General features: G+C 37.5%; 2 protein-coding genes and 1 non-coding gene across 4 annotated transcripts; 1 reads left to right on the top strand and 2 right to left on the bottom strand.

Annotated features, from left to right (window-relative positions):
- Nucleotides 1–11585: 11585 nt before the first annotated feature.
- LOC131150100 (small nucleolar RNA R71) lies at nt 11586–11691 on the bottom strand. The gene has a single exon (XR_009135482.1). It is a non-coding gene; the product is annotated as a small nucleolar RNA R71 (small nucleolar RNA).
- An 8311-nt stretch (nt 11692–20002) lies between these two features.
- On the bottom strand, nt 20003–36013 carry LOC131148925 (uncharacterized). The gene is made up of 5 exons (XM_058098887.1): nt 35861–36013; nt 32144–32326; nt 31768–32024; nt 31311–31653; nt 20003–20216 (listed from the first exon to the last, which is right to left on the bottom strand). Exons 2-4 carry the CDS (start codon nt 32322–32324, stop codon nt 31633–31635), a joined length of 459 nt encoding a protein of 152 aa, XP_057954870.1. The 5' UTR covers nt 32325–32326; nt 35861–36013; the 3' UTR covers nt 20003–20216; nt 31311–31632.
- Nucleotides 36014–36877: 864 nt separating this feature from the next.
- LOC131148791 (mitogen-activated protein kinase 20) lies at nt 36878–66318 on the top strand. 2 transcript variants are annotated; one of them, XM_058098713.1, is made up of 10 exons: nt 36878–37478; nt 49711–50125; nt 50620–50747; nt 50914–50973; nt 54950–55099; nt 55186–55341; nt 55551–55762; nt 55870–55971; nt 65225–65391; nt 65480–66196. In XM_058098713.1, exons 1-10 carry the CDS (start codon nt 37455–37457, stop codon nt 65932–65934), a joined length of 1869 nt encoding a protein of 622 aa, XP_057954696.1. In that variant the 5' UTR covers nt 36878–37454; the 3' UTR covers nt 65935–66196. The 2 variants fall into 2 exon arrangements, with proteins under 2 accessions (XP_057954696.1, XP_057954697.1); XM_058098714.1 differs by having other exon boundaries at nt 36887–37478; nt 49717–50125; nt 65480–66318.
- The last annotated feature ends 5771 nt before the right edge of the window (nt 66319–72089 follow it).

The following is a 72089-nucleotide window of genomic DNA, read 5'->3' as shown; positions in this document are numbered from 1 at the left end:
TAAGGGGTGCTAATACCTTCCTTTGATGTAACCGTACTCCCGAGCCTGAATTTGGTGATGCAGACAGATTCTACCCCTAACAGGGTAGCAATCAAGTGTTCTAATCACACTCCAAAAGGTTAGTGGTGACTCCATCACACATTATTTTTTTCCTCAAAAATATCTCTTTTCAAAATTCACATCCATTTTTCCAGTTTGCAACCGCACCCGCGCCAGGGTGGTTTCTGGTGAGTCCAGGACGTCGCGACAATGATCTCCTCTTGTACTTCTGGTGTTATTGACAGATGTTTTGAATGATAAAGGGATGATATTTTTACTCATGCTTTCATTTACTGCTTTCAATTTACTGCTTTCCTTTTACTTGTTGCGCGTTTGATGAAAGGTTGCAAATAAGGATAAGCATTACTATGTATCAGTTAGAGAAAAATAGTCGGCTAAGGAATCGCGGAGGTGTTCGTTATCATTGAGACAGGGTATACTTCGGTTTTCGATCGTGCTCCGGACGATTGGTGCACCCTTGCTACCATGTGCCCTCGATCGCCCCTCTCCCGCTTTGGCCTGCTCGGGTTAGTACTTCTATGGAAGTCTAGATGAGCGTAGTTAGAAGCATGGCGTCCAACGTCCGATTCAGACCATAGTATCTCTTTGTAGGATTAAGGTAACTTAGAAATTTACTTGCTTTCCAGTAGTTTAGATTTATTTGGTTTAAGTGACATTGCTTTCCAGTAGTTGTTAGATAATTTGTTGGCTTTAATGTATTCCCAAAAGGGGGGGTGAATTAAGTATTTAAAACTTTCCCAGGTTAAACAAGAGCAGCAGTATTGCGCAACCTAGGGTCTATCTATGTAATTATAAACCCAATCATTCACAATGAAACATACACATGCAGTAAATAAATTGCAAAAATATAAAGAATACGCACAATATGTTATCAGGATTCGACCAATACTACCTACATCCCCGCCTTGGCTCACCAGTACAAGGATTCCACTATGAGCTCACTTAACAGGTGGAGTGGCACCTAAACAACCAGGTCAATTAGCATAGGGTTGACCTCAACCTTTACAAAGAACACTTACCAGGCTGGATTACCAACCCCTCAGGCCACACCTGGAATACAACAGTATTTCACAATATAACCGGTACATTGATTATGCTTCTTAGTAAAGCAGATATATACCAAATGTAATCAATCACACGCACATCAACAGTATAGGTTATGTAAGCTCATTGATGTGTATCTTTGTGCAAAAAACACTCAACAAGATGTGATAACAAGTATGCTCAAGAGTGTTCTAATCAAGCTATATCTTTGAAACAAGTTATATCAAATATCAATAACAAATTAGAGTTTCAAAGATGCTAATCAAATATTTAAACTAATTTAAAATATTTTCCTTCAATGAAATAAGCACAAGAGTAGTTTGAAAATGCTATAGCTTGGAAAAATATTTGCACAACAAAATCAAAGCTATAGGAATCTTGCAATGACAATGAAAAGATCCTTAAGCTTGTTAGTTTATCCCAACACAAGACTTACAATATTCAAATCTGTGGGATAAACTTAACTAAACTCCCCAAAATGAATATCAATAATCAACCAAAGTAAAGGGAGTATTAGTAATATCTAATAATCACTAGCACAATCAATATGCTCTCACAATACTAAAATGTATCAAGGGAATGAAGAAATGAGAGTATTTGGGCAAAATAGGATTTTGAAAATAGCGAGGATTTTTGCTAATGATTTTTGCTAATCCTCACAAATGAGCTCATATATATAGACCAAGGCCTAATTATGACTGTTTAGGACATGTAGGGCATTATTAGATTTTTTTAAATCAATTTAGAAAAATTAACCCTATTTAACCCTTTTAACCACGGTAAAATATTAAGTAACTCGAGATGATTCGGGTGGCTGAACTATGGTTCGGTCGCCCGAATAGACTCAGCTCTAAAAGGTATTTTAAAAGGTTCGGTAGCCCGAGTCTAGGTTTGGTTGGTTGAACAAAAGTCAGAAACATTATGTTCGCGACTCGGGTGCCCAAAGTTAAGTTTGGTTAACCAAACTGACAAGTTCGGTCGCACGGGGCCTATTTTGAACTCAACTATTTGGTGGCCCGAGTTGGTGAAAAGTTCCCTTTAAAGGGTTCGGTCGCCAGTGGACGATAGGTTCACTTCTGGTTCGGTCGCCCGAAACCATGTCAAACCGCTGACTCCCCAACGGTTCGGGCACCCGAGGTGTTTTGAACACCTGGGGTTCGGTCGCTTGACCTCTCAGAAATATTTCCTATTCTATTCAATTTCATTTCAAGTTGATTCCCTAATTGTGAATGTGAATGGGGACTTATTTGTGCATAAGTGTTGGGACCTAAAGTCTCACTAAGGTCTTACTAAGGACATTGAAAAAATCTAGCATCGGTCGACCGAAGGGTGATTCCTAAGGTCTTTCTATGGTCTGTGTATGATCATTTGCTGAGCTTACTTCCTACATGCATGACATGCAGAGATTATTACAGACCCATTTAAACTGAAATTATTATAGGCCCAATGATAAAAAAATACAACAAAAAATATGTTGGATCTTCATATTTCTTCATGTTACTGCATGTCATCAATATAATCCAGTTAGTATGATCCTGGACACAGACTTGAAAGTCATCAAATACAAAGAGTATTTGTCATTATCAAAATCGGGAATGACCTATAAGGTCAACATTCTCCCTTTTTTTGACGATGACAAATACACCATACAAAAAGTGGGTATAGCCTTAAAAGGCTCCCCCTAACAATATGCATAATGTAAAAATTTATCAATGCAAATAATTTTTCTTTTAAGTTTAAGTGCAACCCAATTTTTGCCCTCTTATGCATCTCCCCCTTTTGGCAACAACAAAAAGGGCTATGAAGTTAATAGCCTTAGGCATTGGGTATAAACCATTAGCACACAAGAGAAGTTTGGGAATTTTTTAAAAAATTTCGACAGCATACCGTTTGAAAATAAAACATTTCCCAAAAATTCTTGTATAAAAAAAGACCTGTTTTGAGTTTTAATATTAATAATTTATCCACAACTACTTAACCCTAACAGCTCCAGTATGATCAAGATGTAAAACATAAACACAATCATCATCATGCAGTAGATATGAGAATTATGCATTGCATAGCACAAACAAATTCATAGAGTATAAAGCAATGACATGTTTAGCCATTAAGCACACAAACTATATAACTGGTCATTTAAAGATTTAAATGACATGAAAATAGAATTAGACTATAAATATGCACAAACATTTCAATTGAAACATATCATAAGACTCATGGAAAATATGAGTTTAAAACACATGGCATATGATAAAAGGTAGAAGGTTTGAGCAAAAAACAATCAAACTAGTTCGAATGCATTTTTATGTGAAGTTACCAAACTAGTTATGCAATTTTTTAAAAATATATATGTATATAATAATAATAATGAGGCAAGAAGAAAAGTCTTAGTTTTGAAATTAGTTCTTGCCATAAAGTATTAAAATAAATACAAATGTATATAAATATAAACATATATCCCCCTTTAATATTTGCAAAAAGTATTGGGGGTGCTTGCTAAAAAAGAAACTTTATTTTAAAACAAGCAAGCACAAATTTTTCTGGTTTGTCAATTAAGCACATACTAAAATATAACTAGAAAACCACAACCATAATGATTCTAAAGATTTAACAATCACATGCAAGATCATATGGCAAATAAAAATGAATGTGTGGCTAAGTATTATATTTTTCAATTAAGATATTCAATAAGGTCATCACAATTGAGCACATTCCACAGTGAACAACAAACTGATCTAAGCCAAAAATACTGGTGAGCATAACAAGATAGGGATTTAATTTCAGATGCTCCCCCTATCAATTTGAGTACGTGTTTAGATTCTTTAACTACTTATACTAACCAAGGATTAATTTCATTATGCACAATAGTATAAGCCATTCATTTTAAATCCTTTAAACCAACCATACTAAAGATTTATTAACAGAGTTTTGATTAGTATGGTTATCCCTATAGGCAAAAAATGCATTGAAAATAGGTATTAAGGCGTTCGATAATGCTTATTACCAAGAGCAATCCATATCTCAATCATAAGACCATAAAAGCTAGATATTATGCTCAGGGTTTTCTCAAGAGCCTCAATATTCAAAAATGTGAATTGATGCATATGAATTTTTTTTATGCTCTTTCTATAGGGATGGAGCTGAGCTCCTCTAACTATTCAATGATTATGTAAGGATGAAAATTAATTTTCATTTAGCTTTCACTCATCCTTTCAAAAAGATTTTAACTTTTATTTTATTATAATCATCTTTGGACAAGGTTTTACTTTGGGAAAATTCCTGTCGAAATTTCGGTAGCATGTGGTCTGTATATTGGACATTTTCCCATAAAACTTGTATCTAATAGGTTCAAATAAGCAATTTATAGTTCAGTTCGAGGGACACGAGAACCTATATCCACTACCAGTGTGCAATACACATCACTGCATCTGTCATGCAAGAGGCTTTCAATACAAGCATGCAATCCAGTATTAATTAACAATTCATACATTATAATATATCCATTAAAGAATATAAATAGTAGAGAGCAGATGATAGATTTGAGTTCAGTACAGTGCGGTTATTCATTAAGGCATAAATACGTAAATGATATAAGAATATGAGAGCATTTAATATGTATAGATATGAGAGATAAATGCTCCCCCTCAATTATGCACTCGACTCATTTAATGCCTTTTTCTTATTCTTCAAATCATTTAGCCAAGAGATCGATATTTTTAATGATATATGCTTGGCTTTGGATGAATAGGCTTAAAGGACCAAAAAGTCACAATATATATTTCTTTAAGTGAGCTAAGTCAATATTGCCTCTTTTGATATGAATTTTAATGCATGTGAGAGGCACGAGTTTAAAATGGCTTTCAATTTAAACTACTCATGCACAGGTTTCATTTGGACTATGACTTCTCTCTAAATCTGAAACTTAGTGCAATTAATTTAGCTATTCAACTTTACTAAAGATATGAAGCTCTAAGGATTTGACTTTGAAGGATTGAGAGCTTGTGAAGCTAGCAGGGATAAATACTCTTAAAGATTAAATTATTAATATGTTCAGAAGAGTATTTTGGTAGTAGCAAGACATTACACAAGATAATCATTCTAAAGAAAATGTCCTAACTGTTTTGGCAAAGAGCATGTAGGAGAATATGAATTTTTTTTACCTATGCTCTTTGGAGATTGGAATGTATCCTTCGACTATGATCACAGTTTTGGAGCAAGGATACGAAACAATGAGAGGATGAATCTTTACCTGATGTGATCATGATATGGTAAAGATTTCTTATGGAGGATACGATGAACCAAAATTAGAAGATTTTTATATTTTAAGCACAAAAGGGAATATTTTGGTTAATTAGTGAAACTAGAATCCCTTAGTGGTTGCCTCTAATTTTGATTATGGAAGGATGTATTTAAGTAAGCACTAGTTAGAATAGGGACTAATGATCATTAGTGCTTAAGCCTAGAGTGATGACTAAGCTATGGTTAAGGCTTTTACATTCAAAAATGAGTTTAGGTTTAAATAATATATATCGAGATGGATTACCTAAAGCTCAAGTATGTGCAATGGACAAAAGGTATGCTTAGCTTTAGATATTCATATTTAGGCGCGAGTTAAGCAATTTGAAATTAAAATACAAGGCAAACATGTCATGTCCATTTGGAAGTGGATTTCATTTTAGCAAACTGCCAATGTTTTCACATTTTCACCAATCATTATGATATATATGCATTAAGTTCGAATTGGTTGTATACTTGGACTTGCAGATTGGGTTGATTCTCAAATGACCTTAGTATAGCAATAGTGTATAGTGAATACCTATACTAAGATTTGGAATTTTAAGCTTGGACCACTTCCCCAGCCTATAGTCATTACTACCCCTTAAACCTAGGAACTAAGGAATATTAAAAATATTTATGTAATGTTAATTTAGATCCATTTCACTTTAGGTCCTACGGGGTTTGCTTTCATGAATATCCATTTCATTTCTTTTTCTAAGCCTCCATCACTTATCGATGAGCAAATAGATAGAACGTGCCATTTCATTTTATGACAAAAGCAAGTTTTAAATTTTCCATAAAGAGCCATGCTTACTAATCTTGTGTTTGTGACATGAGGCATGATAATTTGAATGGGATTTATTAAATGATTTTGAACCCTTTTTGAAAATATTTTTCTGTTTAAGTTCTGAGGGTTTATCATCTGCCATTTCTCCCTTCTAGCAAATTATTTTCAATATTTTCTTCATCTTTTTTTCCTCTAGGGTGGCATGATAATCTTTTCATTTCTCTAATTGTTTAGCCAACCTTCTATTTTCATTTTTCAAAAAATATTTTCTTTTTATGCATCCTAACAATGAACTTATGAGCACTAATGAATTCCTTATGCGATTTGTCATAAGATGTCATGCTTTCAATATCATATGCACATGATTCACTACAAGATATGTCACAATATATGTTGTCAGAATCGTTGCATGCAACATCAGCAATATTATCACAAAGTTCGACAGATGATTCAACACATGGTATTTTGCAACAACCAACACAAGAATCATCAACTGCATCACAAATTGAAATAGGAGGTGGATCATATACCTCTTCATTGATTGGCATTATTAATGCATGATTTACCTCCTCTGGACCATTTGAGCTTAAATCCTTCGTAATGATGGTCTTCTTTTCTTTTGCCTCTCCATATTTCCTATCGAGCTCCTCCCAAATGTCCTTTGCACTAGAACATGCCATAAACTCAAGTAGAATATTAGAATCTAAAGCACAGTATAATAAGTCCATGGCATATGAATTCACGTGCATTAACCTAATATCATTTTCATTCAAGGGCATACGAATCCCATTAGCAATCACCCGCTAGGCCATCCAATCCATTGATTTTATAAATATGCTCATCCTAATTTTTCAGGTGGTTTAATCAACACCACAAAACAATGGAGGACTGGAAGGTGATCATCCCTCTTTGAATGGGGATACACCAATGTGAGTCATCCCGATCTTTAGCAAAAACGTTTAAGTCAATGCTACGAGACTGTGATACTAATTGTTGGCTTTGGTGTATTCCCAAGAGGGGGGTGAATTGGGTATTTAAAACTTTCCTAGGATAAATCAGATTAACAGTATTGCGCAACCTAGGGTCTGTCTATGTAATTATAAACCCAATCATTCACAATGAAACATACACGTGCCGTAAATAAATTGCAAAAATATAAAGAACACGTACGATACGTTATTGGGGTTTGACCTATACTGCCTACGTCCCCGCCTTGGCTCACTAGAACAAGGATTCCACTATGAGCTCACTTAAAGGGTGGAACAACACCTAAACAACCAGGTCAATTAGCACAGGGTTGACCTCAACCTTTACAAACAATCTTTACCGGACTGGATTACCGCCCCCTCAGGCCACCACTGGAATACAATAGTATTTTCAAAATATAACTAGTACAGTGATTATGCTTCTCAGTAAAGTAGATATGTACCAAATATAATCAATCACATGCACATCAATAGTATAGGTCATGTAAGCTCATTGATGTGTATCTTTGTGCAAACAACACTCAACAAGATGTGATAACAAGTATGCTCAAGAGTATTCTAATCAAGTTATATCTTTGAAACAAGTTATATCAAATCTCAATAACAAATTAGAGTTTCAAAGATGCTAATCAAATACTTAAACTAACTCAAAACATTTTCCTTCAATGAAATAAGCACAAGAGTAGTTTGAAAATACTATATCTTGGAAAAATATTTACACAATAAAATCAAAATTATAGGAATCTTGCAATGACAATGAAAAGATCCTTAAACTTGTTAGTTTATCCCAACACAAGACTTACAATATTCAAATCTGTGGGATAAACATAACCAAACTCCCCAAAATCAATATTAATAATCAACCAAAGCAAAGGGAGTATTAGTAATATCTAATAATCAATAGCATAATCAATATGCTCTCACAATACTAAAATGTATCAAGGGAATGAAGAAATGAGAGTATTTGGGCAAAATAGGATTTTGAAAATAGCGAGGATTTTTGCTAATGATTTTTTCTAATATGATGTTAATCCTCACAAATGAGCTCATATATATAGACCAAGGCCTAATTATGACCATTTAGGAGATGTAGGGCATTATTAGATTTGTTTTAAATCAATTTAGAAAAATTAACCCTGTTTAACCCTTTTAACCACGGTATAATATTAAGTAACCCGAGATGATTCGGGTGGCTGAACTATGGTTCGGTCGCCCGAATAGACTAAACTCTAAAAGGCATTTTAAAAGGTTTTGGTAGCCTGAGTCTAGGTTCAGTTGGCTAAACAAAATTCAAAAACATTATGTTAGCGATTCGGGTGCCCAAAGCTAAGTTCGATCACTAAGGGCCTATTTTGAACTCAAATATTCGGTGGCCTGAATTGGTGAAAAGTTCCCTTTAAAGGGTTCAGTCACCCGTGGACGATAGGTTCACTTCTGGTTCGGTCACCTGAAGTCAATTCAAACCACTGACTCCCCAGCGGTACGGGCACCTAAGGTGTTTTGAACACCTGGTGTTTAGTCGCCCGACCTCTCACAAATATTGCCTATTTTATTCAATTTCATTTCAAGTTGATCCCCTGATTGTGAATGTGAATGGGGACTTATTTGTGCATGAGTGTTGGGACCTAAAGTCTCACTAAGGTCTTATTGAGGACACCGAAAAAATCCAGCATCGGTCAACCGAAGGATGATCCCTAAGGTGATTCTATGGTCTGTGTATTATCATTTGCTGAGCTTACTTCCTACATGCATGACATGCAGAGATTATTACAGACCCATTTAAATTGAAATTATTATAGACACAATGATAAAAAATATAACAATAAATATGCTAGGTCTTTATATTTCTTCAAGTTACTACATGCCATCAATATAATCCAGTTAGTATGATCCTACACACAAACTTGAAAGTCATCAAATACAAAGAGTATTTGTCATTATCAAAATCAGGAATGACTTATAAGGTCAATATAATCACCATTGCAAAATACCATCTTTCACTTCTTTTTCATAACAAGGTTTTAGTAAACTAAATTGGAAGTAGTTTAATAACTGTGCTTCAAGTCTCCGTGGATGGATACCCGACTTACCCACTTTCTACTAAACTTGGGATAGTTAGGTTTTATAAATATTATTTTTGGTAGTTAAGGACCCAAACCTTACCGAGCCTACCAAATTTTGGCATCGTTGTCAGGGACTTGGCTACGGTTATAAGCCAACTTCCACTTTAGAGTATTGTTGCCTTGTTCTTTTGATTTGCTCTCCTTTTGTTTTCACTTTCTTTGTTAATTTCTATTTTTTTTATTTTGTTTTCTGTTTTTGAAGTCTAAATATGTGTGCTCAAACGTGTGTATGTTTGGTCTGCGTTCTTTGGAACCCGAGATAATTCCCATAGATCTTGAGATTGAAAAATCCCGTAGGTCCCTTAGAAAACCTATCTCTAATCCGGAGAAGGCTGAGTCGTCTAAACTGAAAGAAATGGCCGAAGATAACCCCCCGGTTCCTGCTGAACAAATCCCGGAATCCCATGCTCCCCACCTACATGTGGTGGGAGAGCAACACCTATGGCCTCTTAGGGACTACTTTGTACCTAATGCATACACATCGTCATCTTGCATCTGATTCCCGGATGTTCAGGCAGCACAATTTTAGATAAAGACTTCAATCATCGTGATGCTGCCCAACTTTCATGGGAACTCGACAGAAAATTCTTATTAACATTTTGATGACTCAGCTCTAAAAGGCATTTTAAAAGGTTCGGTAGCCTGAGTTTAGGTTCGGTTGACTAAACAAAAGTCAGAAACATTATATCCATGGTTCGGGTGCCTGAAGCTAAGTTTGGTCACCTAAGGCCTATTTTGATCTCAAATATTTGGTTGCCTGAGTTGGTGAAAAGCTCCCTTTAAAGGGTTCGGTCGCCCGTGGACGATAGGTTCACTTCTGGTTCAGTTGCCCGAAGTCAGGTTAAACCGCTGACTCCCCAGCGGTTTGGGCGCCCGAGGTGTTTTGAACACATGGGGTTCGGTCGCCTAACCTCTCACAAATATTGCCTGTTCTATTCAGTTTCATTTCAAGTTGATCCCCTAATTGTGAATCTGAATGGGGACTTATTTGCACATAAGTGTTGGGACCTAAAGTCTCACTAAGGTCATACTGAGGACACCAAAAAAATCCAGCGTCGATCAACCGAAGGGTGATCCCTAAGGTCTTTCTATGGTTTGTGTATGATCATTTGTTGAGCTTACTTCCTATATGCATGACATGCAGAGATTATTACAGACCCATTTAAACTAAAATTATTACAAACACAATGATAAAAAATATAATAATAAATATGTTGGGTCTTCATATTTCTTCAAGTTACTGCATGCCATCAATATAGTCCAATTAGTATGATCATGCACACAGACTTGAAAGTCATCAAATACAAAGAGTATTTGTCATTATCAAAACCGAGAATGACCTATAAGGTCAACATAATCACCATTGCAAAATACCATCTTTCACTTCTTTTTCATAACAAGGCTTTAGTAAACTAAATTGGAAGTGGTTCAATAACTATGCTTCAAGTCTCTGTGGATCGATACCTGACTTACCCACTTTCTACTAAACTTGGGATAGTTAGGTTTTATAAATATTATTTTTGGTAGTTAAGGATCCAAACCTTGGCGAGCCTATCAAATTTTAGCGCCATTGCCGGGGACTTGGCTACGGTTATAAGCCAACTTTTGCTTTAGAGTATTGTTGCCTTGTTCTTTTGATTTGCTCTCCTTTTGTTTTCACTTTATTTATTAATTTCTATTTTCTTTATTTTGTTTTCTGCTTTTTGAAGTCTATATCTGTGTGCTCACTCGTGTGTATGTTTGGTCTGTGTTCTTTGGAACCCAAGATAACTCCCATAGATCTTGAGATATAAAAATCTCATAGGTCCCATAGGAAACCTATCTCTAATCTAGAGAAGGCTTAGTCATCTGAACTAAAAGCAATGGCCGAAGATAACCCCCTGGTTCCCGCTGAACAAATCCTGGAACCCCATGCTCCCCACCTACATGTGATGGGAGAGCAACACCTTTGGCCTCTTAGGGACAACTTTGTACCTAATGCATATACATCACTGTCATGCATCTGACTCCCGGATGTTTAGGCGGCACAATTCGAGATAAAGACTTCAACCATCGTGATGCTGCCCAACTTTCATAGGAACTCGACAGAAAATCCTTATCAACATCTAGATGAGTTCTTGGAAATTTGTTCTATCATCTGCATCCCTAATTTTAGTGATGACGCTCTTTGTTTTAGGCTTTTCTTGTTCTCTCTAAAAGATAAGGCCAAATATTGGCTGACGTCCTTAGAACCAAACTCGGTGGCCAAATAGGCCACTATGCATCATGAATTTCTTAAAAAGTACTTCCCAATTGGGAAGACTAACCAGCTTCGAAGAGCCATCACAAGTTTCTCATAGATGGATGGGGAACTCTTTTTCGAGACTTGGGAGCGCTTTAGGGACTTGCTCCGAAAATGCCCACATCACCAAATCCCCAAGTGGCAATTATTCCACACTTTTTACGAAGGGTTGGCTAAGAAAAATAGGTCCATGGTTGATGCATCGTCTAAAGGTACTTTCCTCACTAAGCACGAGAATAAGGCCTAGATTCTCTTTGAAAATCTGGCTGAAAACTCTCAGTAGCACATGGTTACCACTCATAGACTACCTAATCCATCAAACTCTAAACCAAAAGGGGTTTATGAGTTGGCCACTAGCCAAGACCTAGCCCCTACCCTACATGCCATATCCAAAAAATTAGACCAATGCTTGTCCCTAGGACTGCAAACAACGGCATATGCAGAGGCATGTGCAATCTGCTCTGACCCTTCACACACATGTTATAATTGCTCACACGTGCATTCCCCACCTGAGCTTGGGCATGAGGAAGTAAAGGTCACCCACAACTAGTATGATAAGCTCCCTAATGACCTGTATTCAAACACATACAACCTTGGGTGGAAAAAAAATCCTAACTTCTCGTAAAGGCCGCAAGCTCCAGGTTTTCAAGCCCAAAGACATCCACAAGCCCTGAATGCATTGCCTCCACGACCATACCAAATCTCCAAAGTCATCCTGATTCAACCCCCAGATTTTCAACCGCCCAGCTGTTGTCTCCCTTGCAACCCAAGTACGACACATTTCAAGAGACAGTGCTGAGGTCCCTTAAGAATGTTGAAGCTGATCGCCAAGCGGATCGACAACTCCTTCACTCTCACTCCCAATCCATTGCGAAGCTAGAAGCCACTTTGGGATAACTAGCTGCCACCTTGAGTCGAAAAGATGAAGGCAAGTCGCCTAGTCAGCCTATAGTAAATTTTAAGGGACAATATGGGGTAGAATGTGAATTGGATGTTGGCTCCTCATCATATTCTGAGCAGGCCCAGCGGTAACCATATTTCAAAATAGTAGGCTGACAGCTGAACAAGGCTAGGAGTAGCTGAGCACAAAGGAGACCCAAGATGAAAAACTAGAAGTACCCATAGCTGATTCATGCACTCTCTTTTCTCCTAATCGGGTATGCAGATCATTGATTCTCACACCCACCACCAAAAGAACCACACCCCCACTTCGCCCCCCCATAGGGTTTTTCATGGCTACTCAGTTACACATCTAGTAGCCCCACTTACACCCTCTATATTTAGGAAAAAGGCTTTCACTGAGTCCATCTGGGACATATTTAAACAAGTGAGAATGGATAAGTCTCTCCTCGATGACATTAAGCAATCACCTGCATTCATAAAATTCCCGAGGGACTTGTCAACGCAGGGGGTAGAATCAAGGGTGCACATGGATGGTTTTGTTAAGCAGGCCGAACATATGAGTTCCATAATACTAAAGCACCTTGTTCCTAAACTAAAAGACCCTAGCTTATCTACTATTTCGTGTGTAATTGGAGATTACACTATTGATGGGGCCCTTCTAGATTTAGGAACAAGTGTGAACATCCTTTTATACTCAGCCTATCAAAAAATTAACCCAGGAGTGTTGCGACCCACCTCAGTTTCTTTATGTCTTGCCGATTGATCTCTTAAGCAACCCCAGGGTGTGGCAGAAGACGTGGTAGTCAAGGTGGGAGATTTCCATTACCCTGTTGATTTCATCATTTTAAACATGGAAACTTCCACAAACCCGATCCTTGTCCTTTTGGGATGACCATTCCTAACCACGGCTAACGCCTACATTCAATGTAGGATGGGGATTATGGACATCTTATGGGGCCATAAGCAATGTAGACTAAACATATTTAATGCTTCCCAACATCCTCTAAATGCTGCCCAAGTTGTGGACGAAGATGTGATTGACAAAATTGTTAGGGAAACAACTCCTTCAATGCTATGGAAATACCCTTGGGAAAGTACACTTCAACTTGACAGCCCTACCACTACTGAATTTGTGGACCCTTTTAAGCAATTTATAATAAAACATGAGTGGGTCCCCAATTTTGAACATAAGTTTGGGGTATGCAACTTCAAGTGTGAGTAAGAAAAGAGATAAGCCATTGCTACTTGGGAACCAGGATGATTCCAAATTAAGCTTCAATGTGTTTGGCTGAAAACGGTAAACTTAACGCTTCAGGGAGGCAACCCGATAGTTTTTCTTTTCTTTTTGAGTCTTTAGGGTAGTTAGAGGAGATTAACTAGAAGTTAGAGTCCTTGGAGTAGGTCATAGGATACGTTGGGAGTATGCAATTAGAGTAGGTAAACTTGTTGATACTAATGACATATACATGGTGCTTTTGGATGACATTAGTCTTTTGTGCTATAGGGTATCTCTGCATGCATGTTATTTTGATTATTGTATTTTGGAGGTACATTGTTTGATCTTACTGGCACATTGCACTGTCCTTTATCCCTTACCCGGGTTCTATTTTTCTTTCAACACTTTAGTGAGGACACTAAAGTTCTAAGTTGGGGGTAGGGAGTGGCACACTGCATGGCACATTCATGCACAAAAATGACACAATTTTAAAATTTTTGAAAATAAATTTCAGTGAACTATGCTAACATATTTTATGCCCTCTACATACACCTATATAACCTAGTGTTACATACATAAGCTTTTCAGTTATATGATTTCATTATGCTCACCAACAATGTAGTAAATTAGTTGTGTAAAGATCACATAGCATAGCCGACAACTTGATATTACTCTAGGTCATTGACTAGGGGTATGTTCAAGTTAATACTACAATGTAAACTCTAGTATTTACATGGTACTTCACGGGGCTAAAAACATATTTACATGTGATTTTTAACACTTAGGGTTCCTTGAGAGCATTGAAAGAACAACCATGGAGACTATGACACCTTGTGAGGTACTGTTGAGTCATTCGTTCATTGCTCGAGTTTTTGACGTCAAACTATAAGTTTATAAAATTCAACTTTTCTTCTTTTACTGGATTTCCTTTGACAACTAGTCTTTGCTCTTGTATTTGCTAGCCTAGAGGTGACATCAAGTGGGGAGACATAATCCTAGGTCTTGTAGCTTACTTAAGACATAAAGGTCAAGCCACCCTTAGAGACTGACTTTTTCCATGGACTCCTGTTCGAGCTACATTCCTATTGGAAACATGAAGACAAAATAAGAATGTGATGATTGTCTTAACTGACCATGTAAGGAAAAAAATGAAAAAGAAAGAGAAACCTGAGTAGAGAAAAATGAAAACAAAAATATACACCTGCTCTGAGAAAAGATAAAAAGGTCAAGCCGAGGACACACACTACGAATCTGCACGTATGAAGGATATTCCAACCAATGCATTTGTTGAATTCACGCAAGTTTGGGAATAAGTTTCTCTAGGTGGTCTTGATTAAATGTGGAGAGTGAGTAAGAAGATGCTAGGGCGAAGGACCTGACACCTCAATAAGGGCTGGATCCCTTTCCTATAAGACTAGTCCACTCCACACTTCTAACGTTAGTTCTTCAAATATGTGGTACATTTGATCATGACATTATTCCTCACATATAAGAGTGAACCCATTTTCTCAAGTGAATTTTGAGGGAATAAACCAATGAATCTGAGTCAAGACGATCGTTCTGTTGGTGCTTCTGAGCATTCTGAGTGAGACAAATCATATCCTTTACACATGCCCTGTGACGTGGCCTATCCATACTTGGATTTACATGCTAATATTAACTTTGAATTATAACCATGGGTTGATTCCTTGTGAGTGGTGTCTTGAAATAGCTGTGTTATGTTGAATTTTGTATGATTAAAACGTGGCGAAGTGTGTGTATAATAGAGTTGTGTATAAAGGAATCAGTATGTAAAATAGTATGATTGTGTTGCATGAGTTTCCATATTTTAAACTGGTGTTTGTGGGTATCACTCTGGAAACCCTCACAAGACTAGAACTCATCCACTAGGATCAATTTAGGGGTTTAAAGCCTTGTTGCATACGGTAAATGCAATCATATTTCCCGCAAAAGAGGATATAGGTAGGATTTGGTAGTTTTCTTAGATTTTACTTTGCTCGACGACTAGCAAAGTGTAAGTTGGGGTTGTATTGAGTACCTAAAATACATGATTTTAGACCCTTATTTACCTTTGTTTATCCTCATTTTATTTTGTATTTACCCAGAGTTATCATTGTTTAGAGTTATACAAGGTTTGTTTGTCTTTTTAAGAAAAACGGGTTAAAACCATGGAGTTGGGCATTACAAGAAACCAAGGAGGATTTGGAGGATTCAAAGCTCGAATTCAGAGGTTCAGCCAAGCTCCAGAAGTTTCAAACCATAAATAGACAAGAGGATGATGCTCGACCATGTGGCGCGACCAACAACACATAAGGGTGACCTAGCCTTCCACTGCGGACTCCAAGGTTCAGGCTAGGATCAGAATGCTGCAAGGTTTGACCAAATTCTTGACCAAGTGACCCGATGGGGTGACCACGACTAGATATCGAGACAAAACTAAAATTCATAAGTATCGAGAGTCTCGATGAATGTTCAACTAAGAGACCTTTAGGGGCAACCATGTCGAGATTCTAAGATTTCTTGAAGATCGAGATACTGCAAGTCTTGACCATCAAGACCCTGAGGCGCGATGAAGTCAAAGATATTGAAGATTTGAATCTTGATTTTCGTGAGATCTGACTAGGGCATGCACAAGAACACCAGAGGAGCGACTTGGTCGACAACGACGATCTGCTGCGCGAGATTTGTTGCAAACTTTCCTAACTTGTAAAACAACCCTTGTAAACCCTAAAGCCTATAAGTATTCGCTACGAACACAAGCTCTAGGTTCCTCTTTGGCCTTTCTTACGTTAGTGAAAGACCTAGGAAGTCATTGAAAGCCAAGTTTGAGTAGGAGTAGAGTAGTTTCGGTTCGCGTATGGAGTGTCTGACGGCCTGTGACAACTGGTGGTATTCATACAACAATCGTGTATATTTGATAATCTCCTCTTGTACTTCTGGCATTAGTGACAGACATTTTGAATGATAAAGGGATGATCTTTTTACTCATGCTTTCATTTACTGCTTTCAATTTATTGCTTTCCATTTACTTGTTGTGTGTTTGATGAAAGATTGCAGATAAGGATAAGCACTGCTACGCATCAGTTAGAGGGAAATAGTCAGCTATGAAACCGCGGAGGTATTTGTTATCATTGAGACAGGGTATACTCTGGTTCCCAACCGTGCTCCGGACGGTTGGTACACCCTTGCTACCTTGTACCCTTGATCGCCCCTCTCCTGCTTTGGCCCACTCAAGTTAGTACTTCTATGGAAGTCTGGACGAGCGTAGTTAGAAGCATGGCGTCCAGCGTCTGATTCAGACCACAGTATCACTTTGTAGGAGTAGGGTAACTTAGAAATTTACTTGCTCTCTAGTAGTTTAGATTTATTTGCTTTCAATTACATGCTTTTCCAGTAGTTGTTAGATAATCACCATTGCAAAATACCATCTTTCACTTCTTTTTCATAACAAGGCTTTAGTAAACTAATTTGGAAGTGTAATAACTGCGCTTTTAGTCTCCATGTATCGATACCCAACTTACCCACTTTCTACTGAACTTGGGATAGTTAGGTTTTATAAATATTATTTTTGGTAGTTAAGGACCCAAGCCTTGGCGAGCCTACCACTTTAATTTTTTAGTTTACAAAAAACTATCGTAATCTGTTGTAATCAAGGCCTCCATTTCTTAGCTTACAAAATTTGCCTCAGTGTGTTGTGTATTATAATCAAGGGATTCTATATGCAATGGAATGGTATTTAACCCAAAATATACATGCCTTATTCTTTTTTGATTCATTTCAAATTTTAATAATCAAATATGCTAAAAACAAGCTCCCCGAATTAGAGTAAATTATTATGGAACTTGAGAACCAAACCTAAGCTTATTTGCAAAGTTTCAAGGTTGGCTTGATAAATAATGGCTTTACCAAAGTTTGACCTATGCCCTTTAGTATTAGCCTGAAAACCCCATCAATTAAGCAAAAGATACAAGCTTTAGAGATTTTTCCATCGAATATCACTACAATTATCCAATAATTTTGTTGCATAAACTCCTTTATGTTATCAATATATATTTTCTTGCTTTTTTTTGCCTTTTTTTTTTTGTTTCCTAAGAACGTTTTGACGCTATTTTTGGTTTTCATCAAAAGTTAGCATTGCTTAGATATTGCCTTTTCAAGTTTTTGGTGTCTAGAATAGTTGGGTTTTTCTAGTAAAGAATTTGACAATATTTTGATGATGCTTTCAGCTTCTTATGACTCTTGGCACACTTTGAATATTTGAATGTGATCCATGCCTTACAAGGTGCTTCGTTAGTGATTTGACATCAAGGTGGACTTCAAGACACTGGACAAAACATAGGCTGAGGTGAGTTTAAGAAAAGTGAAAACTATGGCTCAAAATATCTTCCCCAAAGATGACCTTTTCCCCCTATTGTTACATCAAATTGACCTAACTTATTATGATGAACAAGCTACCTATGTACCTTTCCAATATTAGGTAATACATTCAAGCATGACTTTTGTTGGCAATTCATTTTAGGTAAACACTCATGTCAATCAGGTCAGGATTTTTCATTTGGATTGTAATGTGGGATAAGGTTATTTGACAGAGAAAGAAAAGTTTACATGGCTCAAAATTATCAATTAATCAAGATTATTTTCTGGGGATCACCTACATAAGGTATAACCTTGATGTTGTACTTTCTTTTGTTATATGATTTTTGCCTTTCTTTTTTATTTTTGAAAATTTTGCTTCTTACTTGAAGAGATTTTTCATTTCTTCCTTTCCAATGTTGGCTCTTCCTTTAACCAAGTTTTTTTTTTCTTGTTTCCTTAAAATTTTCTTGTTAGCCTAACAAGGCTTAATCTCATTTTGATGATAACAAATTAATGTTATTTAGCATGTTTGTTTAAGTTAAGTTTCAGGGCTTAAGTGTTTTTATGAAATCAAGTGAACATGCTTAAAGAACTTAAATGATATTTACACTTAAAGTTGTGAGCCATGATGGATATAAAGTTTCAAGTCATGATGGACATGAAGTTTATTGAAGCAGTGAATAAAGCTCAGAAGAATATTGGAAGTTTCACAACATGAAGACTTAGGAACTTGGATAGATTCATCTTGTCAAAGTCTCGTGTAAGTTCTTCAAATTTCAATATTGATGATTGAACCTCTTAGGATATATCATGGACTTAAAGACCTATTTTTATACATGGAAAATATTTTCATAAAGTCTCAAATAAGTTTTCCAAGTTATACATTTAAGTTTTGGAACCAAACTTTGAAAAACATTAAGTTGCCAAGTGGTCAGGCGATTGATGTTTTATCATCAAACGATTGATATACTACTGGCATTGTTTTTAAATGAACAAAATAGGAATAGGTGATTGACCTATCGAGACCAGTCGACTGACCAAGTATTGACTTTCAAAATGCACTAATTTTAAAAGAGCTCTTGTGACTGACCCATTGTGTGCAGTCGACTGATGTTTATGTTTAAACTGTTAACAACGCTAGTTTTTGTTTCCAAATTTGATTGAATGGTTTTCAAACTTTGAGAAAAATTAGAGAAAACATTTAGAAACTCCTGTGCACTATATATATGTATTATTCTCGCACATTAAGGCAAGAGATGGCATACATACGAATTGAAAACCTAGTTTATACCGGTGAAAGTTTTTGAAACGAGCAGTCGTGTGTTCTTACTGGTTTCTCACGAAAATATGATCTGTTCTACTAAAATCCTTATTCTAAAATCAGATTACTAGTGATATACTCACTACAAAAAATAAGGTTATTAGTGACGATTTTGAATTAGTCACTATATCTATCGTTACTAATACTTATTAGTGACGAATTTTCAAATCATCATTAATAATAGAGTATTAGTGACAGATTAAAACTATCACTAAAAACCTAAGATCATCACTATAAATTCTATACCAGTTTGGTTAAAAATTGTCACTAAAGCCATAGTATTAGTGACGGTTTTAAATTCGTCACTAATGCTCTATTATTAGTAACGGTTTGAAAATCGTCACTATTGCTCACACGCAACTATTAGTGACGAATGTCAGAACCGTCACTAATATTATGGCTTTAGTGACGGTTTTAAAATCGTCACTAATACTATATTATTAGTGACGATTCTGAAATCTTCACTAAAACTTTTTAAAAAAGACAATTATTAGTGACGAATATTAATAGCGTCACTACCCTACTATTAATGTTGGTTTTGAAAACTTTACTAATACTTAAATTGGACAATTAGTAGTGATGGTTTTAAAACCGTCACTAATAATTTTAAATTAAATTTTTTTCCAATTATTAATTCCTGTAAAAATCTACAATTACATTTTCGCATACATAACATTAAACCATAATTGCTAAAAAATTTAAAAATTATTACAAATTCAAATTAAAATTTAAATACAAATACATTATACAAATTCAAATTCAAATATAGAAATTTCATCTATTTCAGATAACAAAAAAAGTCAAAAGTTGCATCCGACTATAGTGCATGACATCGTGCTGATGTTGTGACGATCGCAAACCCTACAAATTAAGAACGTTAAAAAAAAAATTAGTATACATTTTTTGAAAAATTTTGGCAGCATTTCTCCTTTAAATATGACATTTTCCATAAAGATGTGCTCTAAACCTAGGTGTTTACAATAAACAGTTCACAATAATCCAACCAATAATGAATTTTACGAGTGCATAAGAGTTTCATATAATAAGCATTAAATAATGTAACATGTTCATGCATCCCATAAATAATATATATCAGAATATAGTTCTATGAAAAAATAGACTGTGATGTTTAAGGTTTACATTACTTCCATAGGACTCTAAAATAACTATAATAATCAAATAATGCAAATGAGTCCATGATTAATAGAATTTTCACTTAGCATATGTAAAAGTAAATTTAGAAATGAAGTTCAAAGTTCATTTGAAGTTCACTCATTCTTTCAAAAATGTTTTAACATTCAGCACACTATAACCATATGAGCATATGGTATATGGCTATGATTATTTTGGAAAAAAGTCAACAAATTTTCTGCAGCATGCCGTCTATAAATAGAATATTTCCCAAACCTACAATTCACAATATTTTTGCATCATATAGATGTCATTTAGATTAAGACATGCAACAACCTAAAAGAATCTACCAGTAGGCAATACACATCACTGCATTAGCCATACAGGCGGCGTTCCAATCAAGCATGCAGTTCTAATGTCCACTACCAGCATGCTGTTCACAAAATATATCAATCCAAGCATGTAGTTTAGAAGTTAAATCATCTATTAAACTGAAGTTAGATAAGCACAAGGAAATTGTGTGTGTTGTGCGTAGGAAAAAAATTTGAGTGCGCAAACAATAGAAATTGTGTGTGCTACATGTACAAGAAAGAATTGTAAGTGTGTGTTGTGTGTTGGCAACATGGAAGTGTTTTGTAAGTGAGAATGCTTAGTGTTATCTTGTAGTACTTGTGAGGTACATTAGTGTGCGACCATATTTATTGTCTTGTGTGAGAGTCTCGATGTATGTCCAAGTGTAAGGTCTTGGGCATGTATTTTCATCTTGTAAGGATGATGGATTTTCTTGCTATGTCAAAGCTTATGTATGCATATATTGAATTGTTATTATGTGAAATAGATGACACCATATGTTGTTGTAGTTGTGAATTGTGGAATTTAAGCAAGTATGAATTGTGTCCCCCCTTGGGTGAAGGCCCTAAATCTCTAGAGGGTATTTCCACGTTAAGTTGTGGTTGGAAAAGATGGAATGTGGCACTTGTTGGTATTTTTGCATTAACCATTTGAGCATATGGTGTATGGCTATGATTATTTCAGGAAAAAGTGAAAAAAAATTCGGCAACATGTCGTCTATAAATAGAACATTTCCCAAACCTACAAGTCACAAAAGTTTGCAATTCACAATATTTTTTGCATCATACAGATGCCATTTAGATTAAGACATGCAACAACCTAAAAGTATCTATCAGCAGGCAATACACATCACTGCATCAAACATGCAGGTCGCGTTCCAATCAAGCATGCAGTCCTAATGTCCACTACCAACATGCAGTTCACAAGATATATCAACCTAAGCATGTAGTCTAGAAGTTAAATCATCTATTAAACTGAAGTAATGAGCAAAAATGGATAGTGGATGTTTGTGCAGTGTAGTTTAGTGCAATGTAGTTAAAATAAAACAATAATATTCCCCAAAGACAAACTACCTTTTGTCACGCCCCGAACCCGGAAATGGGACCCAGGGGTGAATTAGTAACCTAACATGTCCTTGTATCATACAAATAACAACGATACAGCATAATGGATGAGGATCCGACCTCGTGGGGTTACCAGGCACCCTATACGCATCCATACATAATTATATGCATAGCGGAATAAGGTCTTTCTATACATGCACAGTACCATACAAGAGTCTATACAAAACGGAGTCCAGGCTCCATACACACAAAACATACATCTGGGTGCCAAACATACCCCAAAATGACAACCCGCTAAATAGAAGTCCTAGCACTTACCCAAGCACTACCCGCAGTACCCCAGCTACTACGCTCCCAACACTAGGACGTTAGTTCCGGTTACTCGAAGGACCTGTAAAAATGTACGTACAGCAGGGGTGAGACACATCTCAGTAAGGCAAACACAGGTTATATTAGTGTGTGGCATTCAAGTGTTATCATGACAACAAATAAACATAGTTAATGCAATTCCAGTATTCTCACAATAGAGTTCCAGTACAGTGCGTACACGCACGCACACGCATACGCACGCCTATGATCTACACGGTGTCATCACACCCCTTGGCCTGAAGCTAGTCCGCAACATATGGCGTTGGCCCGTAGCCAACCCACGAATACAGCGCCACTCGCACATAGCTAGTCCCAGACTCCCATGGCATCGTACTGATGCTAATTGGTGGATCCACACCCTTCGATGATCAACCAGTATAGGCTCACGCCCTCAGATATAGAGCCAAACACTCTTGCCTTCATGGCACGCGATAAACATACGCCCTCGGATATAGAGCCGGACACTCTTTCTTAACTGGAACAATTTGGAACCCAGTTCCTATTGCATTTCAACATAACACATTCATGCATGCTCCTATAACCAAACATACCACACCCATTTGGTAATCCAAAAATCATGTTTTCCAATCATATACAGTTTAAAACAAAGTCAAGGCACGACTATCCCCAATACACAATATAAATCACAATATACCAACGATTTTCAAAAAAACCAGGGATGCAACCTAATACCCCCTTTTTCCCAAAAATATAACATGAAAAACCCATAATTTTACCCATCAGATTCCCCTAAATGAATAACCAAAACGCACATAGGACCGTGAACCACCGTTCTACCAAGTCTGATTTCGAAAATAACTAATATAAACTGTATTCCCTTACCTTTCCCCCAAATAACCAATCCCGAACTCTACCGCTCCTAAACCATGAACCGAGTTCTCAAAATATACAAAACACAATATAGAATATACTCACAATCTCGCCCTCTATCAAATTACTGGATTAGAAAAGAAAACCGAACCTGACCTCGATTTTAAGCTGAAATCCAAAAATCTCCGAAACGGGATTCTGATCCATAGGTTTTGTAGAGAATCCTTCCCTGATCCACATGGTAACGTCAGATCGTCGATTCTAGTAATGAACGGCAAAGAAATCTATAGATAGAGAGACCCCTTCGAGTTCCCAGAGAGAGAGAAAGAGAGAGAATATTTAGATTTCTTAGCTTGGAAGCAAGAGAATGGATATTTATAGCCCTTTGACTCAGGTGTCCTTATCGACGAAATGGTGTCCTCGTCAATGAGGTCATATAGACAGCTCATCGACGAGATGATGGATTTGTCGACGAATCCTGATATTACTGGTTTCCCAAAATCTCTCAGCTTCTCCTCATCGACAAGCCTTTGAACTTCATTGACGAGACTTACATGGACTTTGTCGACGAACTCTTGCTTCATCGATGAAATCTGCTAAATCCCCAATTTGCCCCTCTCTTATTTAATTAAACTCATATATCACGGTTCGGATTCTTACAACCTCCCCTCCTTACAAAAATTTCGTCCTCGAAATTTGCAATCTCTCATTCATGAACTCATATATACAATTAAACACTTAACTCTAGAGAAAAATTGGCGACTACTACAGTGCAACCCGAACATAACACATACATACATACCCTCACTTATGGCAGAGGAATACCATGGTTACAACATAAAATGTCTCAAGAGTTCACAATATACACACTCTTGATGACTAACTGCCTATCCCAACCCAAAGCAGGATGACGTACAAGTACTCAAAACAACTATGGATACTTTCGGCATATTTCCATTTCCAGTTCCCAAGAAGCTTTCTCAACCTCGTGGTTTCGCCACAATACCTTCACTAACAGTATCTTTGGTACGAAGCTTCTGAACTTTACAGTCCAGAACCTGAACAGGTATCTCCTCATACACTAAAGTATCCCCAATTTCCAACTCATCATAATTGATAACATGTGATGGATCCAACACCTCCTCAACATGGATACGTGAAACACATCATGGACCCTTAAGAGTGCTGGGGGTAGTGCAATCCTGTAGGCTACTAGACCCACTTGCTCAAGAACCTCGAATAGTCCGATGTACCTCGGGCTCAACTTGCCCTTCATCCCAAATCTCATCACCCCTTTCATCGGAGAAATACGCAGAAATACCTTACCTCCCACCTCGAACTCTAACTCACGACGGCAAACATCTGCATAACTCTTCTGACGACTCTGAGCTGATTTAATCCTTTCTCGGATTGCATGCTGCACAAGTTCAGGTCCTAACACCTGACGTTCACCATCCTCATCCCAACAAAAAGGAGATCGACACCTCCGACCATACAAAGCTTCGAACAGTGCCATCCCGATACTAGCCTAGAAGCTGCTATTATAAGTGAACTCTAATAGTGGCATAAACTGTATCCAGCTACCACCAAAGTCTAACACATAAGCTCACAACATATCTTCCAAGATCTGTATCATCTTTGACTGTCCATCAGTCTGGGGGTGGAACACTATACTAAAAGTAAGCTTCATCCCCAATGCCTCTTACAAGCTTGCCAAGAATTGAGAAGTAAACCTTGGGTCTCGATTTGACACAATAGACACTGGTACTCCGTGCATTCTCACAATCTCATGCACATACATATCTGCTAACCTACTTAGAGAATAGCTAAGCTTCATCGGTATGAAATGAGCAGATTTCATCAATCTATCCACGATCACCCAAATAGCGTTCTGCCCGTGAAGTACTTGCGACAATTCGGTAACAAAGTCCATGAAAATATGCTCCCATTTCCACACCAGAATAGGCAAAGGCTGCAGCATCCCTACCGGCCTCTAATGTTCAGCTTTCACCTGCTGACATGTCAGATACTGCTCCACGAACTGAGCAATCTGCCTCCTCATACCAGACCACTAGAAGGTCTTGCGCAAGCCCCGATACATCTTTGTACCACCAGGATGTACCATATACAAAGAGCAGTGTGCTTCCTCCAGAATCATCCTTCTGATCTCATCATCGTTTGGAACACACAGTCTGGTCCCAAACCTCAACACACCTCTATCAGAGATGTTAAAATCCATAGCCAACCCCTGCTGCACTTTTTCCACAATCTTAGTTAACTCCGCATCACTAGTCTGTGCGGCTTCAATACGCTCAAACAAGGTTGGCTAGATCACCAAGCTAGCAATGAAAACCTGATGATCACCAGACACCAATTCCACGCCAAGGCTTTCCAGATCTCATCTGACATGATGCTGAGCTACAACTGCAGATACTACTGCATGCTCTGACTTCCAACTCAACGCATCTGCTACCATATTAGCTTTCCCCGGGTGATAACTAATGATGTAATCATAGTCCTTAATCAACTTAAGCCACCGTCTCTGCCTCATGTTCAACTCTTTCTGTGTGAAGAAATACCTAAGACTTTTATGATCAGTAAAGATCTCACACTACACACCATACAAGTCGTGTCGCCAGATCTTCAGTGCATATACAACAGCAGCCAACTCCAGATCATGCGTAGGATAATTCTTCTCATACTATTTCAGTTGCTGAGAAGCATATGCTATTACCTTACCCTCCTACATAAGCACACATCCCAAACCCTTTAGAGATGCGGCACTATAAATCACAAACCACCATCCCCCAAAGGAATGGTCAAAACCAGAGCAGTAACCAGTAGATGTTTCAACTCCTGAAAACACTACTCACAATCACTAGTCTAGTCAAAATTCACCCCCTTCCTGGTCAATCATGTCAGAGGTCCAGACAATTTAGAGAAACCCTCTACAAACCGACGATAGTAACCCGCTAGTCCTAGAAAAATCCGAACCTTCTGCACACTCTTCGGTCTTACCCAGTCGACCACCGCTTCAATCTTACTAGGATCAACTGAGATGCTACCCTTAGACACCACATGGCCTAAGAACGTAACTTGATTCAACTAGAACTCACACTTCTTCAGCTTGGCATACAACTTCCTTTCTCGCAGAATCTGTAGCACCAACCTCAAATGGTCCTCATGCTCTTCCGAACTCCTCGAGTATACCAGAATGTTGTCAATGAATACCACCACGAACTGGTCCAATTACTCATGGAAAACCTTGTTCATCATATCCATGAACACCATCGGAGCATTGGTCAATCCAAACGGCATAACCAAGAACTCATAGTGGTCATATCCAGTTTGAAAAGAAGTCTTCGCAACATCCTCAGATCGAACCCTCATCTGATGATATCCTAACCGTAGGTCGATCTTCGAAAAAACATGCATCCCCTGTAACTGGTCAAAGAGATCATCTATACGAGGTAAAGGATAGCGATTCTTCACAGTTACCTTGTTAATCTCACGGTAATTAATGCACGTCTACATCAACCTGTCCTTCTTCTTCACAAACAATACTGGAGCTCCCTAAGGCGAAACACTAGGTCGAATGAAACCCCTATCCAGTAATTCCTGCAACTGCTCCTTCAATTTTCAAAGTTCAACTGGAGCCATTCGGTATAGAGCTTTAGAGATCGGTGCCTTGCCAGGCAGTAACTCTATCGCAAACTCCACCTCACGATCCAGAGGTAAACTGGGTAAATCATCTGGAAACACATCCGAGAACTCGCAGACTACCCGAATATCCTCGAGTCTCAACTCATCCCGTGGTTATTCCTTTACACATGCTAGGTGCCCCTGACATCTGTCCAAGAGTAGCCTCCTTGCCTGTAATGCTGATAGAATCTGTGGCGTCGAACGCACACACGATCCCACAAATTCATACTCCTGCCCTCAAGAGGTCTGAACACTACTACCTTCCTATAACAGTCAATCACAGCATAACTGGAGAACAACCAATCCATCCCCAGAATGATATCGAATCCCAATATGTCATACATCACAAGATTTTCTGGTAGCAGTTTTCCCTGAATTATCACTGGGCAGTCTTCTAACATCCTCCTATAGAATGATACACTCCTAGATGGTGTAGTAACAGATAACACCTCATTCATATCTTAGGTCTCAACCCCACACAGTTTCACAAAACTCATAGATACAAAAGAATGGGTCGCACTCGAATCAAACAAAATAGAAGCTTTATTTGAAAGTAATAATAAGGTACCTGTCACTACGTTCCCTGCATGTTCAGCATTTGCTGGAGTAAGAGAGTATACTCTGGCCGGAGCTGTATTCGCTTGAATGGTTCCTCGAGGTATCTAATTACTTCCCTAATTCACACTAGATGCAGGCATGTCTCATTTCAGTGCACAACAATCATGACATATGTGACCTGGCTGGCCACAGTTGTAACAATTACCCCCAAATGACTAGCACTTACCCTCGTGCCATCTGTGGCATCTGGTACAACGATCCAACGTCTAATTTGCCTGAGAACCCTTGTGCTCGGTATTCTGACGGTAACCCGAACCCTTGTTCCTTTTCTTCCACAATCCCTAACGAGATCTAGATTGAGAACTAGAAGGTACTGTCCTCTTCTTCGTTTCCTTATCCACCTCATCCTCTCAGATGTCATTCTCGATTACCGTGGCCTTGTCTACCAAAACTGAAAACTCATGGATCTAGAGCATTCCCACCAACCTGCGGATGTCATTCCTCAAACTCTTCTCGAACCTCCGAGTCTTCTTATACTCGCTCGAGATCAGACATGGCGCAAAGCAGGACAACTTAATGTACCGAGCTGCATACCCCTGCACTGTTATATCTCCCTGCGACAGAGCAGAAAACTCATATGCTTTCACATCACGAGTGGAAACCAAGAAGTATCTCTCAAAGAACATCTCCTTAAAATGGCTCCAAGACATCTCTGAAACACCGGCTCTCTGCTTCTCCAGCAAATTCACGGCAGTCCACCAACGCCCGGCCTCCCCAGACAACTGGAAGGTAGTGTATAGAACTCTCTGCTTATTTGTACAGTGGAGGACTTCCAGAATCCTCTTGGTCTTCTCGACCCAGTCCTCCGCTAAAATTGGGTCGGCTCCCCCTACAAATGTCGGTAGGTGCATGCGTGTGAACCTCTCAATGGTGCACCCCGCAGCAATAGGAGAGCGTTCACGTCACCTCACACTCCGCTTGATTTCTCGCATAACCTGCCTCGTCAAACCCCGAGGCACTGACGGAGACTCATCACTGGTAGTATCCTCAGAACCACTTCCCAAGTTATTATCATTGGGCTCCATTCTGAAATAGAATAGGAATCGGTTAAGACTCCTATACCACAAACAGTTAACACAATAATTAACACACACAATTATGTTAACTACCACCTATCAGGTCCAGGTCTATCCTATCACACAGACACGAAAGTCATCAATGATCTGCCCTGCTTTTACTGAAATCGTCATTCCACGAAAAACACGGAATACCGCCAACAAGTACCGGTCTAGCAACGGAACAACTCTCAACAAACTCTACCTATGTCCAACATCCTATACTCTGGTATGTACACATAGCTACACCTAACCAATTCTACAAGACCTAGTAACCTGGTTAGCTCTGATACTAAGTTGTCACGCCCCGAACCTGGAAATGGGATCCAGGGGTGAATTAGTAACCTAACATGTTCCTGTATCATACAAATAACAACAATGCAGCATAATGGATGAGGGTCCGACCCCATGGGGTTACCAGGCACCCTATACGCATCCATACATAATTATATACACAGCGAAAAAAGGTCTTTCTATACATGCACAGTACCATACCAGAGTCTATAGAAAATGGAGCCCAGGCTCCATACACACAAAACGTACATCCAGGTGCCAAACATACCCCAAAACAGCAACCCGCTAAACAGAAGTCCTAGCATTTACCCAAGCACTACCTGCAGTACCCCGGCCACTATGCTCCCAACACCAGGACATTAGTTTCAGTTACTTGAAGGACCTATAAAAATGTATGTATAGCAGGGGTAAGACACATCTCAGTAAGGCAAATATAGGTTATATTAGTGTGTGGCATTCGAGTGTTATCATGACAACAAATAAACACAGTTAATGCAATTCTAGTATTCTCATAATAGAGTTCCAGTACAGTGCATACATGCACACACACGCATACGCACACCCATGATTTACACAATGTCGTCACACCCCTCGGCCCGAAGCTAGTCCGTAACATACGGCGTTGGCCCGTAGCCAACTTGCGAATACGGTGCCATCAGCACATGGCTAGTCCCAGACTCTCATGGCATCATACCAACGCTAACTGGTGGATCCACACCCATCAGTGATCAACTAGTATAGGCCCACGCCCTCGAATATAGAGCCGAACACTCTTGCCTACATGGCAGGCGATAAACACATGCCCTCGGATATAGAGTCGGACACTCTTTCGTACCTGGAACAATTTGGAACCCAGTTCCTATTGCATTTCAACATAACACATTCATGCATGCTCATATAATCAAACATACCACACCCATTTGGTAATCCGAAAATCATGTTTTCCAATCCTATACAGTTTAAAACAAAGTCAGGACATGACGATCCCCAATATATAGTATAAATCACAATATACCAACGATTTTCAACAAAACTAGGAATGCAACCCAATACCCCCTTTTTCGTAAAACTATAACATGAAAAACCCCTAATTTTACCCTTCAGATTCCCCTAAATGAGTAGCCAAAATGCACACGGGACCATGAACCACCGTTCTACCGAGTTCGATTTCGAAAATAACTAATATAAATTGTATTCCCTTACCTTTCCCCAAAATGACCGATCTCGAACTCTTCGGCTCCTAACTGCGAACTGAATTCTCAAAATCTACAAAACACAATACAGAATATACTCAAAATTTCGCCCTCTATCAAACTACTGGATTAGAAAAGAAAACCGAGTCTTACCTCGATTTTAAGCTGAAACCCAAAAATCTCCGAAACGGGATTCCGATCCGTAGGTTTTGTAGAGAATCCTTCTCTGATCCTCGTGGTAACGTCAGATCGTCGATTCTAGCAACGAATGGCGAAGAAATCTAGAGAGAGAGAGAGACCCCTTCGAGTTCCTAGAGAGAGAGAGAGAGAGAGAGGATATTTAGATTTCTTAGCTTGGAAGCAAGAGAATGGATATTTATAACCCTTTGACTCAGGCATCCTCGTCGACAAAATGGTGTCCTTGTCGACGAAGTCATATAGATAGCTCATCGACGAGACGATGGATTCTTCAACGAATCCTGATATTACTTATTTCCTGAAATCTCTCAGCTTCTCCTCATTGACGAGCCTCTGAACTTCATCAATGAGACTTACATGGACTTTGTCAATGAACTCTTGCTTCGTCGACGAAATCTGCTAAATCCCCAATTTGCCCCTCTCTTATTTAATTAAACCCATATATCACGGTTCAAGTTCTTACACCTTTTACATACCTTCTAATGAAAGGAGCCACCTGCATCATCTGGACGAGATTGACGCATCATTTTTTTGATCTGCACTTTCTAGTTCTTCATGACTTCGATCTCCGTTTCCCAGTTCGACATCTTTTCTTTCAATTGCTGGTTCTCCGCTTTCATCATCTGCATCTGGATAACCATCTCCTCCGCTTAAGCCTGGGCGGCTCGATGCTCTCATTCAATCTCAGCACAAGACACCGCACTGAAAGAAGATGATGATGTTGGGGCGATGTATTCACTCCCAAGACCATTCAACTAGCCACCCATTCGTTCACCAAGCACCTGAGTGCAGATCTCATCATCCGTCATCAACTGACTGCCCTCTAGAACGGGTGCATCCCTCAACTCAAGCATCTTTGCTTATTTTCAGTCATGAAAATGATGAAAATGAAGAAATAAGAATACAACTGACGTTTTGAACAAAATAATGAACTAAATAATCTGCTTGAGTTACATGTTTCCTCTGCGCCCCTTGGCACCACTCCCCCAATGGCCTCTGATGTGTTATCTGATAAAGATCCGACCTCGACTCCAGTTCGCTAATGACACGATCATGCTACATTATCATAAAAGTTCATTAATATTAATTCAGGGTGTCAATATAAATAACACTTTTCAGGTAATGGTTAGATAGTTTTATAGTAATTACCTTTCGATGATTGAAGAATAACTTCGAGCCACTACAATGCATCGTATCTAGTTTACTGCGATTCGCAACATTTTTTTTCATAGGTATCCTACAAAATAAATGTAATGACTTTTTATTAGTCATATAAATATGAAAAAGTAGTTATTGTAATTAATAGAACACATCACCTGATAGTTAGGATCGCAAAAATGGCGACACACCACCCGCCAATCCTCGAGGGAGATCTTATCGTATGGGTGTGCTTCTACCTCATCTCCCATATCCCTAAAATGGTTGTGCATTTTGCTGCGATAGGTCTTAAACTGAGAGCACAACTGCGTGTTCACCGCCTTTTTGACATGGTCTGCGGTGAAAATGTCCATATCAAACTCTTTGTGCATATGAAATATATATTGAATGTTAGACAATCTTTTGGGTAATATATTAAAAGTAAAATAAATGTTTTAGGGTTACTTACCAAGATGCGCTCATATAGAACCAAGTGCTGAGCCTCCGTCACCTTTGGCCAGGTGAAGTAGGTGACTGGAGCATATTGTCGATATATAATGCCAAGCTCCCGTGACCAGGCTATGCACCAATTGTCAAGCGGGGCTGTGAAGCTTGGAGGAATGTCGATACGGATCCGCTGCCCAGTCCTCTCTAGGTGCTTCTTTAGCGCAATGTTCTTCGCTGCGCCATGGCCTGAACTCGTTGTCTGCGTCATAGAGGTCGATGCTGAAAGAAGAGTTAAAGAACAATACGATAATCATACACATGAAATGACAATAAATTTATTATTCTAAATCAAATACTCGTAACCTTACCAACGCTGCTCATTATGGTGGGTAACTCACCTTGGGCTTGATCCCTAACTGATGGATCCATGTCAGGCTGGGGTCCCAAGGGCTCAAACGGTGATGGTGCTGCATCAGCACCGACGTGCTCTATCGCTCTCGAGGATGACCCATCATCCTCGCGGGATGATGTCATGGATAGCCTAGACTGAAGTAAGCGACGACGACCTCCTGGTATCATGTCTGCAAAATAATTCACAAGTAAATATAAGAAGATTGGATATTAGATGAATACATGGTGACAACATAACAAGCTTACCCCCTATACTTCCTCAATATCAGTATCATCCTCACTTTCTAGAGTGTCTTCCTCTTCACTACAGTACTCAACCATAGTTTAATCTTCCCCATCAGTTTCATCATTGTCGATGAAGTCAACGTATACAGAGGGTTCAATTCTAATGTCAACAGTTCTTATGTGTTCAGTCATGGCACCAACCCTATTCAATGGTATAGGATCGGCTCCTTCCTCGGTAACATTGATAACGGAGTGCATTGTTGCACTAACAGATGGCTGATCTTCTTGGAAAGCATCATCGCTGTCACTCTTCTCCCCATCTGCGACTTCTATAATATCATACAAACTTCGAGGAGGAATTTTTTAGGCCAAATGTCATTCACCCTTTAATTTTGTGTCCTTAAGGTATAACACTTGTTTTTCCTGTGTCGCTAGCACAAAAAGGATCATTTTAATACCATGTTATACTAAAATTGACGCTAGTAAAGTAGACATCCATCTTTATCCCACTTTTTTTATTTCCAATGTCCCACCAGGTACACTTGAACATGTGGACAAGTCTGTTAGCTCCATAGTGAAGCTCTAGAATGTCATCTAAGACACCAAAGTAGTCAACTTCCTCATCTCCTTTTGTGCCTAACACCGCAACCCACAATTTTAGGTTCTTCTATACAGTTCGAGGGACTTCGTATGAAATTGAAGCCATTGACAATGCAATCGCTGTAGCGGTTAACTCGTTGATCGGGGCCACATGTCAACGCGTACAAATCTTTACTTGTTGGTGGTTCTTTATTATAATACATAACTTTCATCTATTAATTAAAAAGGACTTTAGATGAGTAAACTATCAATATAAAAAATGTACATTGCAACGAACTTGGGCAGTATTTGTTACTTACACGGCACCCAAACCAATTGATGACCTGATTTTTATAGTTTATTTTGCACTTTTCAAGTTAATGATTAAACCTGTAGGTGAAGAAAATGAAAGAACTTAGAAAAGGCTACAACATTGTTGGTCTTTCTCAGGTGATGTTGGTCTTTCTCAAGTGATAATGGACCCTTTTCGTGTTGGCACATTCCAAATGTAACATAACTGTTTACTTATTAAAGAATGAATTAAATGGCTATAATTAAAGAGATTAAGGAGAGAATGAGAAATTGAAGTTTTATAGTGGGCTAGTCACAACAGGCTCATGCTCACTTTATAAGAGATTAAGCAGAGATGAGAAATTGAAGTTTTATATACAGCTCCCATGATTCTTTCCCTTTTGGAAAAAATCAATTACTACACTACTTGATAAAAGATCATTCAATTGACGAGCAGGACACATGAACAGTGTGATTATCTTTTGAACTTTATCAGCAGTTGATCACTATAATTAATATTAGACAACCTTTTCATTGGTCAAATTTTGTTTTACCTTTTACAGACAACCTTTTTTTTAAGGCTATGACTTTTAATGGTATCCAATGATATAGTTTAAACTAAATAGGTCCATCGGAATGAACCCAAGGATCATAATGTCATTTCTCGTACTTTATAGATGGTGCAGCCATCCAAGGTGCTAAACAGGATAGAGCTTTTGAAAAAAAAAAAAACCACATCATTTGAAGTAAGCTGAGCAACAAATTAAACACAACAATCACAAAGCACAAGATTTCATATGAGAAAGAATTCGAAGCAAAAAAAATAGTTGATACTATGATAATTAAGAGCAATAAAGGAGAATGGTTTGTCATTAATTCATGGTCAAGGCTTGTTGTTTATGGAAGAATATTTATTTCTAAAAAGATTAAATTGTTAAAATTTTTTAAAAAAAATTTCAACTGCACAAGAAGAGATATTATCATTTGGTTCTTTATTTGGGAGAAAGAACATTTGGGTTCCCTTGTTAATATCATTTTCTTACTTACATAAATATACATTAAAAATTAGGGTTTTGATTCTTTTGGAGGCAGGCAGAAGAGGGCTGAGTTTGAATGGTACTGCAAAGAAATAAAAGGGTAAGGGTAATCCAAGGAACTCACCATCTTTATTTGTCCATGAAATATATATAGAAGAAAAAGAAAGCCCCAAATTTTCAATAGAAAAGGAGGAGCAAAGGACCAAAGTCAGTTGCTCGAGGAAGAAAAAGAGGGAAAAAGTGGCCAAAGACAGAGAGCACTCAAATCAAAAGGGAACTAATTTCCAAATGGAAGAAGAATACTAATTTGCAGCAACAGCAGGAGTAGAAGAAGTATAGAATACGAATCTGAGTCAATCCAGTCAAACTTTTTATAGCCCAAATACCTTAATCTTAATCTAGCATCATGGAATATTTGCTTACAAAATCAACAACATTTTACAACTTTCTTTTATTTTCTATATTAAATTAATAAGTAAAAAAATTATTTTAACATTTGCTTTTTTGTTAATTTTTTAATCATATTAAAACAAAATCTTCCAAACTAAATTCTTAATCCAAATAAAACTCTGATCCACACGCATTCTAATTGTTTGGACAAATGAATCACTAACAAAAAAAAAGAAGAAGTAGAAATGGTAGAGTAAACCAAAGAACTTTTCCCCTCCCTAAATATCAGCATAAAGTGATGGAATTCGTTTTTGTGACACACACTAAGCAGCTCCCTATCCTCTTCAGGATTGTTGAAAATTTAAGGTTAGGATTCAGTTCGAATAATTAAGGTCACCCAAAAAGGCAAAGCACTTAAAAGTAATGAGAATTAAGAATAAGAGCACATTAATTAAAGCATAATTAATGTGAAAATGCACATGAACACAAAGTATGAAAGGAATTTATGGGAAAGAAAATGAGGGGCATACGGTAAGAGGGGGTTGCGGATTGTGTTCCAGTTTTAAACTGCAGAAAATTAAACAGCTTGCGGAGGAAAGGGAAGATCAGTAGTCTTCCATGTATTTACCAGTCCGGACAATTCCCGCACCCTTGGGTTCTCCTTTCTCATTTTCAAACTAATACTAATAATAAAAAAATTATTAAACGTTTATGCCATGCGGTGTTGAAACAGGAGAGAAAAAGATGGTTAATTTGGTTTTATTTTACTAATAAAGAAAATCTCACACATAGTAATACATATCTAAGTTTCATTCAATGGGCAGATACATCCCCTTTTTATTTACTTCTAATATATAACTCTCGTTTTATATTATTCATCGTGGTGTTTTTGTTTTTAGTTAAGTGTACAGAAGCGTGGTTTACAAAATCAACAACATTTTACCAATCATCCTTTCCCCTCTATAGAAAACACCCATCATTTCCCCCAACAATCCTTTTTAACCTTAGAAACCTGAGCTTCTAAGAATCCGATCCAATTGGGCTCAGCACAAATCAATTCATCAAGCAAACTACAAGCACAAGCTGTGCAGGGTTTAAGACAACCTAAATTTGAGGGGCCTCTATGTTTTGACATAGAGATCCTTGAGAAGAAGAAGGAAGAGGATGAGGAAGAAGTCTTACCTAAGAGCAGCGGAGGTGGCTGTGGCAGGAGGGAAAAACACTGGAAACGAGCGGCGACGCGACGACTGGGCGACGAGGTGACGGGCGAAGACGCTGTGGGTGGCAGCGACAAGCGGAGACGTTGTGGGCAGCGACAACGGGCAGAGACGCCCGTCGAATAAAGCAACAAACAACTAAAACCATATAACTTCTTACATTACAACTTCAAGATACTTGATATTGAATATTAAAAGGATATTTAATTTACAAAAGGGGACTCGAGTGGGTATCCGAGGCAATAAGATATTTTGCGTTATAATTACAATCTGTATAATATCCCAATACCGAGTTGGGAGTTAGAGAGATCTCCCAAAGGCTATTGCCAGACTCCTAAGCTTTTCTTTTCTTTTTGGTTGCGAATAATTATAGATGCGAGGAGAATTGATTTATTTGCATCAATGGTTATAATCAATCTAATAGCTAAAGATTGAGATTTGTATTTTAATAGTTTTAAATTTAATTTTTTGAGGTGCGGGAAGGAATAAAGGATGAGAGATTGACTATATATAAACAAAATAAAATGTTAATGTTTTTATTAATTATAGTTTAATATTTGCGATTAATTGGTATGGTGGTATGAATTATACAATTATGATTTATGATTATGATTATATCGTCAAAATAATTGTATCAAAATATATGTGAGCGGGTTTTTATTCCCGCGTGCGGCCCCATGCAATGATGGTCCAATAATTCGTAAACGACACAATTGACATGTGGTGTAATGACGTGTCAACTCCTCCACCGATGACGATGAGGACGCTGCACCAAAATTAGGAGACACCGGTGGAGGAAATTCTAGAAAAGAATCAGTGACCAGTCTCATGTAGCCGACCGCTCACTCCACCAACCGAACTTATTCACCAATAACACCCCAAATTCCCTCTAAATTACAGTACGACCCTCGCCCTTCCGTATCCAAACGACATCTGTCCTCTGAGAGAGGAGAAAAAAAGCCAGATTAAAAGGGTATAAGCCAGTGACAGAGTGCCCTAAACATATCTCTTTAATAAATGCTCTCTCTCTACTCTCTCTCTCTCTCTCTCCATTTTTAGATCTCTCCGGCTCTGTGCTGGCAGTGTTCTTGTTTGGCATTTCTCAGATCTGAAACTTTGCACGCTTGGTGGCAGTTTCATTATTCCATTTCCTGCAAAGCGGTCTGGGCTGCTGTTATTTCCCAGATCTGGGTTTTTTGCACATATGAAAATGGGTGCGTTATGAAATTGGTGTTGTATGAAAAAGAAGCAAAGCAATTCAAGGCGTAGGGAGTTGATGAGCACTCTATGATTGGAGTGGTCACATTGGTGGTGGGTGTGCGGAAGAGTTGTTGTGGGGTTTGGGAGGGGAAGTGCATGAGGGATCTATGTTTTGGGAAGAGTTACAGGAGAATAAGGTGGGACTTTGGGCTTGTGATAAGGAGCAGTGGTAGATGGGGCAAATGTGGCTGATTCTTGCGACAACTTGGAATTTTCCTCTCTGAAGTCCTCGATCTTAGCTGCTTTAGAGGTTAAAAAAAACGAGGTTTTTCAGTACTTGTTTCCAAGATTCCCTTAAAATGCAGCAGGATCACCGTAAGAAGGTCAGTATCTTATTACGTGTTAATACTTAATCTGTTGTTGTATGTACTCTTTAGAAGCTCTGGTTTTGGGATTGTCAAAAAATAAAGCAAGATCAGCAGAAAAAGAGGATTGGGAAATTGCTATGCCATGTTTTTGTTTGTCGGCCTGGGAGTAGTGTTGATAATTGGACAAATTGTGATGTTGAATGGGCATTTAGGGATTTGGTGGTTATATCAGCGCAGCATGTAACTTATTTACTGTAGGGGTGCTTCGTGATTCCATGTCTGGAGTCATTTTACTTTTTATTTTGTGTTTGATTAATGGAATAACAGCACAATTTGAAGCCAGCTTTTTTATGATTCTGGAATTCTATCACCAACAAAAAAGCCTAAGCTTCAGTTTAATCATCTTGGATGCCATTTCGGTGTTTCCCTCCTCCCAAAAACAAAATAATTATCTTGAATTTAGTTACATACACACATACAAAAGGGCGTCCGTGGGCCATAAGGCTCCCCCACTTTGTGTGGGTAAGGGGAAGGTTGTCATAGTGTATGCGGTCCGTGGGCCATAAGGCTCCCCCACTTTGTGTGGGTAAGGGGAAGGTTGTCATAGTGTATGCGGTTGTACCCCCTTTTATGTAGAGAGGCTATTTCATTGGACTCACTCGTGACAATCAGTAACAAAGGAGCAACCCTACCGTTGATCTAAGGCCCGACCTCATATATATATTGGTCTTTATGGCTGTAAGTGGAGAATGAGTTTGTTTGGTTTTTCTACTATTTGAGCAAAAGTTGTAAGATTTGATGAATGTAGATGCAATTTGAGGCAATTTTTGCTGGTTTATGTTGTTTTGCAAGCAAGATAGAAGCTTTGTCATTTTCATAAGGTAGGGCAAATAGAGAAAAAGGAAAAGATAAAATTCAATTGTGTGACTCTAATAATCATTCTTCAACTTATGCTGTTAAAAATAGTACAGACGTACAGTTTGAATTGATTGATACTTATGTACGAAATTTATAATAGGAAGTCAATTGTAGTTTGTGGAACCAAAGACCGGTGTTTGACTATGAATATGCGGAGTTCCTAGAATATCAAGCTCCTTAATTAGCATCTCTATCGGTGTCTGACTATCAATATGCAGAGTTCCTAGAATATCAAGTTCCTTAACTTGCATCTGTCCCTACTGCATTGTTGGCTCAGATAGGTAAAATCCATAACACGTCTCTTCTTCAATTCTCCTTCTAGACCCTAGCTTATAGATTTGGTTGCTAGCGATCATATGTAAGGTACTTTAATGTTTTCTAACCTTACATATTCCTAATGTCACTCTCACTAATGAATCTTACTCTTTTGTTATGGGCATTGGTACTTTAAAATGTGGATCTTCTTTTTTGATTTTCTGTTTTTCTTTATCTTATATTTTTGTATTCCTTTTTTACCATTTAGCCTCATGTTTGTCAATAAAATTACTAAGGAGTTACATTGCCTAGTCACTTTCTTTTTTGATTTTGTTGTAATCTAGAATTTGAAGGCCAATGAGACAGTTGTGAGAGGGCGTGAAGCCAATGGTCTCTATCACTCTGACTTGTTGTCTTATCTTGTTGCTGCTTGTGATTCTGTTTCACCGTTGTGGGTTCATTGTTACCTTGGATATCTTTCATTCGAGAATTTGAGTTAGTCCCTAGTTGGTCCATTTGTTTGAATTTTTCATGCTCTTTTTGCTTCCAAGGTCAATTAATGGGCATCAAGTCCTTCATGTTAGTTCCTTTGGATGTTTAGGGTCCAGGTTGCGTTAATTCTATTTTGGGGTTTTGCGTATATATATTTCTTCATATTTATGGATGATTAGAATCAACTGGCTTTATTTAATGAAAAATCATTCATTGTAGTTCTTCTCTTTTTCTTTTATGCTTTTTTTGTGTTGAAATTGAGACTTAGTTTAACTTGTCTATTTGTATACTTCACAATGATAATGCTTTGGAGTATTTCTACTCCTTTTCACACTTCCATTACTAATTATGATATGGTTCATCAATCATCTTGTTGTCACACTCCACCAACAAAATGGAGATGTCCAAAGGATAAAAGAACAAAAGAAAAATCAGGATCTTGTGGACGTTGGTCATTTATTGTTCCCCGTGAATGCTTTGAAAACCTTTTTGAGTGATGCAATTCTTACTACATGCTATCATCCACAAGACACCTTAATCAGTTCTTGATGGAAATCCTTCTATTATGTGCTATTTCCTCACAAACCCCCCTATTTATCCTCCTTGAGTTCTTGTATATTTGAGCATCTTTGCTTTATACATTGGATTGATTTAGGTGTTGATAAAATGTATCATAGAGTCAATCAAATGGATTCTTCATTTCTACTAATGTTACATTCTTTGGGCCATGTCGTCAACTATGGATTTACCTACTTGACCATTTGTTTCCTTGTCCTTCAATCTACTATCCGATGAATTAGATTTTCTTATTGCTTTTTCATAAATGTAAACATTCCTACACTTTTTGGTCTAATATTATCATATTTTATTGTGTGTTCCGAGTATTTAACAACTTCATATTATGCTTTTGGCCCCTCAATATCTTTAGTTCGTCTTTCTTCCTTTGTTTTTGATGTTACATTCTTAGTGAAAGTTAATCTTGATTTTGTAAGGTTCGCCTTGTGGCTATAGGGCATTCGTAGATTTATGTTTTTTGCCCAAATACCTTTTCCTCTTTGGCTAAGATTACGTATGCTTATTTTCATCACTCGGATATTGCATTGGTTAGACATCAAAACACATTTTGTATGAAGATCTTCGTGAGGAAGTTTAGATGGAGCAACCTCCAAGTTGGTTGCTCAGGGGGAATATGTGTTGGTTCTTTGTTTGGAGAAATGTCTCGATGGTGTAAAACAATCTCTCTAAGCATTGTTTGGGAGATTTAGTGAAGTTGGAATTGCTTTTTGGTCTTTACATGTGTGGGGTGGATCATTTTCTATTCTATTGTAATACCACAACAGGGAAAATTCTAGTTGTATATGAGGATGATATTGTGTCCTTAATCTAATAGAGGAAAATGCTCTCGATCGGGTGAATTGGCGGAAAAGGATTCATGTAGCCGACCCCATCTAGTGGGACTTAAGGCTTGATGTTGTTGTTTATGAGGAGGATATTGTCATTGTAGGTGAGGGTAGTGAGAAAATATAAGAGTTGAAATTTGTCTTATAGGACAGGTTTTAAATTCAAGGATTAGATTAGTTATTTTATGGGGCATTGCAAAAGGTAGGTCATGTTTAGGGATTTTTCTATCCTAGAGAAAGTATGTATTGGATTTGAGTGAAATAGGAATGGTAAGATCTAAGCCCATTTTAATAGCTACCTTAACATTATGTTAATTGCACATGGTGGCTAATTGATAGCAAATATTGGATAGTTTAGGAGTTTGGTGGGGAAGCATAATTATCATATAGTTATGAGACTTAACATTGGCTTTGCACATAATGTGGTTAGTCAATTCTTAGACTCACCTCGGACTAATCATTGGAATGCAGTTATGTGCATCTCAAGGCATCTCAAAGAGGCACCAAAATAAGGACTATTATGGCAGAACTATGGTCACCCTTTGATCCAAGGATATACAATTGCAAGTGGACATTTGTCTGAGATCTATCACTGCAATTTAGTTGGTGGAAGTTTGATATCTTGGAAGAGTGAGAAGCAGCCAATGATCTAGTGCTCAATATGAATGAAAAGCCATGGATTATGCTACTTGTGATTTGATCTAGTTAAGGAATATGCTAAGAGAAGCTTGGGTTTTTGCTTTCCACATTTATTACAGACAAAGCTAATGTGTGATGATCAACCTACTGGTCATATTACATTGATACCAACATTTCATGAGAGGATAAAGAATATTGAAGTTGATTGTCATTGTCTTAGAGAGAAACTTGTAAAGAAACTTGTAGGTACTAATGTGAAATCAAAGGGTCGACTTATGAATTATTCACAAAGCCTTTTAAGAGATGTCTGGGTAAATATATTTTTAACAAGGTTTGTTCTTTTATACTGCTTAAAAATTTCCTCAAAACATGGTAACAAAAGGGAAGAAGAAGATACAAAGGAGAGAAAGGTGGAGTTGCGACTTTTGAACTTCCTTCCTAGCCTCCATCGCTTGACATTGCGGCCTTTGAACCCTAGCCATTGCCGAACATTGCAGCGGTGTTGCCTTCATTGCTGGATGTTGCTTCATGGAATGCTTGAATCCTCTTTAAGCTAGGTCCGACAATGCCTTTTGCCTCACAACCCAAATTCGTTCTTTGGTCGGTGATTTGTAAAAGGATTCTTCGCCCTTTGAAGGAGAGCAAGGCCTAGTAGGACTAGTGACCTTCATTGAACCTATTCCCCAGCCTCCCGATCTGTTTGTTAGACATCTCAAGCTGCTCGACGGTGATCTTGGGTAGATTCAAAGCACCTCTCCTTTCAAAGCAGCCCACTTTTGTTGAAAGTGGGACTCGCCACCCCCACAACCCTTGGTGGGACTAGCGAGTCCAGTCGAGCCTCTTTTCCTGTCTCCTAGCCTCCCAGCATTGTACACCACATCTCAGGCTTGTGCGACAACAATTTTGGCTAGACTCAAAGCATATCCTCTGTCGAAGTAGCCCACTCTTCATCAAAGGGTCAACTCAAAGCTATTCCTTGTGCTCTCTCTTAAATGCTTGAAGGTTTTGGGTATCTGTTCAATTGCTACATCTTAGTTTAAATCAGAGAAATTGGGAACAACCAACATCCCCTTCTTGGCCATTAGGAGTTCTGTATCATCGTCATGTAGTAATCTAATTGCATTCCCATTACTAAAGTCTCTCTGCATTTCCTTAGATTTTGTGGGTTGAATAATAAGGTACAGAGTGAGTTTGGGAGTACCCACAATGTCCAAATCCACCTTAATAGACAAAAAACTATTCTCTTTTGAATGGATACCGTTATTAGGAGCTCTTCAAATTTTGGAGAAGTTAGGAAGTAAAATGTTTGGTTGTGTTATGCTAAATAACCAGGTTCGCTCGTTCCAAGAACTGATAATGAGGTTTTTGTTGCAAAACACTGAATTCCCATAGATTAAGTAGATGAAATTCTAAGAGGATTTTTGATTGTCAGATTTGTGTCAAACAAATTTGGAAGAATGATCATTGTCGAGAAATTGCTGCACTCAAGGGGAAAAATTTCACTAAGAATTCGAAAGGGTTGAGAAACCTTAGGATGGCAGAGTTTCTACAAATCATTGAAAAGGGACATAAATAGTTTCAAAAGGAATCACCCAAAATTCCTGGCTATGTCATTAGATAGTGCAGTTCTGCTGATATAAAGCAAAGAAATGGAATGGATAGACACTTAAGGGGTTACCCAACGAACTCATTTATGCAGAGGTTGTAAATCATGGAGCTGCACATGATTGGAGAAGGAGTTACTACTGCGAAACCAGCCGGAAAATTAAGAAAGGCAAGGCCTTGTTTTTGGAAAGAGAAAGTTCAAGGGAGAGAATATATCAGATGAAGCCTAATTCCTCTTTAAAATTTGAAAGCTTTTTGCCCAAAACCACTGCTTTGAGTAGTGGGCTGAAAATTGTGAAAGTGGACTAACAGTTTTATGTCACTCGTATTGGTCCAGGAGGACTTCTATTGAAACTTGTTTGCTCGGTAGGCCCAAAAAATTCTTAGCGGGCTGGATTAGTTGGCCTAGTGTGGGTGTAAAAAAGAAAAATATAGCTTGCGTAAGATCCTAGGAATGATTGAGGGGTTTCATTTATATGGACAGGGCTCACGAAAGTTGTTCCTAGGCGAGATGGAGTATAAGGGTTCACAAAAGATGCAAGGGAAGGTGGAGGAAGGAAGTGCAAAGAAGGAAAGTCACAATATTTTGATCTCTTCGAGCTAGCGATTGATTGTAAAGAAAGATTTGTTTGGAAAACATGAATCTCACTTGCCAAAGGCACTAGTGACCAATAAGATGGAACATTGTAGTTCTTTGTCCAACAAGGGAGACTCACAGACAGTATTGCAAGCAAAATAAAAGCTTGTTGCTAATCTCTTACATTACAGAGTGAGGAAAGTAGCAAAAAATTTAGAATCTTCAGATATGGAAGCATGGTTAAAAAGAGTGAGATTCTTCAAAATTTTGTGGAAAGTACAACACAACTTTGTGAGGCTAAACAAAGATGTTTTTTGCAAGATTTTGTTACTGAATTTGAAGATTGGTGGATGAAAACATGGTTTGCTTTTGGAATGGATTTGGGAATTTGAGGATGTGTGTCTGAGCTCTTCTCAGTTGAAAGCTTTGAAAGAATAAGAGATTCTTGAATGTCTGGAAAGTTGTGGAAGCGACATCACGAGGGAGGAGGCTACCTCTTAGGAAACAGAGAATAGAATTATCTATTTAGGTCAATTGGCAAGATACAGTAAAGAGATTGAGGGGTAGGAGATGGCTAAGAGTGTCAAGTTAGCAACGATATCATAGCAATCAAATAGAGATTGCCTTCAACCACTTTCTGAAAATGCTCAAGTAGGTATTAATCTCATTGATTACAATTTTGATCATTTTAATGTCTTAAATGCCGAGGGGCATGCACCTTCTAATATTGGCTTGGGGCTCATTTTGTCTCTTGTGGATAATTCTATTAATCCTTCTTCTGATGTTTTGGGGGGGGGGGGGGGGGAGATTCTTTTGGGAAGGGGGGGGATCTTCTTTCAGAGGACCCTTGTTCGGCTAGAATTAGCAAGGTATTCTACCTATTCCTACCCAACCCATTATTTCTTCAGAAAATTTATTCCTTAAGGAGGACTCTAAGCACAGGAAGGGTTGTGGGTTTAGTGTTGAGGGTGGTGAGAGACAATATAGTCCTGCTAATTTCCTTAAGGACCTAGGATTGGAGCTTTTATATCTTGTTGGGAACCTAGTGAAGGTGAGCCTAGGTGCTAGGTCATATGAGAGAAGGAAAAAGAAAGTCCTTAAAGAGCTTTAAAATATGGTTTCTTTGATTAATTACAAGTGTAGAAATGGGGTTGGTAAGGGGGTAAGTCATGAAGCTTGTTAGTTGGAATGTAAGAGGAGTTTGATAAAGGAAGTCCTGGACAAATACTCACTGAATATTTTCCTTATCTAGGAGACTAAATTGGAAGAGGTTGACAAGGGGGGTTGTTAGGAGTATTTGGGGGCTTTGCTGTTGGGAGTGGGATTTCTTACCCTCATTTGGTGCTTCAGATGGCATCCCGGTTGTGTGGGATTCTCAAACTATTTCCAAATTGGATACTTTGTTAGGTTTCTCTCCCTTTATGTGTTATTTGAAATGAGAGCGAGGGGTGAATGACTCAATGGGGGTATCCTCGGCGTATGGGCCTACTTGACCAACTTTTAGGAGTTCTTTTTGGGAGGAGCTATGTTATGTTTTTGGTTTCTGCTCCCCTAGGTGGATAGTGGGAGGTGATTTTAATGTAGTGAGGTTTCCTAGTGAGAAGAAAGGGGGTGGTAGAGTAACAGTTAGCATGCAAAATTTTGATATGCTTATCAGAGATTGTGGTTTTAGAATATTCCTTTGGGAATGCTCTGTTTACTTGGTGTGAATATTTTTTTTTTTTTGGGGGGGGGGGGGGGGTAAAGCGCGGTGGCTAGTAGACCAGATAGGTTTTTGTTTTGCAGCGAGTGGGAGGATGGATTTTAGAACCTTTCTCATTGTGTTCTTCCTAGGACTGCGTTTGACCATTTCCAATCCTGTTGGAATCTAGAAAGGTTTCTTGGGGTCCTATGCCTTTTATATTTGAGAATATGTGGTTGGATCATGCATCTTGCAAGCCTTTGGTTAAGGACTCTTGGGGAGAGGAATTGGAAAGGGATTGAGGAGGATTCCAATTCATGAGAAAGTTGAAATGCCTATAGGAAGAGTTGAATGTTTGGAATAAGGAGGTGTTTGGTGATGTCAGAATTTGAAAAGCTAACATCTTGAGCGAGTTAACTTATTTGGATAGGAAGGGGAAAGATTGTAATCTTTTAGATAGGGAGGAGATTAAAAGAGTTTCCCTAAAAAGCAAGATAGAAGAGGTGATCTTTTAGACAATGAGGAATTGGAGACAAAAGACTAAATTCAAATGGGTTGAGGATGGTGATTGCTTCTCTTCTTTCTTTCATAGGCTAGCTAATGGGAAAAAAAGTAAGAATTTGATTAGGGAGTTAGATGCAGGGATGGGGTAGTGTCTAATAACCAATGTCAGATTGCTTCTGTTATCACCAATTTTTTCCAAACATGTATTTGGAGGAGGATCATTGTAGGCTGATAATAGAGGGCTTAGATTGGAACCCTATATCTGCTGATCAGATGTGTTGGTTAAAGAGACCTTTTATGAGGAGGAGGTTAGGGGTGTGGTTTTTGGGATGGAAAGGGATGAGGCTGCAGGCCAAAATGGTTTTAACATTGCTTTCTTTTAAGATTGTTGGGAAATAGTAAAGGTGATTTGCTGAAAGTGTTTAGCGAGTTCTTTGGAAATGGAGTCCTTAGCAAGGGCATTAATTCCTCCTTTATAACCTTGGTGCCGAAGAAGTCTAATTCTATTAAAGTGGAGGATTTTAGACCTATTAGTTTTGTTTCTGGTGTATATAAGATTATTACTGAATTCTTAGCTAAAACGTTGAGTGTGGTGCTTGTTGGTACCATCTCTAGCGCTCAAAGTGCGTTTATCGAAGGGAAGGTAGATAGTGGGTGCTATTTTAGTTGCCAATGAGGCGGTGGAGGAGGATATTTGTAGGAATAAGAAGAGGGTTTCATTTTTAAACAAGATTTTGAGGAACCCTATGATAGAGTGAGTTGGAGTTTCTTGATAGAGTTTTTGCGAGAAGGGGTTTTGGTGTGGGTTGGTGTCATTGGATCAGGGATTGTTTGTCTAATTTGTGGTTTTCAGTAATTGTGAATGGCGAGCCTAAATATTGGTTTTAGACAAGCAGACCCTTTATCCCTCCTTTTGTTTGTCCTTGTCGTAGATGTTTGAAGTGGGATGGTAAATAGGACAGCAGAGAGGGGTTTGGTCAGAGGCCTAGAAGTGGGGAGAGAGGGTGTGGTGGTTTCTCATCTCTAGTTTGCTGATGACACTGTCTTCATTTTAGATGATCACAGTCTTTCTATTAGGAGAATCTTGGGTATTCATATTTTTGAGAGGGTGTTCGAGCTTAAAATTAATATTGGGAAGAGTGGTTAGCAGCTATGAATGTGCTAGTCGAGTGTGTTAGGGAGCAGGCTAACGAAGTGGGCTGTGGTATTTTGGATTGGCTTTTGACTTATTTAGGTGTCCTTTTGGGGGGGTAACCTAAAGCCATAGTTTTTTGGAACCCAGTAGTGGAAAGGGTGATGAAGAGATTAGATGGTTGGAAGGAAGCCCTCTTCTCTCTTGGGGGTAGAATTACTTTGATTCAAGCTTGTTTTTCTAGTTCTTGTGATATTTCCTATTTGATTTTATGATTTCGGTGGGGATTGAGCTTGAGAGGATTATGTGAGAGTTTTTTTTTGGTCCGGCAGGGGGGAGTCATAAGGACCATCTAGTGAGTTTGGATGAAGTTTGTAGATCTAAAAAGGAGGGGGTTTGGATCTTGGTAAGCTAGTATCTAGAAACACTGCTCTTCTAGCTAAGTGGCTATGGTGCTTCCCTCTAGAAGAATCATCCCTTTGGCATAAAGTAATAAGAAGTAATTTTGGGATGGATGAGAATGGTGGACTCTTTGGGGAGTCCACGGAGATCCATTTCTCAGATCTATCCTTTTATCACCCCTCACACTAAACTTGAGGTGGGGAGGGGTCCTTATATTTGTTTTCGGAAAGACCCTTGGCTGGGAAATGCACCATTTTCCACTTATTTCCCTCCTCTCTTTTGTCTAAGGTCTGAGCAGAATAAAGCCATTTCTGTTTTTGTTGGTGACTCGAGCATCCTTTGGTTTCCTGGAATCTTCATTTTAGGAGAGCTCACAACAATAGAGTGATCATGGAATTGTCGTCTTTGCTATCTTTAGCAAGAGGGAGTAACCTTTCTTCGGGGAGGCACTTCTGTTCTTGGTCTTTGGACCAGTCAGGAGCGTTTTCTTGTAAATCTTTTTTCTGAATTTTTGATTCATTCCAACTTTTCTTTCCCGCTATACTTTACTATTTGGAAAGCTAAGGTTTCCCCTAAATTAAAGGCTTTCACTTGGTTGGTTGTGCTTAATAAGATAAATAATAATAAGTTGTTGCAAATTAGGGGACCTAAGAAGGCTTTCTCTCTCTCTCTCTCTCTCTCTCTCTCTCTGTATGTGTGCTCTGTTATAGGAACTCTGAGACAGCTTCTCCCCTTCTTTTGCAATGTGATTTGCTTGGAGTATATGGAATATGCTTTTTGGCGTTATGGGAGAAATCTAGGTTTGTCCTCCCTCAGTGGAGGATTTTTTAGAAATATCCTTTGCAGGCTTTGGTAGAAGGAAGGATGCAGGCAACTTTATGGAAGTGTGGCTTTGTCACAGTTTATGGGGTTTATGGATGGAATGTAATACTTGGATATTTTCTGGGAAAAACTAAACCAGATGCTGGTTTAGGAAAAAATTAAGTACTTGGCCTCTCTGTGGTGTGTCAGTTGTGTATTTTTTAAAGAGGTAAACTTCCCTGAGTTTCAAAGAGATTGGAGGAACACACTGACTTGATAATCTCTTTTTTTCATGGGTACTTTTATTTGTTTAGTCTTGGAGTGTCTTGGTTTGTTGCGAGAGATTTCGCATTGTCCCTCTTGTAAATTCTTTATCTATTAATGATATCTTCTTTTGTTATAATATATATTTATATTTGTAGCAAGCTTAGGAACTTATGTTATATGTGCCATAGCTTGAGGGAGAATGTTGAAGAGGGTGGGCGAAAGGGTAACATGTGCATTTATGTCCACTGTGCACATTTCATTATTATGAACAGAATGAGAGGCAGCCTCGCAGTTTTAAGGTTTTACATTAATTCACCATTCTTTCCTCTCTCTCTCTCTCTCTCTCGCTCTCTCTCAACCATGCAACATGACCATGGTCCATTTTGACTATGACCTCTGAGGTCTGAACAAAGCTGTTTGGAAAGCTAAAGTTCCTTTCAAAATCCTGGTTTCACCTGGATTCTTGCTTTCAATAGGATTAATACTAATAACTTGCTACAGATAACTAAACCTCACAGTCTTTCAGTCCAGATACTTGTATGCTTGTGCCATGAGGCAAACAAGATGAATGATCATCTTTTACTTCATTGCCAATTGCGAGATTTTTGTGAAACAGTTTGTTTTCTTGTCTTTTTGAGGATTAGGTGGCTTGATAGAATGCACATTATATTTTGATGGTGAATTTTTGGGGTTTTGGGAAGAGTAGGAAGAGGGAGGACATTTTGGAATTGCGCAGTATATGCTATTTTGTAGATTTCTTTGTCTCAAAAGCGAATGCTAGAATTTTCAAAGATCAGAAGACTTTCTCCATTTGCTTCAGGAGGAAGTTACTTCTTCATTTTTTGGGCACATTCTTTTGGGGTTTTCAGGGTCTTTCACTGTCTGATTTTCAAATGCATTGGAAGGAGGCACTGATGTAATTTGTTTTTTCCATTGGTGGAGGATGCCTTATCCCCCTTTCCTTGTAATTATATTTTCTTAGTGGATTTGTTTTGTCATCTAAAAGAAAAACTTTGAACTTTCACAACCAGGACTATTGAAATTGTTTTGATGCCTATAGTTGCCATAAAATTTTTTAGCTTCAGATAGAATAGAGAAATTACCATCATCTTTCAATAATTGATGGCTTCAAAAGAGCCCACTTTTTTTTTTCTTTTTTTTTTCCCTATAAGGAAAATATTTAATTTTCAGTCTTTGAAGCCTGTCCATCAGAAATCCGACTCCATTACTATTGATTTCTGTACTCTGTCGTAGTGGGGATGCTTACGACAGAATAGATAAATTACCATCATCTTTCAATAATTGATGGCTTCAAAAGAGAACACTTTTTTTTCCCCCTATAAGGGAAATATTTAACTTTCAGTCTTTGAAACCTGTCCATCAGAAATCTGACTCCATTACTATTGATTTCTGTACTCTGTCGCAGTGGGGATGCTTACGGTATGGATACAGCTCATGAATTTACAATATACACATTTAGTTTATTCTAATTCTCTGTGTGAAAAATATGTGCTTCTCATTTATCACGGGGGCATGTGGTATTTTGCAGTATAATTTGACTATATTTTTCTAAGCCGCAGAATTCAACGGAGATGGACTTCTTCTCTGAATATGGTGATGCCAATAAGTACAAAATTCAAGAGGTTATAGGCAAAGGAAGTTATGGTGTTGTCTGTTCAGCAGTTGACACTCAGTCTGGTGAAAAAGTTGCAATAAAGAAAATACATGATATTTTTGAACACATCTCTGATGCTGCTCGAATTCTCCGCGAGATAAAGCTGCTCAGGCTTCTACGGCATCCTGATATAGTTGAAATTAAACACATTATGCTGCCGCCCTCAAGACGGGATTTCAAAGATATTTATGTTGTTTTTGAGCTCATGGAGTCAGACCTTCATCAAGTCATCAAAGCTAATGATGATCTGACAAGAGAGCACTATCAGTTTTTTCTTTACCAGCTGCTGCGTGCATTGAAGTATATTCACACAGGTAAATCCAAGTTGACTTTTTCCATTTTAATTTTACTGTAGTGATTATCTCTGTAATCCCAATTATGTTACAGATAAAAGGTTATAGATCGCCTTTGCTACAATTGTGATGTGTTTTTTTTTTTTTGAATTAAAGAATAATCTTGATATTTTTTGCTATATTAAACTATTTTTGAGGTGGCTACTATCCTTTAAAAGCTATTTCATTTGAGTAAGCTTCAACTAGTCCCCTTTCAAGCTTCAACTAGTCCCCTTTCTTCTTGTTTTGTCTTTACTTGCTGTCCTGAAGTATTAGGTGCAGCCATTAGGTTACTTATTTGTTGTTGGTGTGGATATATTTCGAGTACTGTTTGGTTTTTGTTTTTTTGTTTTTTTGGGTTATCATGCACGTGTATTTGTTTCAAATTTTAGATTTCTTTTCCTGGATGTGGTGTGGGGATGGAAGCTGGCTTTATTTAAATGTAGAAGATATCTGATAGTTCACTTTGTCTGCAGCAAATGTTTATCATAGAGATCTGAAGCCTAAAAATATATTGGCGAATGCTAATTGTAAACTCAAAATCTGTGATTTTGGTTTAGCAAGAGTTGCTTTCGGCGATACACCTACGACAATATTCTGGACGGTATGCCTTTATTAATTGCTGAAGTGTGATATTTTTTTAATTTTCATTCTCTTAAATTTATCCTCATCTAATCATGTGCTATAATGCTTTGGGTTTGCTTCTTGTTGCTGCACCCAGTGTATGAGAACTGATGACTGCATTTGGAACTTTTCATATATATATGTAGGATTATGTGGCTACGAGATGGTATAGAGCTCCAGAGCTTTGCGGATCATTTTTCTCGAAGGTACTTTTTGTGTACTGCTTCTGAACATCGCGACTGTCCTTTTTTTCTAACATTGTTCAATTGAAGTGAGAAAAGAAATTGGGCATCATCTTCATACGTAGCTCTGTCCTTTGTTGCATCTGTGTGCCCATATTGAGCTAATGTACATCCTTCTACTCATCTGTTACATACTCATCCAGCAGTAGATCTGAAGCTTAAGTTATATCTAGGTGGCTTTTTCATTTCTTAACTATATTTTCTATTATCCAAAAAAATGTATTTAATTGTTCTATGGAGTGATTTTAAACTTGAATATTTTTTTATAATTTTGATCACAGCTTATCTGCAAATGAAGCAGCTAGTGTTTCAATTCTTTCTTAAGAGGTTTTATAGGTCTTTATGAGTAAAATATGTTAATTTAGTTGAAATAAAAGTTAGCTAGGCTTGAAGTATTTTTAGATTAAAGTTATTGGGGGATTGTGTGATGCTACCTAACTTCAACTGTACCCCAAACTTCAGGATTGGACGCCCTTCTATTACTTTTTTTTTTTTCTTCTTCTGTAACGCACTGGACTTCAAAGCCTGGAGAATCCTTTGTTTTGTCTCTTTTTTGTGCCTAATCCGTGTTTGGCTTTCGAGCCTTCACCCTAGAATTCAAATCATCCAATTGTTGCTGTCTTTAACTTTGGGCAACTGCTTTATTTTCCCATTATTTCCTTTCTTCAAACCCTATCTAATTAATTGCCAACCACAATTCTTTCTTTCATCTTATCCCATGACCTAGGTAAGATATAAATATTTTTCAACTTTAGGTTGTTGTTTTGGATATACTAGAAATGTCTGAGTTCCTCGAGTAGAACTTGCCATACAAGGGGTTCTATTTAGTCAATAAAGCATGTCAAAAATATCTTGGTATGGATGACAAGGATGACCCAGTGCTAAGGGCTCATCCCATGTGTCATTTGATCTTGGGATCAAACTCACAATTTGTCAATAAAAAATGTTGGATTGATGATTTAACTATTTTATGTCAATTGAATCATCAAATAACAAGAAACATTTGAGATTGTTTGTTGCACAGAGACTATGCACTTATAGTTGGCATTTGTCTGACCAAATTTATAATCATGAGTCTTGTTAGTTTTGGACTATGCCTAGTGAGCCCCGAGAACAATGTCATTTTGTCACTCTTAATTCATTGCTAATAGTACATTGTGAAAGAAATCATCGCAACATTCATCAAGTGTATGAGCCTGAAATGGAGTGCAGACGTCATATATTAGAATTATGACCGAGTGGAAGTAGCTTTGATTTTTGTGAAGGGAAAAATTTTGGAACAGAAACCTGATTCCTAAGTTTGAAGTGGAAACAGGATAATGGTTGAAACTTGAATGACTTTTTCTGGTCAAGTGTGAGTTTCTGAAACTAATTTCCATTTTTAAAAATATATTATTTCAAATTGGTTCCACCGCTACAGAGGGAAACGAGAGAAGCTATATTTATGTCTTAGTGGTGGTTGTGCAATTTGTCTTTGTCATGGTTGGTGTCGTAAAATTGAAGTTCCAAGTTAAATGCTTATTGATTGTCAGATGTATTCAAGCATCTGCTTGTATTTTAGTTCTGAAAGGGCACCATGACACCAATTGACTGGGTCTATTATAATATTAATTAATTATCTTCATATCTTGCCATAGATTCTAATATAGACCAAAATTGTTGGTGGAATTGGGATGTCTCTGGACTATCCATCCATCATTTGGGAAGTATTCACCATTGTCTTGCTGCAGATGTTCAGAAACAAAAGCAGAATCTTGTGTTTTGCTTTCTCTTCCATCTCAAGTCTCAACCATGTTATGAATTAAAGAAATTTTGTTGGGGAAGCTTGAATTGCAAGAATGAAATGACTCGAAAGTTGGTTCCTTGATTAAAATGAAGACTTAATTTGAAAATGCTGCCAGTTGAAATCATGATATTAAAAAAAATAAAAAATAAAAAGGTTAATTGTAACATATGATATAGGTGGATATTTCTGCTGAGATAAACAAGGTATATTGATAGATGAAAATTGTAGTGTCATTAAAGGGTTGGAGCTGTTAAGAAAATTTTGAAAATCTTTTCATATTGGATGGTTTCTACAAATATTTACCTAAGGTAAGAAAGACCTATAAAATGTTCTTGATTATTTGTAATTTGTGTGCCGGATAAATGTACAAAATTGCAACATCATATTGTTTATTTTGCCTTAACTGCTTGAATTTCCATGAGAGTAAGAGACAACATGTCGGTGATGCATTTTGAAGATATTTAGACATCCTAGATGTTTGGACGACTAAAATTATTTATTTATAACATTTTTCAAAAGATGGGATTTGTTGTGTAGAATGAAATATATTTAATATTTGTTTGGTAGAAAAGCAAATTCATTGACAACAGAAGAACATTCAAAGTGGCGGATAAAGGTATCCTCATGATAAAAAACAAAATTAGAAGGACAAAAAACCAAAATCAGAATAGAAAATCTGGCTAACAGGGTCATCCAATCTCGCTAAAAATCAAAGAAGCAATTTTTTTTTTCTTTTCCAAAACAGTTGGATGTATTTGCCCACAAAGAAGCAAAGAAAACTATTCTGTCCTGGAGCAGATGCAAAGGCAAAGAGCGATAACGAAAAATACAAGCATTGCTCTTTAACAATATGGCCCAGAACACTGCGTAGACACCGCACACAACATGCTTGCATCCTTTTCATGAAGAATCAAAACAAATTTTTCATAGGGCAGATGCGTCGGCAAAAGAGTGACCAGGAAAAATAGTAGGATTCCTCTGTAACCAAATGGTCCATAACTGTGCGTAGACAGCGCACAACCACGACCTCCTTCAATCCTTGTACCTCCCAAAGCCTCTGAAGCCAGTCAGCAAAAAAGGCACCAAAAAATTGGGCTCACCCAACATTCACCAAAGAAACAAAGTAACTTATTCCGTGATATCCAAGTCAACAGAGCAATGCAGTGATATATGAGAATGTGATTTATAACTACTATAATACATCACATGCGTACGTTAGGAGACAGAGCCTTACAAGACATTTAATTCCTAATCCCTCATCCCCTGTAGTAGATTGCTGGTGTTAGCTCTATTAAGGATGGTTAATCAAATGAAAGACTTGAGGTGGCCTTAGCTTTCCATATGTCATTAACAAGAGGGAGAGGGATCAAGGAAAGAATCAATTGAGAATAAAAGGATTTACACGAAAGGACCCCTGAACCATCCAAAATATGAATATCCTAAAATTCCCTTTAGAAGAAGAGTGGAGAGAGTTCACAAAACTCAGAACCGAAGAAGTTCACTGGCCTCTGTATTATTAAGTTTCCTGCGAAAATGAAAGTCCTGAAATACAATCTCTATTAAGAATCAAGAAAGAGAGGCCACCCACATCATTAAGGTTCTGGCAGAAATGGAAGTCCTAGGAAATACAATCTCCATCAAGAATCAAGAGGAAATAGACACATTATGCAACATGGAGAGGCAAAAAAGAGTAGTTGACACAACAGAGAGAGCACTTTCCTAACCATTTTCTTCCCAAAATTGAACCTGAGAATCATCTCCCATTCTATACTTGTGAAAGGAAAGAATAAGGATGGGATATGTGTAGTGATTCTAGTGAATTTCCACAGGCTTTCATGAGTTAACTAATTCCAACACTAGTACCCCGGTGATCTCTTTGCTCTTTATTATTTTATGCCAGGAGACTTGGTTTCCAAGGGACAACGCCATTATCACTTTCTCACGAGAGCGACGTTCTTAGACACCAAATTATCAAGATCCAGCCCCCTTCTACGTTGAATTATATTATTTAGTATTCTAAAGCATGCTTGATATATTTTAGTTAGGTGAAGTAAATATGTAAGTAAAATTATTCTTACAAATATCAATTCTTAAACTATTGACTTGTTTCATTATGATGACTCGCGTTTAACTTGCAATGGGATCTTGATGCAGTATACCCCTGCAATTGATATATGGAGTATAGGGTGCATTTTTGCTGAGGTGTTAACTGGGAAGCCACTGTTCCCTGGGAAAAATGTTGTTCATCAGCTGGATCTGATGACTGATCTGCTTGGGACACCTTCATTAGATACCATCTCTCAGGTAGACATATCTATCTTCTGCTAATATTGGATTATTTTGCCCAAGTTTGAATTTTTTGTTTCAAATACACTCCTATGTGGGTCCAGGTTCGAAATGAGAAGGCAAGAAGATATCTTACTAGCATGAGGAAAAAGCAACCTGTGCCATTTGCACAGAAGTTTCCAAATGCTGATCCTCTGGCACTACGATTGTTGGAAAGGCTGCTTGCATTTGATCCAAAGGACCGTCCAACTGCTGAAGAGGTAATCCTATACTTCAATCCCCTTTTTTTCCTGTTTAAGTGCATGCAATCATATGTGCCCTTGGATCTGCCCTTCTTTAAGTTTTTACTTTTTTTTTTTATTTGTAGACAAATAGCATCAGTATGCATTGCATCTAGATATAGATCTTGACTTCTCCATTTTACATTTGATTAAGGTGTGGCTCAAACTTTCTCATGATGCATTATTAGGCATTGGCTGATCCATACTTTAAGGGACTGGCCAAAGTTGAGAGGGAGCCTTCTTGCCAGCCAATTACAAAGATGGAGTTTGAGTTTGAGAGGCGTAGAGTTACGAAGGAGGACATACGTGAACTAATTTTCCGGGAGATACTGGAGTATCATCCTCAACTTTTCAAAGACTACATGAATGGAACCGAAAGGAATAATTTTCTATATCCCAGGTTCTTTTTGAATTGGATGCTCCTTTCCTGATCATTACACTCTGTTTTTGTCCCTAGATATTTCACTGTACCAACCCTTGATTTTTTACTGCAAATTTTATGTGCAGTGCCGTTGATCAATTCAAAAAGCAATTTGCACATCTTGAAGAAAATGGTGGTAAAAGTGGGCCTGTAATTCCGCTTGAGAGAAAGCATGTATCTCTCCCTAGGTAAATACACTACTTGTCATTGTGGTGTCCCTAGTCATATTTTCTTACTGCCAGTAGTTGAAATTTGCAGAACTACTGTCATACTTAGAAAGCCCCTTCTAAGAAGGATTTTTGTCCATCTCAATCATTTTGTTTGACTGAGAATAAAGCCCCTCTCCTGGACACATTTGGAAGCAAGCTGGATGTATACAATTTTTTTTTTCAAATATAAATAATAAACGACGTTTTGGTGCAAATAGAAATGACATGCTTTTTTTTTTTAATTAAAAATATAGTCTCAATAAGAGGGGTTGTGTGAACTACAAGAAAATGAATAAATAGCAGAGCAGAGTAAATAGTGTAACAGTTGCTGGGGGATATAATAATTTATACAAGACTATAATCCTGACTCAGGATCAAATAGAACCTGTTGCTAAAGTTGATATTTGTACATACACCCTTCAGTATGTTTTGTTTGACTCCTAATGTCTCCAATCCTGAGCTGTAGTAGATACACAACTCATGCGTGTTATCTATCGAAAATAACAACTTTTATAGATATTAACACTTGGTTGATCTGTAATTACAACAACAACAACAACAACAACAACAACAACAACAACTACAATGATGGTGGTGATGATGATGATCAGGGGACATAAAAACTAAATGTTACAGACTGTTTTGTGTTGATGCATGGCGCACCCTTCTGTGAAAATCAATGTTTTAAAAGGTGAAGTTGTAAGGTGAGGTGTTTTAACCCTTAAGAGGCGAAGCACAAGCCTTAAAGCGTTGGGACATGAGCCGTTTGAGAATTTTCAATTTTAAATAAAAATATGTAAAAAAATTGTGTATATTTTTAAAATAAAAAAAAATTAAGAAACTCACAAATGCAAAAACTTAAATATAATTTGCAAAATACTTGTTAGCCATTCAAAAATTGCTAACTTGAATTCATTACGTAAATCATGACAAGAGATAGAAATGACATTACAAAGTTCAAATTATTTTTAAGATCTAAGATACAACTCTCAATTATTTTGGAAAGGTCGATGTTCAAGAGTTTTGGAAATCAACTCACAACATTGCATTCCCATTCCTTTTATATAAACATGGAGATAAATTTTTCTAGCCAAATCTAACTTGAGAATCACACACCCAAAATGCATAAGCTTCTACTAAAACGGTGCAAAAGGTGTGCCTCTTGTACAAATGTTTAAGCCTCAACGTGTAACGCGATAGCCTTTTCGAGATTTGTTATTTTAGGTTGAGCATCAAGGCGTTTTAGGGCATGCCTTGCTTTGAGGCGAGCCTCAAGCCAAGCCTTCATTGAGCCTTTTAAAACGTTGACGAAAAGTGTTTCTCTCAACAAGCATGATGATATAGTCCGGAGATATGGTTTTTCTATTCTCCATTTGGATCACCTTATAGTTGAGACAGCTCTTAATTTGAGATCGTCAATATTTTTGGAAAATATGGTGCATATGGCAGGTCACATCATCATTGATGGTCTTGATATTTGTACGCCGCTCAGCATATATATATATATATATATATATATTTTCTGATATCTCATGTCTACAATCCTTATCTGGAGTGGATACAACTCATGCATGTCTTCTATTGTAAATAGCAACAATCATGGATAAGTACCTGCTTAAGCATCCTATTTTTGGCAATTATGGTGCTTATGCCGGGTCACATTATTATTGATCTTGGGATAATGTGGCTCATAAGAATTGATGTGTGCAAAAAAGAGAGGTTGAGTTCTTCACTTTCTTCTTCAATGTAGATGGACTGAGGAGTTGTGGGAAGTGGTTGTTGTCATGATGGGTCTCTCTTGGCGGACACGGATTCAGTTCTTCACGATTAAGGGCTTTTGGCTGGGTGTAAATGCATGTATAAAGAGAAAGAAAGTTATTAGATTTTGCCGTGATATTATTTCTTTGGACAATGTTGAGTGAAAGAATTTGGAGAGCCTTAGGGAGTAGAAACGCCTTTCATCAAGATTAAAATAATTGACTAGTGTTTTTTGAACTGGTTTGATAGATGACAATATATTTGACCATTTTTCGATTTTTTTGATTTTCTGTTTAATAAATGAGTTAGTACATGGGTTGGCATCCTCTTGGTATCTTTGAGTAAATTTTTCATTCTCCTTATCAAAAAATTATAAGCTTGCCATTTAGTCCCCATGATGTATTGGCGTTGTACACGCATCTTTTCTTCCCTGTATTGTGAAAATGCTACTGACTGGAAATGTAGACCATCTATGTCATATTAATTGTCAAAATCTTTTTGTTTTAAGTAAATAGGTTATTGCCAAAAGTTTTTATGTTTTTTGAGCAACCATTACATGCATATATGTGCACAATGTATATACTTAAAATTTTTTTTCTGATCTGACGAGGGAAAACATGGTAACAGAAAAGCAGAGTACAAAGAGAGGAGAACATGATGTCCTCCAAAGAACAAAAGAAAAGTTATTAATAATTACAAAAAAGTTCCCCTCCAATCCCTTTGCAGGTTGAGTAGCAGCATCCCCCCAGTGAAACTAAGAAGAATGAGCCCAAAAAGAGGCAAGAAACACAACTATATTCCATAACAAACTAGGAGAAGTTGTATGGTCCTTGAAAATTCTTGAATTCCTCTCAATCCAAAGGGACCAAAAGGTAGCAAGAACCACACATCTTCATAAAGACCCAACTCTTTCTGGATTTGTCAAAACCCCGGTAGCTTGCTTGCTGGAAATCCTTCACAACCTGTGGAGCCACCCACGATCCACTAAAACACTAGAAGAGAGCACACTGAAGATAGTTAGCCACCTGGCAATCAAGGAAGGGGTGTGTGTATGTTTCATTGGAGTCATGAGACTCATGATACATGGAGCACATGGCAAGATGCAGAATCAAGGCTGAAAAAGTTAGAAAATGGTTAAATATTGATTTTGTTGAAGAATGTGTGTAGCATGCTAGATATGCTTGTATCCAAGTCAACAATCAAGCACAGAAAGAACATTTTTGTATGCATGAAGGAAGCATTGTATTCACAGAAGAACTGTGGTCAAATGTAATAATGTGCCTTGGCCTATGGATATTCAAGCCAAGAATCAGTATTAGGAAACAAACTGACCTGAATTCATGTAGAACCTTTCCTACCTTCTTTGCATTGCTGTGTGATGGAGAACCACCAATGGAAGAACTTTAGATGTTTATATTGTAGCTAGGTATTTTGAAGTTTAGTTAATTTAGGTTTATTTGAGTATTACTTTGGGGTTATTTTTGCAATTCCTTGTTTTGGTGGGGTTTTTATGTAAATATGTGCTAGTAGTTGTGGGTATAAGTGCTGCACATGTAAGTTTCCCTCGTTCTTTCTCCATCTCTCTATCTCTTCTTGCAGGTTCTCTTCTTCTTCCTCCTCCCATCTCTGTTCTGTTTTCTCAGTCTCTTTCCGCTGTTCTGTTTCTAAATTCTCTGTTCTGTCCTGCTGCTGCTTCTTCTTATTCCCTTCTCATCTAATTTTCTCCCCTAATTCTCTTGATCTTCTCTCTATTTCTGAGTTTCCATACTTGTCTTACATCAGATTGGCATGAGAGCAAACATCCCAGGTTCCCTTGTTGCTACCCTTCCATCAGTTAACTGTCATTGTTGTCTTAATCAGAACAGGTTAACAGTTATATTGATTCAATCTCCATAACTGTGAGTAATTGTTGCGCAATTATAAGTCTTCCAAAGCACTTAAAGTTCAGAAATAGCAGGAAAGCCTCAGAAATAGCAGGAAAGCCCCAGGAACTGAATCACTGTTCAGCCTGCAACTTTTCTGTAAATGACAGCTGTGTTGCTGGTTCAAAACCCTATTTTTCAGCAACCATTTTACAGCTTCCCTTCCACCATCAGAATCAGAATCAGAATCCTCTGAAAATACCTCCCCTGCAATTTCTCCTCCACCTAACGGTGGGAGTGGCCCCATGCACTGCCTGAATGTTCTCCAGCCGACCCTCACTCTGAAATCCTATATCTGACATTGTTTACTTGACAAACCACCACTCACCACCATTCAACTCCCCAGCCCCTGATCTGCCTCCAGCTAGAATTTCATCACCAGAGGAGCTGTGCTGGCTGCCCATGCGTGTGAGAGAGTTGCTGAACTTTCTTCTGTATTTTCCACACCCACAAGATATTGCTTCAAGATGTGATATTTTGGATTTATCCTGTTTTTTTGACTATTTTTTTGTTGAAAATTGATTGATCAAGTTTGGTTCACATTTCTAAGGATAAATTCAGCCTAGTCTTGGACTGTCAGAGCAAATTTGTGAGTTTTGAAGGTCTGTCATCATTCAGATTGAAGCTCAGCTGCTGTACTTCAAGGTTTACTGCGACAAATTAGCCTGCCTTCATGAGACTTTAATGTTGGTCCAAAGAAATTCGGTTTTGGTTGTTAGATACATATTGTTGGATGGATAAATTCAGTGTGACAACATCATTCTTCAAGTTTATTCATGGAACATCTAAGGACGTTTTGTTAAAGTTGCATAAACTTACACTCCTTGGATTCCATAGAGATTAATATCACTTACCTAATTGGTACTTGTTTGAATTTGCTTTGGTCCATATTTGCTCTTGGTTTAAAGAAAGAATTCTCAACAATTGATAAGAATTACATGTCCTTATTTTGATGGTTGTTTAGATTCTCAGCCTTTCTTAGATTGGCTGAATGACATGGACAATTATTTTAATTGTCATGGATTGTCTGACCACCTAAGTATCTACTTAGCTAAAACAAGACTTCTTGGTTTAGCAAATCAATATTGGCAAAAAGTTGAAAGGGACAAAAATTGTCTTGGAGAACCACTTGTTCCCACATGATCTAAAATGAAATATATCTTAAGAGAGAAGTATGACCCCCATTTTTATAGGGAGCAATTACTGGACCAACTATGCGGTCTTAAGAAACTTTCTTTGAGTGTCACCAAGTATTACCTTAAATTTAGAGACCTCATTTATTGATGAGCTCTTAGGAAGGAACCTAGAATGGTAATTTTGTTTAGGGGTTGAGGGATGAAATCAGAAGGTATATAAATGTTAAAAAATTTCTTACTATATCTAAGGCTTACCATATGATTTGGAAGTTGAGAGATTTCTCCAGCAACCAACCTATAACACAATTTTTATTTTACAGAATTTCATCACTTGAGATCAATTTCTCCATGATCATGAGGTATTCCTAGATCCACCGAAGATGTTCGAGAGAAAACTCAACTTGTTGAGGATATCAAAAGTGCCCATCCAAATTGTTGCATAATAGAATATGACGAATACATAAATGAATTTGCATATTACAAGTGCACAGTTTTTTGATTCTTCTGTGGACATGAGTCATGAATCTTCTCAAAATGAGGTGGAAAACTTGTCTTTAGTGACCCTTAACACTTTTGGAGCCTCTAAGCCAGCGATGGACCTTTAGTTGTCACCTAACTTGGTTGTTAAACTTGCAATGAACATCAAGATGAGTTGCCAATCACTAGGACAGATATGTTCTTCAATGACCTTGTTCTTTAACCTCAATTTTACATTTCTAACCCAAAGAGTGAGGAACAATTGGTTGTTCTAGAGTTTGTTGAAAATTCTTTTATCATGGAACCTATTATTGAAAACCCTTGGATTATTTCTGCTCAATCTAGTAAATTTGTGCCTCCATCCCTCACATTTTCTCTCTCTACATTTTCGTTAACCAAATTTAATTAAGCATTGTCCATCCAAATGCGCTTATTTTCTTGAGCTGCCAATAGATTTGGATATTAATTTGATTTTTTTTGTCTAGAGGACTTGTTATCGGAGGACACTGCAGCCTTCTATGCTATTTGCAGTTGGTGGATCTTCTAGATATTCTCTAGTTGTGTTTGATGATGAAATGCAGATCGTGTCTCCTCTTGATTTGTCTATATGTTCGACTTTGTTCTCACTTATGGAGTTAAAGCTACTGCACCATTTAATAACTCAAGGTCGAGTTTTCTCTAACAAGGGGAGTTTGATTGAGAACCACCAATGGAGAACTTTAGATGTTTATATTGTGGCTAGGTTTTTATATTTTAGTTTGGTAAAAATATTGTTACTTTAGAAGTTTGTGTATTCAAGTATGTCGGGGTTATTTAGTAATTCCTTGCTTTGTTGGGGTTTTTTTGTAAATAATTGTTAGTAGTGGTGGATAGAAGTGCTGGAAATGCAAGTTATTGTACATTTATCGTTTGAAATCGGGATTGTTGTGTAGTTCCCTTCTATCTCGCTCTCCTGCTGGTTTCCTTCTTTCTTCCTCCTCCCCCAGCTCTATTCTGTTCTGGCCAAGACAATGAATTTTCCCATTGCTGAATATCCAATTGAACTATAATCACTCATAGACCAAAAGTTCCTTGAGGGAAGACGGCATTGAATTTTCCTATTGCTAGAACATATTGAATATCCTAGTAAAACTATTATCTCAAACAGTTGTATATCCCTTTTTAAGGGAAGAGAACATCTACTTTGCTTAATGTTGGAACAGATTGAATATCGAAGTTGCTATCACTTAATTGGTTTTAATTTTAAAAAAGTCAAGTTGAGGGCTTCATTGGGTTTATTAGTAATATGAAGAGGGTGCGTGCGTTTGTATAAATGTGCCATGTTTTGATGCACATATGCTTATTAGATTGGGTTGCAGTACTTTGTGCAAATTTAGTTGTTATTTTATCTTTTGAAGATCTATTCATCCATCTTAATTCTTTCATTTCATATGTGTTGGTTTTTTATATGTTACAGCAACAACAACAACAAAACCAAGCCTTAATCCCACTAGGCGAGGTCGGCTATATGAATCATTTTCTATCAATTTATGTGATCATAGATTATTTCTTTTGATAGATTTAAGGATATTAAATCCTTACTCACTATCTCCTCCCAAGTTATTTTAGGTCTACCCCTACCCCTTCTACTGCCCCCCACAGTAACTAAGTCACTCTTCCTCATAGGTGTACTATGTGGCCTACGTTGCAAGTGTTCACATATCATATGAGTCGTTCCTATCTTATCTTATCTTCTACAGGAGCTACACCTAACTTACCACGAATATGTTAATTTCTTAATTATCTTTCAATGTTATACCACTCATCCATCTAAGCATCCTCATTTCGGTAACTTAACTTTTTGGATATTATATTTCTTCATCGCCCAACATTCTGATTCATATAGCATAGCTGGTCTTATAGCTGTCCTATAAAACTTCCCTTTCAATTTTATGGGTATTTTACGATCACAGAGCACACTTGAATACCTAACCTGCTTTAATTCTATACATTACATCATCTTCAATTTCTCTTTCAGCTTGCATAATAGATCCAAGGTATCGAAATCTACAAGTGCTATTTATTTTTTATCATCAAGTTTAACTTTGTTTCCAATATTCCTCCTATCATTACTAAAATTACATTTCATATATTCTGTCTTATTTCTATTTATCCTAAAGCCTCTAGATTTCAAAGCTTCTCTCCATAATTCTAACTCAGCCTCTACTTCGTCCCTAGTTTCGTCAATTAGTACAATATCATCTGCAAACAACATACACCATGGAACCTCCTTTTGAATACTCTTAGTCAATTTGTCCATCACTAAAGTAAAAAGATAAGAACTCAAAGCATATCTTTGATGTACATCTATGGTGATTGGAAATTCTCTAGTTTCTCCATCTATAGTCCTTACACTAGTTCTTACACCATCATTCATATCCTTAATGATATTAGTATACCTACTACATACACCCCTTTTTTCAAAAACCCACCATAGAATTTCCGTAGGTATCCTAGCATATGTTTTCTCAAGGTCAATAAATATCATATGCAAGTCTCTTTTTTTTCCTAAACTTTTCCATTAATCTTCTTAAAAGATAAATAACTTTTGTGGTAGATCTCCCAAGCATAAAACCAAATTGATTTTTTTTTAATTTTATTTTTTTCTGTTGTACTATTCCATCTTTAAGTTCTTATTTCATCTGCACTCAATATTTGTATGTGTTGTATATTTGTCATTTAGAATTCCATTCAACATATTGTGGCTGGTCTTAGTGTCTTATAAAATTTTCCTGTTAGTTTTAGTTGTTAATTTGATGATCACATATCATACTTGACACATATCTTGATTTTACCTAGCTTGCTTGAACCCTAATGCATGAGAATTGAGATCTTTAATTTCTTCATCTGCATGCAGGATTAATCCAGGATAACAAAATCTATCACTTTTTTGGAATTTTTTGAGCATCAATTTTCCCTTTTTGTTCTTGATCCCTAGAGTTATTGAAATTGCAATTCATATATTCCTTAAGAACCTGTACTTTATCTTGAAACTTGTGGACTCTAAAGTGTCTGATCTGTTTCAGCTAGTTTAAATGAAAATCATTTTGCTTGTCTTTGTTCAGTTTTTTTGTTCCAATTCTTTTTGAACCAGTGTTTTAAAAGGTGAAGGTGTAAGGCAAGATCTTCTAACTCTTAGAAGGCAATGCGTAAGCCTTAAGGTGCAGGAGTAAGCTCTTTGAGCATTTTATTTTTAGATAAAAATATGTAAATGCATTACATATATTTTTTTAAATAAAAAAATATTAAGAAAAATACAGATATAATGTACAAAAAAAATTAAATATAATTTGCAAACTACTATAGGCCATTCAAAAATTGCTTACTTGAACTCATTTTGTAAATCATGACAAGAGATAGCTATAGCATTACAAGTTCAAATTATTTTCAATTTTGGAAAGGTTTGTGGTTCAAGAGTTTTAGAAATTAACTCATATTATGGCATTTCTTTATATAAATATGGAGCTAAAAGTTTCTAGCCAAATCTAACTTGAAAATCACACCCAAAATGCACAAGCGTCAACTAAAAAGGTGCAAAACGTGTGCCTTTTGTACAAGTGTGTAAGACTCAACATGTAATGTGTTAGCCTTTTTGGAATTTGGTAGATTGGGCCTCAAGCCTTTTTGGTCATGCCTTGCCATGAGGCGATGAATTAGCCTTTTAAAACATTGTTCTTAACAATTGTGAAACTTTACCATGAATCTATCTTTCTACTACAACTTTAGAGAAGGTTAGACAACTTTCCTCTTTTCATATTTTGGCCAGATCCACCATTATTGACTTCATCATCAGAGTAGGTTTCTTATTAAATTTTGATTGCCTTCTTGCACAGGTTGAGTCTGATCAGTATTGCCATTTAAAATGATTTTGATGACAATATCTAAATTCTAATTTTGTAGGTCGACCATTGTCCATTCAAATACAATCCCTCCCAAAGAACTACCCATGGCTGCCTTAAAAGAAAGGCAAATTGCATTGGAAGTATGCAATAAGAGCTCTGGAGATGCAGACGGAATTCCTGGAAAATTGTCGAGGGCAGTAGCAGCATCACAAAGGATCACTTTGGGTACACCCTCCTTCTTCCTTTCTGGCTTTGAATGCTGCCACTCTTTGTTTAGGTTGAAATGTTGAATTGGATTTGTTTTTATGCTCAGCCAAACCAGGAAAGGTTGCGGGGCCTGTTGTACCATATGAGAATGGAAGCTTTGCCAAAGATGCCTACGATCCAAGAGCGATAATCAGAAATGCTGTCCTCCCAACCCAAGCCGTCCATCCTGCATACTGTTACCACAGGAGTAGCACTGGAAAGCAAGAAAGATCTGCAACAGAGACTGAGAAGGGCTTGGTATTGCAAGCAAAACAGCAGGCCCCTCAATGTGGTATGGCAACCAAAGTAGCCCCTGATGTAACCATTAATATCGACACAAATCCATTTTATGTAACAAGAGCAGGAGTGACAAAGGCAGACCATATTGATGACAGAATCACCATTGATACAGAGTTGTTGCCGGTGAAAGCTCAGTATAGTGGTGGGATTGGTGCAGCTGCAGCAGCGGCTGCACACAGGAAGGTAGGAACTGTACAGTTTGGTATGTCCAGGATGTATTGAGAGAGAGAGAGAGGGGTTGGGTGGGTGTAGCGGGGGCCAGCTGAACGGAGAACAATTCCCAAACGGAGTGGGGATCACTTTTTTGCAGGGAGTTGGGTTGGAAGCGACGGATGTCTGCTGGTTGCGTTAAAAGAAGGCTGCATTCTCCCCACTGGGACACGATTTATGTATTGCTCTCGAGAACAATGTTAATGAAACTATACCTTCATTCTCACAAAAAAAATTTCCTTCCAAAGCATAAAACACCTCAACTCTTCAAAGGTCATACTCCATACAACCTAGCTATAATAATAATAATAACCTGGCAAACACAGCAAATGATTCTATCATGTAGAAGCTGACGGCAGAATAGCATGTGCGCAATGAGAGGAATGTTAATGAGTTTGATGGTTTAAAGTGTTATAAAATAGTTAACCAAATTTAATCGAATAAAATTAAAATTAATTATAGAAAAAAAACATGAATGTATAATTTGTATGTTGAAATGGGAATGGTTGAATGGGATGGGAATTTGAGAATGATGGAATGAAACATTAGAAGTTTGGAACCCTATCTCAAAATAATATAATTTAATAATTTATATTTAATTATTAATTAATTAAAATTTGATTAATTTGGTTAATCGAATTAAATTTTCCCATAATTGAACCAAAATCAAATACCTGAGTTTATCCCTTTTTGAAGTTGAACAAAATTGAACCGAATCGATTGAATTCGGTTATGCTCATCCCTTGATAGTTTTGGTGACTCTACTAGGGACTTATAAGAGTCGAATCGCCTCTTATGTGCTTGTGGACCTTTGCTCCATGGAACAATAAGCTATTGTTGAAATAGGGAAGAATTGAAATTTTAGATCAAAACACTATGTATGGATGGTAAGAACGGCCTAAACAAGAATTCTTGAATAGTGAACAACTAGAGCCTATTGCTTACTGCATAAAAATATTTTCATTAATGAAAGACGAAAATTCATTGGAAAATAAAAAAAATACACGTGTTTGTGGGTTTGTGTATTATTCATGTTTGTATGTGTGTATGTATAAATGTAAGACTATGCCATGCCATGTTATATATGTTATGCCATGCTAATGCATTTGCATTTCATATTGCTCCTATCTACACACATGTCACTACACTGCACGAGTCCTATACTCGGGGGCTCTCACTTTTTAGCATATAGGAGAAGGCATACTAGTTAGAGAGTCATCAAGCCGATGAGGAAGTAGGTTGTTAGAGTTTAGTACTTGGCAAGATGAAGTTATAGGTGAAGAAATAGGACATTTGGGGCTTATTGAAAATTTTAAATTGCCTATCTAATGACGATGATAGGAAATTCACAATTAACTATGACTCTATCTTGAATGTCTTGAGGGTGGTTGTTGACTGGGAGGTGCTTGATTCTATGATACAACATTTGGACCTAGTTTACAAGTGTTTCACTTTCTGGTTGATTGACATGGTCCCCCCTTATAGATGAGTATGGGGAGCTACTTCAGATCTTAAAGTTAGCTCCACACCAAGTCTTTACTTTTGATCTAGATGATAGTCCTATACAAGCACTAATTAGAGCAAAAGGAAGCAAGACTGAGGCTGGTAAAGTTCATAAGAAAGGGGAGGTAGGAACCTATTGTTAGATTGTGCAACCGAGCATCTATCTTTAAAATCTTGGAAGGGAAGATTGTCAAGGGGTTGGCTAAGTGGATGCCTATTCAATACATGCTCTTGAGGTGTGCAGATATGCATTGGATCCCACTTTATGAAACTAGGGGTGCATTGGCTACGCACCCACCTTAGCTCTATGTCAACTTAACCATTTCAAGTTTATACCTTGGATTATGGAACTTCATCAATTGCAGTGCTAGTACATAGATGGTACAACTACTTAGTTTATTGAGCATACCAAAAGGGTTTGGCTAAGTCCTAGGATCTTAGAGAAGGAAGGAACCACTATTTGAACTTCATTGGGATATCCTACTTAGTAGCTATGGAAAGGCAAGGGCTATAAGGTCCCATATTCTTAGGGATCAGATAAACTTATGCCTTACCCCAATGAGTTGGAGGACTCCTACAAGGATTTTTGGGCTTAACAACGGTACTACCATCAAGAGTGGAAGGGGAAAGTGGCTTAGTTGAAAGAATCAAAAAGGAAGATGGCCAACATATTGAGAAGAGAAGTAGAAGAAGGAGAATTTAAGCAAGCTCGGGTCTTTGAGTAGAATATGCTAGCCAATGGATTAGAGAAAGATTGGGAGATAACTGTGGGAAAGAAGATAAACTACACGGTATCTAGGAGGAAGCTTGAAGGTGAGGTGTATGAGTTGATTAAGACTAACCAAGAGTTGAAGAGGCAGAAGATTGAGTGGGAAGCAAAGAAAGCTGGGTTGATAGAGAAAGCATAAAAACTAGAAGACTTAGAGAGACAAATCCTTTGAATCCTAGCCACTAATCAAGAGTTAGGAAACAAGGAATAGGAGAGCCTAAGGCACATGTGCACATGCAGCAAGAGAAGATGGTAGCTCAAAAGATGCGCATTCTGAAGTTGCAGTGAATCATTATGCACTCTAGCTTTACAGTTGTTGGCATATGAGGAGGAATCTTAGGATAAGCTACATATTATCATTCTTGCTTATCACGCCATGCAAGATAAGCTTATTGCCTTAGAAACCATTTTTTAGCAGGTGGGTAAATTAACTCAGGTTTTATACCCTATTGCTAATGATGCAATTTAGTGAATGATTTCAACTATGTCTTTTGATATGTATGCTATAATGACTCATGTTTTAGCCTATCTAAGAAAAGCTAGTGCTGTGTATTAGAAGGAGAAGGAAAAATCTCTCCCCTCCAATGAATAAATATTGTTCTTGGATTTCTAAGCAGAATAAATAAATGGTATTTGCTCCTCACCAAAGGAAGGATCCACTTGGCATGTTGTGCCAATTATGCAATTTAATTCTAAATGTGTTATGTTGCCTTATATTGCAATTTTTTTTCTTTGTGTATATCTTAATTCATGTCATATATTCACTAAGGTCAATCAAAATTTTGCGAAGAAAGAAATTATCAAGCAACCTATGACCCAATCATTATGACAGCTTGGTCACAATGCATAGAGAAACCAAAATCTAGCCACTATGAATGTGATGGACAAAAGAATTAAGGTTTTGAAAAAATTGGTAGTGGACCTAATATAGCTCATTAAGGGAAAGGAACTTGTTCTTGATGAAACTCAACCCTTAATTGCACAACCAATCCACAAGAGCCAATATTCATCAACATAGCTAGGCAAGGAACTAGTACTGAATCGGAAAAGTCAACCAAGTCTAAGGAAGGAAAAAAGTCAACTTGTTCTTGATGAAACTCAACCCTCAATTGCACAACCAATCCACAAGAGCCAATATTCATCAACATAGCTAGGCAAGGAACTAGTACTGAATTGGAAAAATCAACCAAGTCTAAGGAAGGAAAAAGTCAATTGGTAGGAGACAAAGACCACATGACATATATTGAGGAGCAACTGAGATCAATATAGGCAGTCGATAGTTAATTTTTGATCAAAAAAACTTTGACCTAAATGAAGACAACAAAATCTAAGACAATAAAGAGAAGGAGACAAACTTCCACTGGTAATCAACCGATCTCTTAGGTCAGTTGACTGACACTCCCTTCATTTCTAGTCATTTGTGCTATTTTGCAGGCTGTCGACTAGTTCCTCTAGGTAGCCAATTAGATTGCAAAAAATTTAAATGACTAGAAATGAAGGGAGTGTCAGTGCAATAAAGAGAAGGAGACAAACTTCCACTGGTAATCAACCGATCTCTTAGGTCAGTTGACTAACACTCCCTTCATTTCTAGTCATTTGTGCCATTTTGCAGGCTGTCGACTAGTTCCTTTAAGAAGCCAATTAGACTGCAAAAAATTTAAATTTTTTGACTTGTCCTTGCGCGATTAGCTAGAGGATTTTGACCAACCACGTGTCCCATTCATGCCATATGTCAACCTACGACATAGGTACTTAATGGTTGGTGATTATTGGCGGTTATTGGTTGTTATTTTTTTAATTCAAATTCAAAAATGGTTTTCCTTCTCGCCGTTGAAGGTTTATAAAAGGACATTCTCAGGGAGTTTTTAAGGCATGTCAAAGTGGGGGCATAGTAAGGGTTTTCAAGAGGAATTCGTGAGTTTAAAAAGGATTTTCATTTGAAGAAAAAAAAAGAAAAAGAAGATAAATCACACTTATTTTCTCTTAAAGGAGATTTTGGGGTGTAATTCGAAGTAAGGGGCCTTCCACTAAAACTACAGAGGGTTATTCTTCGTAAAGGTCAATGCCAAACCCTTTACTTCATTCTTTTCCATACATATGATTGATTTTGCATGTTGAAGCATACATGTGACTTTTTGAATGTTGTGATTTATGCTTCATGATTTCTTTACTTTTTTGTGTCAATATTGCATGTCAGAAATCATAAAACATGTTTTTTCCATGATTGCATAGGATAAAATATGTTACAATATCAAAATCATGCATGTTTATTGAAATCCTTCTTTAAGTAGTTGATTAGACACACTAGGCGGTCAACCAACCTCTACTTTTTTTGAAAATGTGGCCCTTGGCTCTAGGCGGTCGATCGACCCCTATATGTGGTTGACCTCCAAGTCCCAAGAGTTCCAATTTTGCATTCTCTACTGATTCCCCTCAAGTTTTCAAGTATGTTCATGTCTTTGCACATGGTAGAGTACTTGTGATTAATGTTAGGGGATCGTTTCTTCATAGTTTCATGGGTTTTATACAAAAAATCAACCTTTTCATTAACAACCAATGGATTTGCATGTTTTTTCTCAAATTATGTCATTATTTTCACAAAATGTTTCAAGTTACTCGGGGTTATAGAGCCATGAAGAAGTGCTTAGGTGTTCTCTAATCTTTCTATTGACGATCAATGCGGGGTTGTGGCTTTCTTCCTAAAACTTCACACTTTTCAAATGGTTTTTATAATTTTCCTTCAAAATAAACCAAAACTTGACTCTATAAAATTTACCTTGTTAATGAACCATTAATGATGAGACTATTGAATGGATTAATTGCTTTTTTTTTTTCAAAAAAAGAGGCAAAATGTGTTGGAATTGGTGTGATCCCAAGAGGGGGGTGAATTGGGTTTTAAAACATTTTTCGCTAATTTAAACAATTACGCTGATTCACTACTGTTTATATCCCAATCAATATTAAAAACGTATACATACAATGATTAAGCTATCAGTGTGTGCATACATACACGTGTGCTGCATATCTCATTTAAATTAGTTTCGTGTGCAAGCAAGATGGTTATAACAAAACATGTACAGGCGTATACATACTAAAATTTAAGTGCAGGAATTTAAATAAGATAGAGAGAGAATGACACACATATTTGTTAACGAGGTTCGGCCAATACTGCCTACATCCTCGCCTTGGGCATACCCCCCAAAAGATTCCACTAAAGCTGCTCACTTAACCGTGTGGAGCAGAATCCTTCTACATCCTCTCCATATAGGGTGAGGAAAACCCCAGCTTAATTACCAGGTTGAGCAGAACTAGTCTCACTTACGGGGCTGAGACTCCTCAGTTCAATTTTCGGGCTGAACCGAACCGGTCTCATTTGCGGGGTTGAGACTCCCCAGTTCAATTAATGGGATGAACCCAATCATTATATTAAAATCATATTTGTACATGAAAATGCTTCTGAAAAATACAAGCAAAGATGTACACAATAAGCTCAATAAAAATATGCACTCTAATGATATGAAATAATGCTCAGGGGGGTAAGGGTGCTTAACTATATTTAAACCCTAATAAAAAGTTTTTTCTAAAAAATATTTCAATAATAATATAGGAGAACCTAGGGTTTTTTGCTCTTTCAATGATTTTTGCACAACTAGAATGTGTGTGAAAAATGAGTATTATGTTCTCCAACAAAGATTTATGCAAATGGGAAATACTTGGAGAATCTAGGAGTTAAGCTCAATAAAATATTTGTGCAATAAATAAATTCTCCCAAAAATATTTATCAAAGAAATAACTGAGAGAAATGCAAGCAATACTCTCAAAGATTGATTTTTAAAAAGTAAATAACAAGTAAGAGTATATGCATGTAAATACAAATAAAATGCCCAAAATAAAA

Source organism: Malania oleifera, chromosome 2, assembly GCF_029873635.1.
Source record: "Malania oleifera isolate guangnan ecotype guangnan chromosome 2, ASM2987363v1, whole genome shotgun sequence".
NCBI classification, from domain to species: domain Eukaryota; kingdom Viridiplantae; phylum Streptophyta; class Magnoliopsida; order Santalales; family Ximeniaceae; genus Malania; species Malania oleifera.
This window is presented reverse-complemented; position numbering and strand designations above follow the sequence as displayed.

What these genes read in the sequence shown, in the direction of transcription:
- LOC131148925 (XM_058098887.1), bottom strand. Translation starts at nt 32,324, where the DNA reads ATGATACCAGGAGGTCGTCGTCGCTTACTTCAGTCTAGGCTATCCATG. An exon ending in AGTTAGGGATCAAGCCCAAG is followed by an intron (nt 32,025 to 32,143) that starts GTGAGTTACCCA and finishes CTCTTCTTTCAG; the next exon opens with CATCGACCTCTATGACGCAG. An exon ending in TTCTATATGAGCGCATCTTG is followed by an intron (nt 31,654 to 31,767) that starts GTAAGTAACCCT and finishes TTTTCACCGCAG; the next exon opens with ACCATGTCAAAAAGGCGGTG.
- LOC131148791 (XM_058098713.1), top strand. Translation starts at nt 37,455, where the DNA reads ATGCAGCAGGATCACCGTAAGAAG. An exon ending in ATTGAAGTATATTCACACAG is followed by an intron (nt 50,126 to 50,619) that starts GTAAATCCAAGT and finishes CTTTGTCTGCAG; the next exon opens with CAAATGTTTATCATAGAGAT. An exon ending in CATTAGATACCATCTCTCAG is followed by an intron (nt 55,100 to 55,185) that starts GTAGACATATCT and finishes ATGTGGGTCCAG; the next exon opens with GTTCGAAATGAGAAGGCAAG.